This window comes from Trichomycterus rosablanca, chromosome 8, assembly GCF_030014385.1.
Source record: "Trichomycterus rosablanca isolate fTriRos1 chromosome 8, fTriRos1.hap1, whole genome shotgun sequence".
Classification (NCBI taxonomy): Eukaryota; Metazoa; Chordata; class Actinopteri; order Siluriformes; family Trichomycteridae; genus Trichomycterus; species Trichomycterus rosablanca.
Genome location: NC_085995.1, coordinates 25,818,732 through 25,890,820, shown reverse-complemented (window position 1 = coordinate 25,890,820; position 72,089 = coordinate 25,818,732). Strand labels below are relative to the sequence as shown.

Sequence of the window (72,089 nt, the reverse complement as noted above, 5' to 3'; positions counted from 1 at the left end):
TCTATGTAGATGAGAAAATGTTGGGGAAAAATTAGAGACATTATTATTGATTATTTATTTATTTTAGTCGCTTTTTTATTTATTGTATCTTGTGAAATGCAAATTTTGTTTGGTGCTTCTCCAAATTAATCATCATGGTGCACGTCACATCTCTACCAACAGAAAACCAGGAACAGTATTAGACAGTATTAGAGAATTTCACTGCCCCTCTAGTGAAACTCCACAAGACTATAGTACAAATTTAACACTTGTTTGTACCTGTAATCAGCGCAAGTGGCAATTAGCTTGTTTTTCCAGGTACTGAACACTGGTAGGCAGGCAACACATTTTCAGCATTTAGCAGACGCCTTTATCCAAAGCAACTTACAGTACTATGACAGTACACAATCTAAGCAATTGAAAGTTAAGGGTCTTGCTCAAGGGCCCAACAGTGACAACCTGGCAGTGGTGAGGCTTGAACCAGCGACCTTCTAATCACTAGTCCAGTACCTTAACCGCTAGGCTACAACGTCCATCAAGGCGTCCACCTTTCCATTGCACGGTATTCCATTGAACAGTATGTTTTTAAATTCATAATTCCACATTTAACAGTTGTTTCTATTGCCAAGTGATCAAATTAAAACTCATCTTGATGTTGCTAATACTATTGTTAACACTTAGAGTGCCTGATTCGCTCTTGGCGTCTGGTGAAGAATACCATCACAACTTTACCTTTAGCGAACTTCGGCTACTGCAGATTTATTAACATGCAGATAGAAACAGACAATAGCACATTAGATACAGCATGGATAGTTCTGAATTTGGATATGTAGCGTATTGTACTGTAGGGTACAATGCAGTGGAAAAGGAACAAAAGGTCAACAAAAATCTGGGACAGGTTAGCTAGCTGACAAAATAACCTTTTATCTAGTGTGTTCTTGTGTTTGGCTACTATTAAATTGAGGATTTAACTATGCAAATAGACACTCTAATACATAAATTCCACTTGTTTTTCCCCAAAGCTAATAAGTGCTACTAACTAGCTACTACAACTAGCCTCTTTGACATTTTTCTACATACATTTGTGTTTTTTTTTTTGGTATATTCTAAAATATTTGACTGTAAACACTAAATAGACTGCTGAGAATATAATCGCGGAATTCAAGACACCAGTAGTGAAATTAAAATGTGACCTGTAGCTAGTCACACAGTTTAACAGTTTAATGCTAACTTGAATCTGCCTAAAATTACATACTTCGGATGAGCTAGTGTAGAAGTACCATGATGCGTTTGGATGTGCGTTATTTTCGCATACATACATAGAGTATAATTGTGTGCAATTTTTTGATAATGTTTATAATGGTGACACTATGCTTTATCTTTTGGATAGACACTGGCTGACTGTGTAGTTCTGCCTACAAATGTGTATAACTGACCTTTAAAACCCCCAATGTTTTACTTTTGTCATATCTTACTGATATTCTCAAGCAGTATAGCCCATTTTGTTTGTTTGTTTTTTTAGGATTTTAACATCATGTTTTACACTTTGGTTACATTCATGACAGAAACGGTAGTTACTCATTACACAAGGTTCATCAGTCCACAAGGTTATATCGAACACAGTCATGGACAATTTAGTATCTCCAATTTACCTCACTTGTATGTCTTTGGACTGTGGGAGGAAACCGGAGCACCCGGAGGAAACACGCAAACACGGGGAGAACATGCAAACTCCACATGCACTCCATAGTATGATCGAACCCAGGACCTTCTTGCTGTGAGGCGACAGTGCTACCCACTTAGCCACCAGTATAGCCCATTTTCAGATATTCTTTTAATTTGCAGGATCACTTGGTCTCAGCTACTTAGGATTTGTTTTATTTCTTATTATGATCGCTACTTGTTCATTTTCTTATTATTATTATTTTTATTATTATTATTATTATTAATATAATTTCATGTCATTTTCAGTCATTATTATTTATTTTTAGTGGCTTATTTATTTTTTATATCTTGTGAAATGCAAATTTTATTAATTGCTTTTTGCTCCAAATGAATCATCATCTCTACCAACAGGAAACCAGTAACAAAGTGCTTATTACCAAAAAGGGAGGGGTGTATGTCATCCAGTTTAATATTTAAGATGAACCGTCAATCTAATTTTAAATATTTTTTTGAATCAACATGCAAATCAAGACTTCAGTACAGATTTAACACTTGTTAGTACCTGTAATCAGCATAATTAGCAATAAGCACTGAGTACCACTGCTTTATCCTGGTCAGCATCTACAGTGCTTCACGTTATGCTAATACAGTAATTTGTATACGTTAATAATTGTGTACGGCCACAAGACTTTGGTCCATAATGACAAGCAACATTTCAAATATTGTAGCTTCATTTTCTCTAAGATCACAAAAAACATAAAAGGTAAAATACATTCCTATTTTTTTCTTTATTTCTCCATGTAAGATTTAAGACTGTGAATGGACTCATTATATGGACAGAAACATGCCTTTGTGTCACCCTGTTTTCATCTGTCTAAAAATCAGATTAAGAAAGTTAAGTGTTGGACCATCCAATTCAGTCCCTAATTGGCAAAGCACGTTTATAATAGGACTTGTCTGGAAGGCTCTCTTTTTTTTTTTTTTTTACAAAAATGCTCCACAGACAAAAGTCCCAATTACTCCCAACTGGCCTCTTCATAGATGAAATAAGATCTTGTTTGGTGCTAATCCTGTGGTTTCATCACCTATTCTGTAGTTTCTCCCAATTGGATAAGACATGCTGAGCCTAACACTTCAGACATACAGTCAAATGGGTGTGGGTAGTCCTCTTCAAGTTGCCACTGATGGAGTCTGCTTTCAAAGAGACACCAGCGGATCCTTTTGAAGAGCACCGAAGGTTCACAGAGTGCCAGGGTTAGTCATCCATGGACTCAATGAAGCCTTTTAGAGCCGAGGAACTCAACCACGGGCAGACTTAACGAGTGTTTGCTCACAAGAGGGTGTTGAGTAATTATAAAGAGAACCACAGACGTGATGAGAACCACTTACATCTATACATACAATTGCTTTTTCTGTTTTTGCTTCAGTAACATGTTATTAAAGGGCCATGTCCCAAAAAAACAAGATTTTACAATCAACTCAAGTTTTTTAATGTTTTGAGAGAGGTGGGAGAAGCAATAGTGGGATTTGAGGAGCACAACAATGAGTTTGAGGTGTTAACTTGGCCTTCAAATTCCCCAGATCTCAATCCAATCGAGCATCTGTGGGATGTGCTGGACAAACAAGTCCAATCAATGGAGGCCCCACCTCACAACTTACAGGAGTTAAAGTATCAGTGTAACATCCCACAGATGTTAGATTGGATTGAGATCTGGGGAATTTGGAGGCCAAGTCAACACCTCAAACTCATTGTTGTGCTCCTCAAACCATTCCTGAACTATTTTTGCTTTGTGGCAGGGAGCATTATCCTGCTGAATGAGGCCACAGCCATCAGGTAATCCTGTTTCCAGTGATATAACAGTAAACTAACATGTTAAAATTAGCAATTTGAATCATCTGGTTAACACTGGTTCTGGACAAGAGCAGCAAGAGAAAAAGATGTAAATAGATGATCTATGATCAGATGGATCATTCTTTATCATATTCTCAAGTACAACCCCACTTCCAAAAAAGTTGAGACTATGTAAAATGCAAATAAAAATAGAGCAGGGATTTATAAACTGCATTTACAATTACAAACATTTACATGAATACAACACAAACTATACTAAATGTTTCTTGATTTTTGTAAAAAATACACTATTTTTATTTTAATGCCTGCAACACTTTCAAAGAAGTTGGAACAGGGGCAATATAAGGCTAGTAGGTTAAATGAACATCATAAACATCTGCTTTGAAACTTTTAACAGTAAAAACAAGTAAATAGGTGATCCTATGTGAGTGTGTATAAAGCCAGGACGTTTACATTTTCAGAATTTAGCAGATGCCTTTATCAAAAGCGACTTACAGTCATCGGTGACAACCAGGCAGTTACAAGTCCATACCTTAACCACTAGGCTGCAACTGTTTAGGACATAACAAAAGGCTTACAAGCAAGAATGGGTCAGGGCTTAGACACAACTTTCTTCATCCCATGATTCCAAGACATTTGTGAATTTTACTATATACAGTTCATAACATTATTGAAAGAGAAAGAATGTGAATATATCTCTGTGGACAAAAGCCAAGGCTGAAAACCAGCATTGAATGTCTTTGACTTTTGATCAGTTGTAACTTTAAAGCAAGTTTAAAAAGTGAACAAAGGTTCCTATTTATAATTATCATTATCCAAGCCCACATGGGCTTGGAAATACTTCCAAAAACCATTGTGAGTAACTACAGTTCATTGCTGCATCTATAATTGCAAGTTAAGACTCTACCTAATGAAACAAAAGTCATGTATCAACAATATTCAGAAACATTGCATATTGAACATTTTCTGAGTTCAACTTTATTGAAGATGGACAGACCAAAAAGGAAACATGCTGTGACCTGACATGTCCACCTATGGGTACAGCTGTGGGTTACCAACTAGAGGTTGTGGGTTAGAATGCTGGCTCTGCCATGCAGCCATTGTTGGGCCCTTGAGCAAAGTCCTTAACCCTCTTGGCTCATTGTATTGTACACGTGTATCTTTCCTTATGGTATTATTGGAGTTGGAACTATTGGAGTTCTCTATGCCACAGTGGAATCATCCAGATTGTTACCAACGCAAGGTTTTAAAGCCAGCAGGGTAGTGTGATGTGTTAGTTTCACTTGTAGACAAACAGACAGACAGACAGACAGACAGACAGACAGACAGACAGACAGACAGACAGATAGCATGGGTAATTTGCAGATTTGTAATTTGTAAAGGCATCATTAATGCAAAGGAGTAGAACCCATTTTGGAGCAACACGCTGCCATTTATTCCTTTTTTGGACATTTTAGGACACTGTGGGCTAACGCTTATTATATCAAGCACATATTAATCTGTAGTGTAATTTCTCTTTCATACTGTGTAAAGGTAATTAGGTATACAAAGTTCAGGGTTACTAAGCAGAAGGTTCAGTGTCACAGGGGTCTGGGAATGTAATTATAAATTGTTTGTTCTTTTTGTTTGTTTTAAATGTTTTGAGAGGGGTGGTGGGAGCAATAGTGGGATTTTAGTATCAGTTTATTTCCAGTTATATAACAGTAAATCCTTTTTTTAGACATTTTTGACACTTACATGTCAAGCACATACAGTATTAATCATTAGGGTGTAATTTCTCTTTTATACAGTATAAAGGTAATTAAGTATACAGAGTTCAGGGTTACTAAGCAGAAGGTTCAATGTCATTGAAAAAATAGGGAAAGACTGTTTTATATCATACATACAAAAACATATTGACATACAATACAATCAGCCGTTACAGAACTGTGTCTGAGTGTAAAAGTTCACAGCAGACTAATGTACATTTTAACTGATAAAGACTGACCACTGTAGCATTTATCAATGACCAACAAACTTGGGCCCTCACTCATGATTTAGAGCTGTTTTGCCCTTGTTCTCGGTGAGTGAGTACCACCCTGAGGATATTTTTCCTGCTGCCTTTGGATAAGTTGATGGTTCTTATAATTGTTCACTGGCGTGAATCAGCCATCACAAAACACTGAAGCACATTGAGAGCCCTGGCAGAGGGCAGCGAGGAGGTGATGAAGTGGCAGTGAGAATGAACTTAATCCCCTAAGCTCTTGTTCGGGCATGTCTTTGCTCTCCCTCCTTCCCAAGAAAAGAGCCCAAGCTCACAAAGCAATTCAAAGAGCTCCCAGTCTGGGTCTGTTTTTATAGAAATTAAAAACAGAAAAAACTGTGTAACATATGAGGCACCTGGAAAGGGAGCTCACCCTGGTGGCTACTTGTAATTTCCTTATATGCAGTACACCTCAACTAATTCTAAACCTATTTCTAACAGGTGTATAAAATTCACTACAAAAAATAAATAACATAATTTCAACATACATGTTCCAGAATAACTGTGCACAATTCAAGGTTCATAAAGACGAGTTTGATGTGTGGGAACTCCAATGGCATACACAGATTCCTGGCTTCCACCCCACTGAACAACTGAGATGAATAGGGATCTTGATTGCTAGCCAGGTCTTCTTGTGCATCATTAGTGCCTGGCCTCGCAAATGCTTATTTAACTGGAAGGCCACAAATCCCACATACACAGTCCAAAATCTTTTAAGAATCTTTCCAGAAAAGTAGAGGTTGTTAAGCTTATGGTCATTTATTTATTTATTAGGATTTTAACGTCATGTCTTACACACTTTGGTTACGTTCATGACTGAACGGTGGTATTTATTACACAAGATTCATCAGTTCACAAGTTTAATGTCAAACACAGTCATGGACAATTTTGTATCTCCAATTAACATGACTGCATTTCTTTGGACTGTGGGAGAAAACCGGAGGAAACCCAAGCAGACACTGGGAAAAAATGCAAACTCCACACAGAAAGGACCCGGACCGCTCCACCTGGGAATTGAACCCAGGAAGCTTATGGTCAGGAGTCAACATTTTTACCAGTGTAGTGTATTATTTAAGCATCCAGTTTACACATTATTTACTTTTTATTTTAATGCTATTTGCACTGCATGTAGAGTTTCAACACCAACATGCATAGAGTTGCCAGAAGAAGTTTGGCTACCATTTGGAATTATCTGCATTTACATTATAATATAATAATATGGTCTGATGATCCAACTTAATATAAGACACATTCTTACTAAAGTAAAACTAGTATTATTTTTAATTGAAAACACTGATTGTTTATAGTCAGGACTTAAAAAAGTATTTCCTGTAGTTGCTGATCAGCAGAAAAGGAAAAGTCATTCCAGGACTCTATCAAACCACAATCCTCTTCAGGTCATGTCATGCCAGCTTAACTAAGTTAAAGTGTGGGCACTTGCATTTTTTATTTATTTATATATTCTACATTCATTTTATTGTTAATTTACTTGTGTCTGCTCGCCTGACATTACACTTTAAGTGCTTTTCTCGCTTGTTTATTGTAAGCTTTTGAGACCCTGAAGCAGCAAAGCAAACTGTTTTCTACAATGCTTTGCAGTTGTCACACTTTTGTCTCATCTCCTCACAGTACATTGTCCCAGATGTAATGTGAAGCATCCACAACGGCTTTTTTGAAGAGCACTGTTTTTGTCTGTGTTTTCCATTTCCATTCAGTGTATTTCTGTAGACTCACAAACAAAGACTTGTTTCTAAAGTTCTAGATCTCCTCAGGTTGTTCCTAATGTTGCTTTTCCTGGGTTCTTTATTATCTGTTTCAGTACTGGGCCTTGTGCAATTGGTGTGATATTTGTAGGACCCACACTCCTGCGCCTAGGAGCAACAGTCCAGTATTTAAAGTTTGTTTAATTGTGAATAAATAAAGACCAGATTTGTAGATTTCCAGTTGTAGGTGTGGGTATACTGGATAGTTTATCCAAGTGAAAATGATATCCTCATGAAAAACTACCACAATGCATTAAAACATCTTTATCTTTGTACAGAATTGTAAAATGTTCCTACTGTCAAATGTAGTAAACTATCTACACAAGCTATTATGCTGATGAAAATTGGGGATTAATATGGGAATTGCATAATAATCTTGAAACTGGGGGTTACATAATTTTTGGTCTAACGTATTTAAGTTTAGGCAAAGTTGTGTTTTTAAAGAAATGTGCTAAACTGGAACCAAACGGATTTGTGAGTGCTGTTAGCCAAAGGCAGCTTCTCACTGACAGGATAGGAAACAGTTTAGTGTCAGGCAGCTTTGAAGGTGCCCAGGTAAAAGCTAAGATAATGAGATTAGTCTTAAAGTTAAATCTTCCCAGATCCTCTGTATTTCTGCCAAATTCCTGTTCTTATCCCAAGTAATAATCCTCTTTCCTCAAGCTGGATCTACTCCAGTTGCACTGCATGTTGTGTTCCAGAGCATTTCTGAATGGCATTTACTTCCTTAATAGATTTTCTTATAATTGGCTTTTATAATTACATTTTTACCATTTATTTGATACAATGCAAAACAATAAACCATATGCACTAATTGGACGCAAGGTCTTAGTCCAGTACCTCAGGATCCTGGTGCCACGTACTGTGCTACTAGGCAATAAAACTAAAAAAGATATTTACTATCTATGACTACTTTACACATGCCAGTAGGTGGACTGTTTTTCTTAATTACCCCTAGGTGTAAGAGAGTGATGCCCTGCAATAGATTGGCACCTGCAATTAATCCAGGTGCATTTCTGCTCTGCACTCATTGTTCTCAGTAGGGCACATACAGCAGCAAGTAAAGAATAAAGAAAAGAAAGTAAAGAAGTAGTAAGGCAGCTTATATTAAGGTATATCAGACTCAAATATATCACATAATAAAATGCTTCTAAGTATTAGTATATTCACCAAAGCATCATCTATTAATACAATACATATTATTATCATTATTATTATTATATTTTTATTATCATCATTACTATTAATATTGTTATTATTATTATTATTATTATTATTATTATTATTTTCATTTTACAAACCCCCATTTCAAAAAAGTCATTTTGTAAAATGCAATTAAAACAAGAATTTGTCATTTATTTATGATCTCTTAATAATAATTTAACTAACAAAATGATAGATTATGTTTTTACAGACCAAGCTAAATGCAAATATAAACATTTAAAAGAATCATTTGACTGCAAAAAAAAAAGTAAGCTGTCCAACTTTTTAGTCATTTTGAACTGCAGATACTAGTTGTTTCAGTTTCGCAAGTGAAATTTATGCCCATGCTGCCTTGATACAAGATTTCACTTGCTTAACAGTCCACAGACACTCTTGTCTGATTCTTTTCTTAATGCTGCACCATACAATTTCAATAGCTGATAGATATAGACTGCTGGCAGGCCAGTCAGGCATACACATTCTGTGTCCATGAAACCATGCTGTTGTAGGATGTGTAGAATGAGACCTGGCATTGTCATGATAAAAGAGCTGTGAATTTTCCGGGAATAGACATACCATGGCAGATGTTGGCTTGTGCACCTTTCAAGTCTTAATGGACATTTTTATTTTGGCACAGAAAACTTTTGAAACATGGACTCATCTGACCCAGCATACATTTCTGTTGTCTTTTGGTCCATCAGAGATGAATTGGACGATTGCTTTCTCTTTGTGTAATTCAACTTGTATTTCTTGATGTAGTAGTAAACCGTTTTTGGTGTGACAATAGTTTTCTGAAGTAATCCTGAGTCAATGTGGTTATATTTATCACAGAAGCATGATGGTATAGCATGACTAAAGCAAAGCTGTCTGAGGGTTTAAAGGTCATGTACATTCAACAGTAGTTTCTGGCTTTACTTTACACTGACTGAGATGTATCTAGAGTCACCATATCTTTTAACAATATTGTTTGGTAGATGTTTCAAAATAGTGTAGATTTAATATTCTATAAACTTTACACTTTTTACCCGTCCCAACTTTGCCAAATTCAAAATTAGTTTATATTTCCAAAGTACAATCAAGTTAATCAGCCAAAACATCGTCATTTCTTTGTATGTTTGTGAGTTAAATAAAAGATTAAGAAAATCAAAAAATCACAGCTGTTTGTTTTATAGCAATTGTTTTCCCCAATTATTCTGGAAATGGGGTTAGAATAAATTCATCAAAATTAACAGAAAATACAGAAATTAATGTTCCAGATCTATAAGAAATTATAGAGGTGCAAATCTTCTCCACATTCTGCACTTCAGAACTTCCCAGGCTGAATAATTTTTAAATCTGATGACTGGAAATGAAGATCCTGGGGTTTATCAAACCACTTTAGAATAATTGTATCAGTATGTATGGGTGCATTATCATCCTGGATATTTTAACAGCATCAAGAAAGAATGCACCATAGGTTTACCTTTACAAATGTTACACTACAATTAATAGATGACAGCAGACATTTGCCTTTCTCCAAATGTACATCAATCAAGTTGTAGAAAATTTGATGAAAGTCAGACCATATAACTTTTATTAATCAGGGATCAATATGTTTTTGCTCCTCACACCAAGTTATGTGTCTTGAAACATCAGTGTTTTAACTAAAGGTTTTTGAATACCAGCCATGTCTGTTGTTACCTGGGTGGCTTTGTTTTGGGGAATTACAGTACAATTTATTCAGGTCTGTGATTTTGACTTGTGATCACCGTTTGTTGATGACACAGTCCTCAGAGGTTTAGGACTGTTCCACTTATAACATTTTATTGGACCACGCCATGTTTGTCCTTATTGGAACACTTTAAGTTTTCTAATGTTGTTTCAAAACTCTTTCAGAACTGATACATGATGTTAATTGCATGATATTGATGAACCTAACATAACTTACCTGTTTGTTATGGTGATTTAGTTGCTTCAAAGTCAACCGTCTTTTCCATGTGCTATTCTTTTTTGACCATACTTTGTCTCTGCCATATTCTCTGTTTTATAAGATATTTACCTGGGAACCCACAACCTTGAAAATGTTCCCTGACGTGCTGAGCACTTGATTGTTTTTGCTTCAATCAGCATTCAATAATATCAAAATTCAATTCTCCTGATCATGTGTGTTCTAACATTTGACTGTTATGGGCCTAGACTAGTCTGTGGGTTTAGTTGCTTTTATGCAAGGAGTTTAATATTTAACTACATAATTTGCTGCAGCCAAATGAATGAATGAATGAATGAACTGGAGTATGTATTTTTGAGCACTCATGTATTTTAACATGTTCATTTAGTTTGAGTAAAATATTCAGTAAAACTAAAAGTCTGCTGTTAATACTGCAGGACACTCAAACTTTACAGCAAGAGCAGAAATTATTACTATCATATTCTATAAGGAAAAGAGTACTGGGACACCCCTTCTAGTAATGGGTGTAATAAATGAATTATATTAAAAAATATATATGCGTCCAACTTTTTATTCATTTTCATTTTCATTTTCAGCATTTAGCAGACGCTTTTATCCAAAGCGACTTACACAATGAGCTGAACACGATGAGCAATTGAGGGTTAAGGGCCTTGCTCAGGGACCCAACAGTGGCAACTTGGTGGTGGTGGGGCTTGAACCGGCAACCTTCTGTTTACTAGTCCAGTACCTTAACCACTGAGCTATCACTTTTTAGGGAATGTTATTTGCTGTTCCAGCATGTCTGCTCCCCTGTGCAACATTTACATTTTCAGCATTTAGCAGACGCTTTTATCCAAAGCGACTTACAGCACTGTGACAGTATCTAAGCAATTGAGGGTTAAGGGCCTTGCTCAAGGGCCCAACAGCAGCAACCTGGCAGTGTTGGGGTTTGAACCAGCAACCTTCTGATTACTAGTCCAGTACCCTAACCACTAGGCTACAACATCCATGTACAAGACATGAAAAAACGTTTAAAAAAAACTTCTGTGGCCTGAACAGAGTTCTTACCACAAACACACTAAACAGCTTTGGAATGAGGTTTTCTTGACCAACATCAGTGTCCAGCCATACAAATGCGCTTTTGACTGAATGGGCACAAATTCCCACAGACATACTTCAAAGTCTTGTGAGAAGCCGTCTCAGAAAAGTGGTTGTTGATAAAGCTTAAAAGTTCACATAGAGGTAACTCTAGTTTAATACTATTTGTTTTTAAATGGAATAAACGGAATGTCCAACAAGCTCATGGTGTCGGGTGTGCAAATACTTTTGCGTAGATATATACAACACTACACACAATACCAAATAGACCGCACTCATGATACTTATAGAATGCAGTATTAAAATGATATAAAAGTATATTTAAGTGTGTTTATTAATAGCCTGTTCAGGGTTTCAGTACAATCAGGGTCAGCGTTGGAGTGTCATGGCATTACTTGGTGAACCTACACTGCCCTCTACTGTCCTCAAGATTAAAGACCTTCTAGCCACAACGTTTACTATCATTTTTTCAATGCAAAACAAAGTGCAGAATAAAACAAGTCTATAAATTAATAAATACAACGCATTGTACTGATAAAGGTATATAACAGGCAAAAAACAATACACATTTTAAAAATGTTGAATTAGTAATTGCATTGCCAGTTCTTTTAGCCAGAGGTACACAGACCTTGCGCCTGATGACTGACCATTTTATTGGAAACACCTACTACCAGGGATAGTGAAATACCTAAAATTGTATTAATGGATAAATGCTTGGCACAGCAACATGTAATTACTAATAAATTTTAAATACTAAGTAAAACTTTAATAACACAGGTTCTTAAGCTGTTTTGAGAGTCCAAAAATGGTAATAAATTATGTAAACATTTAAAAAATTTATCTTTTTTTTATATAAAACGTCTAACCTAAAACTGTCTGGATTGCTCCAGATAATCAAATTAAAAGTAGCCCAGATTAACAGCAAAACCATGCTGACTAAGTGTGCTTACACTTAGTTTTCTGCTATATTTACCTATTGCAACAGAGGAAAATATTATTACAGGTATACAAAACTTAAATTAATTTAGTTATTAAATGCAAACTGCCAGTATTGATTGCGTTTGAATGCTTATTCTATCAAATATATCATTGACCGAATTTAAATACTTCATGAAAATGTATTCTGACTAGTTTAGGCAATGTGATGGTGAATGTAGTGTGTGCGTGGTGCTGGGACAAAAGTTTTAGACAGTAGTGGTACTAGGATTGTTAAATACTTGAGTAATTATGCTGATATTAGTCTATCAACAGCATTATCAAACCAACAGCATTCTGTGGCTGGAGGATGTGCCAACACGACACCAACCAAGGCCGTAATCACAATAAACATTGGGTGGAACTGATCAGATATGCTCCCCACCCCACCCCCCAATATACTGATGTAAAATTATACCTATATTCTGCTCACTAGCTTTGCATAATGTTAGGATCCGTCAGTGTACCCATAAGTTTTTAATATGGCAGTAATGTTTTATATTACATAAGATTCCACGATGTATTCAATTCATGCCAACAGCCTTGACACCAACTAGTATGTCAGTACCAGTGCACCACCCAGTAAAAGTCGCTTTCCATGAATGTGAGGGCTGAAGGGTGGGTAAGAGAATAAGCATAACAACAGATGAGCAGAGAGCAGTTACTGTATACCTACCCAAGTGTATCCACAGTGAATAAACACAAGTGTTCAATTACTTCAGTTTTTGATATTTAATATACTTCCAGTGCATAATTCCACTTTAAATGTACACACAATGTATTAAATATAAGCAAAAAAGAGGGTATTTATAAGCATAAACAAACATATGTTAAGGCAAAGTTGACAGGGAATCGTCTTCAGTCACTATACAAAGATTTTACACAACAGTTTTAAATAGCAAAATGATTAAAGTACACGTGAATGGAAAAAGCTAGAGAGCCAAAAACAGATTTAACATCACTGCAGGTGGAAAGTTAACAGAACCCTAAATCAACTTTCACAACATGCTTTCAGACTAACAAAAGATAAGCGAGCAGACATTCGAAAAGAGTTGCAGGATGACTTCAAACTGGCAGGAACAACAGTTAGAAAGAGGGGCGGTCATATCCTTGGAAAACTAAAGACAGTTTGTCAACAGAAATGGATAAAAAGAATAATATGCAAAAAGGCTGATATTACTCACTGTAGATGTCTTAAAGCTGTAACTGCCAACAACAGGTTTTCACCAAAGTATTACCAGTATTTGTGGTGTGTAATTAGCTTTTCCCTTATTTATTTTAAACACATATTTGGTTATACTTATCAATACATACTTTTCTTTCAAGCTCAATGCCAAAAGACATTTAGTTTATTTGGGATGATATATGGACTGGAATTCAATCACAAAAACAAGGGTTGTTTCCCCGTATTAAATGTATGTGGCTGGTGTGCCTGATGTAAAGGCCAATGGGTGTAGAAATGAGGTAAAAAAAGAAAAAAAAGAAATGAAATTCAGCAATATAAAAATAGTAGTCATTTTTGCACGATGAATTTAGCAGGCCTATATTTAACCACAATAATAATACACTTAGTTTTAAAGCTTAAGCATATAAGCAAAATGATATTCCTGTTCGGTTTGGTCCAACAAATTTGATACATTTGATTTTATATTACAAACTGGAACAACGTGCCTAAAACTCATACAGTACAGTTCTACTGTATATTCCAGTTATACACAGACCTTACATATTAAAAATAGTTAGTGCTTTGGTACTAGCCTTTTGTATTTCCTTAAGCAAAATGTCTAATCTTATAATACTGGCAACTATTTAAAAAAAACTTCATTAAAAAAATACAATATAAAACAAACTGCTGTGTTAAAAATCCTCATAAAAAATGCTCTTTAACACGACTGTACATTCAGACAGCAGGAAACAATAGCAGATTCTGATACAGGATGCTCAGAAGCTTTCAGAAGCTTCATGCTCCTCTTCTTCAGGTTTCTTAAAAAGTGTAGAGAGTTCATGCAACAGCAGCTCCTGTGATGAACTGCCGGATTTGCGTTCCCAAGAGACACCAGGTTTCTCCTCCTGCGCTAGCATCTCTGGAGATTCATCCCCACCGTGAGGACTGGGCAGTTCTGGGATGACGGTGCACTCCAGTGATCTGCTCTTACTCAGGCCCAGGCTCCTCGAACGGGGAGGCACCGGCAGGCTCTCGGGGCGATCTCCAGACAGAAAACTGCTTTCCAGCGACTTTAGGACCTGCAGGCCGAAATCACCCACCTCCTCATAGAGTGGCTCGGGGCTCTCATCCTGTTCCTCTACCGAGTCCTGCTGAACCTTCATGGGCTGGAAAGAGATGAGAAAGAATCAGGATTTAATCAGTTTCATATAATTAAAGCCTGGTCATAATTAGTATAAATAGTCAGTGAAAGGAGATAAAACTTCAAGTTTACATTTTTGTATGTACACAGCAGTGGGGAAACACTAACATCAAGGCAAAGTCACACCCTGTACAGGGTGCCAATCCATCTCAGGGTAATAAACATGGCCAGATTAACTTTCAACATTTATTTACACCTCAAAAGCAGGTCCCCACTGCATTATTTGACATTTTAAGCAGCCACAAAGGTTAACTTTGGGATAGTTACATTTAAAAAAACTAAATAAAACCAATCCAGTGTTAAACTAAAGTCCTAAACTAAACACCAACAAAACTGCAAAACAACACATAAAAGATATTTGTTGTAAGTCTGTAAAGCTGTAAGTCAGAAAACCAGATTTTTTTAATCACCAAGCCATAGTTTCATTTAAAAAGGGGGCGGCACGGTACGGTGGCTAAGTGGGTAGCACTGTCGCCTCACAGCAAGAAGGTCCTGGGTTCGATTCCCAGGTGGGGTGGTCCGGGTCCTTTCTGTGTGGAGTTTGCATGTTTTCCCTGTGTCCGCGTGGGTTTCCTCCGGGTGCTCCGGTTTCCTCCCACAGTCCAAAGACATGCAAGTGAGGTAAATTGGAGACACTAAATTGTCCACGACTGTGTTCGATATAACCTTTTGAACTGATGAATCTTGTGTAATGAGTAACTACCGTTCCTGTCATGAATGTAACCAAAGTGTAAAACATGACGTTAAAATCCTAATAAACAAACAAACAAACATTTAAAAAGAGGAGATAATTTGATTGAAAATCACAGCAGCACACCCAGCCACACCAATAATGATCCAAAAAGGAAAAGCCACACCTTTAAGTTACAACAAAGATTAAAACCACTTTTGTATTAAAAAATGTAATAGCACTTGGCTATTTACAAGATCATCTCCAATTATAGGATTTCTTTAGTGATTATTGAAAGTTTATCTATCAGCTTTCAGTTGCATTCAGACTAAATGTATGTGACTTCCTTCACTGAGCGTAACCATTGTTTTAGTATCACAGTGACAACCTTAAGATAATTGCTGAATACGCAGCAGACAAAAGAAAAAAGCCAGCGAACAATTTGCTTGCAAATGCTTCAGGCTCGAGAGCCACCAGAGGCTACACCGTTTCCCTCCACAAAACACAAGCGCTGGGCCGAGGCCGCAGCCTGCCCTCAAGGCTATGGTCGCAGAACAATGCAGTGGAACAACTCTTCCACCCTGCGCATCCTGTTATCTTCACCTCCGACATTCAGCTTCACATCCTGATGGTGGTATCAGGAAACTTCAGCTCGCAACAGGAAATCTGGTGGAACTCCTCAATTAGCAAAAGCACCCTGGTAACTTCTCTATTGAATTAAAAATGACTGTAACTTTATTACAAAAGTGTTCATAATGTAAAAAAAAAACACTAAATGAACTGAAGCTGGGTTTTTATACATTTAAACAAGAACCATTCAGATTTCCTGCCATCAGAAGAATAAAATCCAAGCAATACTTACAAAGTACATTGAAAGCGTCCTCCGATCATGAAGCTTCCTCTGCAAACATACAACAGAACAACATATAATCTTTAAATACACAATACAAATTACTAGAGGTGCGGCAAAGCAAACACAACTTGTGCCAGTGCTGATGTTAAAAGTAAACACTTGTAAAATGGAACAGTAATAATTGGCTACCAATGGCCGCCCTTATCAAATACAAAATAATTCTGCTTACTTTTAAACTCTGTCAACAGGCCTGTTAGCGGTTCCCCGTTTTAGACTTGTCAGTTGGCGACAGGTCTTTCAGTTCCTTAGCTCACAAACTCTTGAACTACCTTTCACAATCGCTTTGTGACTGTTCCTCCATCTCTTGCTTTAAAAGTCAACTAAAAACTTTCCTCTTTACTGCACATTATTCTTCTTTCTCTATGTGTTAGTTTTGCAATGTTATTATTATTATTATTAATAAACTATTTTTAATATTAGAAAAAGCAATGTAATTCTAGACCAAAATAATTCTACTACTATTACTTAAATATATGTATTTAAAAAGTAATATAAAATTGATTTAAATGTCGAATGATACAAAAAAATTACATTGTCTGTAACAGGTAAGGTGACTGGCTTCATTCTCACCTTTTTCCACTAACCACTTTATTATAGTCAGGGCCACTTTGGGACTGGAAGTATTATTTTTATTGCCATCAAAAAAGAAAAAAACTAAAATGAGTCAGGGGTAGCTTAGTGGTCTAGTGTAGGCTGCTGGTTCAACCTAAGCATGGCCATTAACCCTCAGTTGCTTAAAATCCTAAACACAGGTTTATTAAGGGGCATCCTTAAACCTCTGACTGTGCCCCTGTGCACAAAGCAAGCTCCAAAAAGACCTGGCTTGATGAGTTTGGTGTGGAGGAACTTCAGTGGCCTGCACAAAGCCTTGACTTTAACTCCAGTGTTCATCTTTGGAATGAATTAGAATGTTCATTTTGAGCCAGATATCAGTGCGTAAGCTTAGAAATGAACAAATGAGATATGGTAATGTGAATGAACATGTTAATGTTTTTGTGTGTCACTTGTGTAGAATGTCTATTTATTTTTTCTATTTGTCTTCCACTGGTGTGGATCCCGATTGCGTTCGATGACAATATATCGTTGTGCACATGCCCTTGGACGCATGTGCAAACCCCTTCTTATATGCCCGTGCCTCAGTGGACTCGCACATGCAGCTCATCCACTTTCTGCACAGGCGCCTCGGTCTGCTACCCAAGGTCCATGCACAGCGTTTGAAGACCCCACCCGGTCATTAGTTTGGTCATTTTCCCCACTCAGCAGACACGGTGGCCAATTTATGTCTGCTGTAGGCACTGCCAATTGTGATGGCGCCCAGCCGACCGGGGTGTTCAGAATCTCTGCGCTGGTGTGATAGCGGAATATTCCGCAATTTGATCAGTTGCAAAAATCGTTCTTAACTATTAGCATTTAGATTAAGATTCTAAACCTGCTCTGGAAGCAGCATCTACACCAAAACCTCATCAATAAAAACTGCACAGTGAGGCTTGAAGCTGTCGTCCTTACCAGTGTCTGATTAGCAGAAAGCATGGTGGAGTTGGTGTTGCTGTCTTCCCCTCGGATAGGCACTAAGGGCATGGTGCCAAACTTCTGCTTGACAATGTCGGAGGAGGAGTGGCGCCTCATCACAGGAGGCCTCAAGTCATCGTTCTGAGAAACAGATTAAACAATAAGTTTCCAGTACTGATCACTGGTCAGGTTACTTCTGAACGTCTGTAACATGGTATCCAATGAACCTAGTATCTGATATCCAGGTTTCACAAAAAAAGATGCCAGTGTAAAGGGTGATACCTGTGCTTTTAGCAGACTGGTCATCCAATCCCACAGCTCTGTTTCACTGGAACAACTAAGATACCTGTCAGGATCAGAGAATGGATTACTGCCCATTGTGCAGCAAACTAACTTAATCCATCATTTAGACTTGATATAGATATTGTCAAGTATAAGAAAATACTTACATCTGATGTTTGTCAATCATCACAGTAAAACCCCACCTGTAATTAAATAATAATCTAGCTTTAAAAGAATGTAAAAATATCTTCATTTCAGGTATAATACAAACAAAACATGTCCTACCTCGTGGGTGCCTTTAACTTCTTTCTTATCCCAATAAAAATCTTCATAGTTTTTAGCAGCCACTCCTTTTCAGGTTTGTTGCTCTGCTGATGAATAAAACAGAAAACAGTTCATGTTACTCTCTGCTGCTGATGATTTGACCATTGATCATTTCAATACGAAAAAAGTGTACAATTTACTGAGCAACAGACTTACTTTTTTATCCTTCATTAGTATTAACTTGTGATCTCGGATTTGGAACACTCGCTCCTGGAATTTGGTCCCTTGCAAAAGTTTGGGTGGTTCCTCACGGCACTTCAGAACTCCAACCTTTACAATCTCACTCTTGTAAGCTGCAACCAACATAGCCAATAAAAGCTCTCATTTAAGTCAAAAACATGGATAGATAGATAGATAGATAGATAGATAGATAGATAGATAGATAGATAGATAGATAGATAGATAGATAGATAGATACTTTATTCTTCTTTTTCTGTGATTGAATTATTGAAACCCATTGAATGAACTACTGTGCCCATATAATACGACTAGTTTGACTTCACCCATTATAAAGTATATAAAAAATTGGACTTCTATCAAGGTACGAAAATAAACCAAAAACATCACCTTATGCTGAAAAAAAATCAATGCAAATTGTTGGATGCAATCCAAGAACATGGGTGACACTACCCACAGTCAAGCAAGATTTAAATTTCCTTGGGCTTAATGTCTACAGCATAATTAAAAACTCTAATCTTTCTTGGTTATTGGATTACTCCTGACCATTCTAACCGTGCTGATTCATGCTGACTCTTTTCAAAATGAAGTTGTGCTCGGACGTTGCAGCTGTCTACCACTGCTGAGACTGTGTTTTGAATCTCAGTGATGCTATCAGCTGGTCGGGCATATACACAGGCATGACTGGTTATATATGAGAGTGGTGACTAAGGCCCTGCAATGGATTGGCACCCTGGCCAAGGTATTCCTGCCTTGGACCCAGGAGAACTATTGCCGCTCAGGTGGCGCAGCGGTAAAGTACACTAGCTCACCAGAGTTGGGTTTCTAGATGCATCGTATCGAAACTCAGCTCTACCTTTCCGACTGGGTTGGACAACATTTGGCTCTTGTTCAGGGGCTTAGGGGTAGAGTCGGAGCATAGGTCCTCATAACTGGTACAACTGCGGCCCCTGCTGGTTGACTGACGGCGCCTGCACAGGGCTGAGGAATAACATTGAGGGGGGTGTGACCCTCCGTGCGCAGTGTCTCTCGGTGTATGAACTCGGCTCGTGCAGGTGAAAAATGCAGGCTGTACTGACTGCGTGCCGGAGGGGGCGCAAGTCAGTTGAGTGGCATCCTCAGTCAGAGGCAAAGGGTCAAATCAGTATAGGGGACGCATTCAGGGTAATTGGACACAACTAGAATGGGGATAAAAGTTGGGGGGAGAAAGTGGGGAAAAAATACATAATAAAAAAAAACTATTAATAAAAAGCACAGTTGCAGAAATAAAAAAAAATAAAAAAAATAAAAAGTCACTTTCAGGTCCCAAACCTTTGACTTTCTATCCAGTTACAAAAAAGAAAACATTTCTGCAGTAATTTCCTATAACTATAATACCATGTGGTCGTTTCTCACCCCTCTCTTCATAAATACTACACAATTAATTTACGTTCCATGTCTATATTAAACATTAAACATCTATTGATTAAACATTTGCAGTCCAGCCTTATAAAGTTAAGTGAATCCTTGAATGTAATAACTGGTAGAACTATCTAATAAGCAATCCAGCTCTGTTCAAATCATGTCACATGACTTTTTAACCTAGAGGTTCACATACTTTTTTCAGTGACCAATTAATCATTTAGTTTAATGAACAAGAAATGTTTAATTGTTTGTGTGTTATTAGTTTAAGACTGTGTGTGTGTGTGTGTGTTTAAGGCTGGCAGAAAGATCAGACCACATTTTATAAGCAAATGTACATTACACAACACTTACTTTGTATTAAACAATTATATATAAAATCAAGGGTTCACAAACATTTTCCTGTTTATATTTGGCCCCCCAGAAATAGCCAATCATGTCTGTGCGGATGCCTAGCTGGCCAAGATCACTGCTGAGATTGAAACACGGATCTCTGTGGTGGTGGGCAAGCTAATAGATCACTGTGCCACTCAAGCGCCTCATGCTAACATGTAAATGTAATTTCATTTAATTAACCACTACATTCTGATCAGGCTCACAATGGGTCCATCAACACCTGAATGCACTGGGCACCAGGCAGGAATAGACCATGGACATGGCACCACCAGGACACTAGACATTCACTCATGTATGTACACACCCCCATCTAGAGGCAATGCAAGAAACTCAAACAGAAAGAGCCAAACTTCTTATAAACATTGACAGTGGGCAAGGTATGACCCCACGTCCCTAGGACCCTAGTGCTGTACCACAACCACACTACCCTCGACACGATGCAATTACATTTAGTACCATACAATTACCTGTAAAGATGTCAATCACCTCTCCTCTGGGAACCTTCTTTACCAACAGGTATGCAGAACTAGGATCAGCCAACTTGCACCACTGTAGTGCCTGTTCCAGAACCTTCTCTTTCGGATGAAGAGGTCTCTCTGTGATAAAAGCACATAATATTTATGTCTACAGCAGCTACAGTTCCACATAATGCACTACACCATACAGTTCAATACAGACTCGCCATAACATACTATCATCTAACATCCCTGAATGTTTTGGTCTGAGGTGAAAGTGGCTTTCGCTTGAGTAAAGTGGTATGGATCTACTTACCTAACTCTCCATCTTCAATGGCTTCAAAGGTCATCCAGATATCCTTCTCGCCTGCAGGGACATTCCTCATGTAAAGCACCTGGTTAGTCAGCTCCTCAGCACACATTGTGGGTGAGACCTAGATAAAAACAGACGACAAAATAAAAACTTAAAAGTCGCTGAAGCATTTACTTCCCAAAACCTCTCAAGATGACCTTTGTTATCTGGTATCAGGCCAGCAGCTCCTTTAACTTCTGTACATTGCAAGGTAGATCATCCTACAATGCATATCATGTCACCTCCTAATACGAATACAAGACATACATGTGCCCAGCTGTCCAAACAATCAAGCAGAAGTTACTGAACCAGATGAACTTCTTCCATTTCTCTGATCTCCAGTTCCACTTTTGTGTCTGTTATAGCCTTGCACTTTCAGCAGTACACAGAGGTTAGAGGAAAAAGGGTTAAGAATTGCTGGAATAAAGTACATTGATTATTGTGTTTGTAACTGCATTTTAAATGATTGAGTTGAATGATGAGTTTAGTCTCCCAGGAATTCAGGGACTCCTTTTAGGCCCCATGCTCTTATAAACGGCAGTAGAACTGACCAGCAGATTGGTATGGAGTTGGCTGCTGTGGTAAGCTTGAGCCACCATGTGGTTAATACATGAAAGTACATATTTTACCCACAAAGCAAATGTATTTACTCAAGCATACAACAGTGTAATTTTAATAAAGCTAACAAAGTGAAATAACATGTTGTGTAATTTTCACTTACTTTTAAAGTGATACAGCAGTCTGGTGTTTTTTCCTCCAGATAGACCTCAATAATCAGGTCTCCTGCCTGGGACAGCTAAACTCAGGAGAGAAATCATAGAAATCAAATGTAAGTAGGTCAAGCTTACTGCTATGCATTATTTTCCTAATTTATTTTTACCCAGTCTAGTTATGATCAATTTCCACTTACTAGGTAACACTTACTAGGTAAGTCCCCCTATTATTTAATGCCAGATTCTTATAAGGTTTTGAGTCACTATTTTAAGGTTTTGATTTAGTTTTATTTGTTATTAAAGATTTGTTAATGCTGTCATAGTAATAATAGTTTATTGTAGTTTACAAAACTGTGAATTAGACATGTAAAGCCAGCCAAAACCTCAGTTTTAAACTGCCGCTCATGCAACATCATAGTGCGGTTAAACGTGCCTAGAAGAGTGACAGATTACTGCTGCCTAGCACTTATAGAATCAACAAGGCAGTTTTCTTATACTTATGAATGTAACAATGCACCACAAGACAGTTAATATCCGATTAAAAAATTCCACGATTCAAATCGATTTGACATGTAAAATGAATCGATATTCACTTTAAACAGCAGAGGGCACTGGCGCTATACACCTCGCCTGGTTGACGTCACTGGCGCTATACGCCAGGTTGCCAGATTCGGGGGTTTTCAGCCAAATTGGGCTTAATTTTAAATTGTTTTGCACAGTTTGTACCTACCTCACAAATAAAAGGGCATTAAAATTTAGATAAATAAAAGAATCACAAATACAGTTTTTTATTTTATTTTTAAGAGAAATAATAAAAGGAAACTTTGTCATAATTTGACTTCAATTTCAATTTCTGTGAACCCAGTATTAAGAATCACATCGCATCGTGGGTAAAGTGTATCATTACATCCCTACTTATACTGATTAAAAAGATTCATATAACAGAATAGAAGCTTAAGGGCAGTTCCCAAAACTCATTTCTAAAGTACTTTGTAAGTACCACACTTTCTCCTGGGACAGATGCACAAATAAGCTCTTGGTTTAGAACCCAAACTGCAAATTTGGGAGAACTTAAATGATTTAAATATAATGTGAACACTTTTTTGTAATGTAATTTTAGCAGCTTACTAAGAGAAGACCTCAAGGCGGGTGAGTAGTACTACCTGTGTGTCCTTCCAGGTTGTGATGAGACTGATCTCCAGTTCAATTTGAGTTTTGTGCTCCTCATCAATCTTTAAAAACAATAATTAAACAATCATGAACAAATAAACTTTAACTAATTATTAATTTAAATTAATTATTCCATTGATCCTTTTAGCTATCCATCCATTTATCCATCTGTTCACCAATTCCACCTCACCTAATCCATCCATTCATCCAGCCAACCATCCCAACCTCCCAATCCATCCAATCAACCATCCATTCAACCATCCATCCAATCAACCATCCATCCACCCATCCATACACCCATCCCACCCATCCAATCACACCCCACCCATCCCATCACACAATCATCCATCAATCTAAAATAACATTTGTGACAGTGGTTTATATTGAAGATGGGCGTTTTGATTTGAGTATTTACATAAGTGAAAGAAAAAGTAATTATCTAATATTTTAACATTATTTGTATATACACTTAATACCTTAATGTTATATCAAAAAAATATTGCACATATTATGTTATTGCAGCTGGTTAAGTAAATTATGCCTCTTCTACCTCTCACCTTAAACCTAGCATTACAAAAGTGATTATAGTGCATCTGTATTCATCTGTAAAAACTAAAGTGTGCTGAACAAAGTTGGGAACCTCTAATATAGTTACTTGTGGCCACCACAACCTAAAATCAAACAATTTAGGCAATTTACATTAAATTTTAAAGTAAACAGTGTTTATATAATGTCACCATTTGCAAGTAGTACTTACATCAAAGACGTAAAGGTAGTTATCAATAAGATCCTCTATGATCTTCACTTCATGCTCTCCTTTCCCGTCTGTCTGAAACAGGCTTGGGGCAAACAGCAAGGACAGGTTTTTTGTGCACATCTGGTTCAAATCTGCACACTTCTGTACCCTGAGTAAAAAATAGATACAAATAGAACAGGGGTGGATGTGAGACAACTAAAATTCAAAACAATTACAGTTTCAATTTAAAATAGAACTACAGCTCGGTATAGCTGACCTGTACAGGTGACTGATGAGAGCTGCTAAAGTGGTGCGGTTGACACGAGGCAAACCCCGAATGAGCTCTTTATATCTATCCAATCTCTGTGTCTTAATAGAGATCTCTGCAAAATGCAAACAAATTAAAATAGCTCAATAATTACTCAGCATGCAGTAAAAATCTAACATTTGTAGTATATAAATGTGTAAGCACTTTAGAGCATAAGAATAAGAATATAATAAACTGCACTGACTGGCAGCCTCCTTCCAGTAAGGATGCAGATCTGCCATGAATATGGGGTCATCAATCTCCCGGAAGAATCTCTTTAGGACATCAGTCACGTCCTCTATGAAGTTGTCCCCAATGCGCAGTTTCACATTCCGGGCATCTTTCCTAAACTCGTCCATCAGAAGCTTGATTCTGGACTTGGCTCCATTTTTCCTGTAGATTCCTTCATGACCCAGACCTAACAATATACAACAATCAGAGCAGGCACTTTAGCTGCACAAGAAGTGTTGTACTAACATACAGGTAAAGTCAAAAGTTTACACACTGGTAAGGGATATGTTCATCGTGGCAGTCTTGAAATATCATACATTTTCTTCTATAACTTAAATATACGTAGACACAACTTTGTGTGGCATGACCAGGTCAGTGAACAGCTATGACTTCTCTGCATCCGTATAAACATAGTTGGACAGACTGTTTAAATCAGTGGTATTTTTTACCAAAGCCAAGAGAAACCCCAGACTGTCAGGCAAAATCCAAAAACCACCCAAAAACAAGTTAGAGGCTCTTAGAAAAGAAATGTTGCTGTCCACAGTCAATCAAGCTTTACTTCCCTACACAAGAAAAAGGTCTTAACTCTAAAATCAAGACTTTTATGTCTGATTGAAGTGTGCTGCTGATCACAATGACAAAGGAAGCATAACCAGGGAATTCTTTTTTGACACGGCACTGTCAAAACCCTGACCCTGTCAATGTAAATCTTGCTCGACTGTGGACAGTATCACTCATGTTGAAAAGGAAGCTGTATTTAAATGCATTGTTTGAGGTAGACAACCATAAATTAATCCAAGTGAATTAAATTAAAAATAAAATATGTTTAACCAGTGTATAATTAGTGTATTCTCACCATACTGGGTGATGAAGGCGATACAGCTGTCCACAATGATGGGTATATCATTTCTGCTGAGCTGCTGGTCCTTTAGCGTATTGGCTTTCCCTCCTGCTGCCTTCTGGATGTCCGTGTACCAGAGGGAGAAATCCATCCGGCCCATACCCTGCAAGTGCAGAGTCCTACACTCACAAACACACAGCATTTCATTAAGAGGTAAAAACAGGCTTTGTCCATACTAATATGCAAGACTAGATAATGACAATACAGGTCCCAAGGATTATAGCCAATTATTATTGCCAGGTTGCCACTGTTGGGTCCTTGAGATAGATGAAGGAATAAATGGACGGATGGATGGATGGATGGATCGATGGAAGGATGTAAGTGGATTAAAGTACACAAGTAATGTTGAAAAGGCCCTTAACCCTCAATTACTTGCATTGTATATGGTCACAATTGTAAGTCGCTTTGGATAAAAATAGCTTTTAAATGCAAAAAATTTAAATGTACCTGTAGACCTTTTAAACATTATTTATTTTTGCATTCATCTTCTGTTTCTGAAAGTAAAAGCTCACCTTCCTTTCTCCACTAGGACCAAAATGTCCTTTTTTTCATGGTTGTCCATTTCTGATGCGATACCTTTGTTATTGAGAACAAACAGAAATTAGACACAAATCTGCTAATTTAATCTGCCCAAAATGCAAACAGCTAACTACAAAAATGTACCTTCAAGACAACCAACTCAATAAATGGGATGGCAGAGACTTACTGAGCTCCTGCAGGTGTTTCAGATTGATAATATCTTCTGCAGCACCGTCATTTCCAGGACAGATAAACAGGTTTGACTTCTGTAGTACAAAGAAGCCCTCTTTCCACTGCTGTGGGTCCAGCATCGCCTTATAGCGCAGCATGCCCACACGCTCAAACTCTCGAGCCAGTAAGCAGTGGCAGCTCAGAGGAGTGGTGGCCTAAACAAAGAGCAGCTCTTCAGAAATGCATATTATAATGAATTAGTAAACAGAGTGAATATTCTGAAGGATTTCAAACCTTTCCGATAGCTTTCGCCCAACTATGCAGTGCAGCCGGAGTCTCAAGTCCAAACTGGACAAGCTTTTCAGATGTTAAGTACAGTTCAAACGTGTACCGAAACCTAAACATCAAAAGAGACAGAAAGTCAAGAATTCATTTAAAAACTGCTATGTTGAGCTATCTGGAGAATTGTAAATAAATATGTTTATGCTTTACAGTGACAGTGTAGGCATTAAAAGCAAAAATGTTTAGTCATTTTTTTCAAATAATAGTTCCATTAGTATATTTGTTTTTGACAGTTATCCTGACTATTGTTAAACAGTTACACTGAGCAATAATCAAGTGAAAATATATTTATTTATGCATTTTCTCCCATTTTTCTCCCGATTCAGCGTAGTCAATTTGTCTTCCACTGCTGGTGATCCCTGATTGCATTTTAGGAAGGTGTATTTTCTGCTCACGCATCCTCCAACCCATGTGCAGTGCTTAGCGGACCCTTTCTTTTACACCCATGCACACTGCACAGGCACCTCTATCTGCTAATCAGGGTCCTTGCACAGTGTTAGAAGACCCCACCCACATAGTCCTAGCAGGCCCGATACCAATTAGAGACTGCTGCAGGCACTGCCCGCTAGATGGCGCCCAGCCGACCGGTGGCAACGCCAAGTTTCGAACCGAGGAGTTCAGTTAGCGGAATATCCACCTGGTCACTAAAAAAAAATTTTTAAGGAGCCAAACATGCTTGCTTGAAGTGGAGGGCTTAAACTCTTAATCTTCTGACCCATAATCCAGTAATTTAACTTTTATTATTTACCTACATTTTACCACTTAAATTGGGTTGATACCTCTTTATTTGCCTTTGAACTAGTGTCATGTGACGCATACCTGTCAATGAAACCATTGTTGTTGGTGCATGTGTCTGGTCTGTTCACTCCTAAACAGATGATGTCTTTAAGATCAATCTTCATGTTGGGCTCATGGCACCTGTCAGACTCATAAAATAAAAGCGACTTCTCCACTGAGCACCAGTATTTCTGAAAATCTGTTGAGAAAAATTAGAATATAACAAACTAATATTTGAAGACTAATTTATTTGTGTTAAATAAATGCAGGTCCCTTAAGCACAACAACACAACAAGACCCAGTGTTTTGTAAGTATTGCATTCTCATGTATACATTTTACTTGCTTTGAATTTGGCCAACAAATGTGATTTAATATTTTTCATATTACATGTAATAAGAAGAATAATAAAAACAAACTGTTTAACCTGCACCAGCTCTATCTATTGCTCAGCCAAGTCTCTTTATTCTATCATCTTTTGACAAGCACGTTCTGCTTCTGCCAACTAAAACAAAGCACCATGTTGGTGCATTAATGCCTACCTTCTCTGGTCCTGCGGGATAAAGTGCCTTTGCTTATGGTGCTGGACTTGTAGAGGTAGCCGGAATACAGGACTGCCTGCATGATCTCATCATACACGCTGGGATCTACAACACACACACACACACACATTTGTATTAGCGGTCTACTATATTTATTTCCTTATATCATTTACCATGTTGCTCAGTGCAAAATAAATTTAATGTTATACATTGGGTCCTTAGGTATAACTTTTATAGTTTTACTGAAACATTAAGCATAAGGTTTACAAGATTAACCTATTCCTATGTTATGGTAGAAATATACAGACAAGCCAAAACATTATGACCACCTGCTTAATCTGTTGTCAAAACTTCCCAACCCTTTGAAATAACTATGTTTTAACACGTCAAAACTGGTTTTACACTGGGCTTTAAGAATGATCTTCCCAGAGTCCTGTCCTGCTTTAACAAATATGTGGACTGGTCTACAAGGTTGGTCAGTCTCAGAAAACCAGTTAAATTCAAAGAATTCCGCCAAGTGGTTAAACTATTACCCAATTTAACTAGCGTGCCAGGAAAATCGTATAATAATATAATAATAATAATAATACATTCGACTTATATAGCGCCTTTCATAATACCCAAGGACGCTTCACATAGTGATTACAGTCAAGAACAACAATCAAATAGAAACACGAGAATGAAAGTGTTGAGTAAACAAGAATGTTTTAAGAAGAGATTTAAACTCAGAGAGAGAGGAAGAGAGACGAAGAGGGAGAGGAAGAGAGTTCCACAGTGTCGGGGCAGCAACACTAAATGATCTACCACCCATGGTGGTCAACCTAAACCTGGGTATAACAAGGAGACCAGCATCAAACGATCTTAGCCTGCGGGAAGGGACATAGCGATGTAAGAGATCAGCCAGATACAAGGGAGCCAGACCATGATGTGCCTTGAAAGCTAGCATCAAAATTTTATATTGGATACGTTTATTGACTGGGAGCCAGTGGAGTTGTTCAAGTACCGGGGTGATATGTTCATGTTTTTTTGACCGGGTCAGTACTCGGGCAGCAGCATTCTGAGCAATCTGCAAGGGTCGGAAGGATTTTGATGGAAGTCCATAAAGGAGAGAATTGCAATAGTCCAGTTTGGAAGTGACAAAGGCATGTATAAACGTAAATATACTTATTAAGTTATTTTTGGGCAAACAAATGTATGGGTTCTAATCATTCAGCCACAGAGAAAGTTGCAAAACAGTTGCCTCTAAAAACAGAGAAACAATGAAGGACTTTTCATGCTGCATTGTGGTTGGCAACTGATGCAAATAGTGATAATGATTGTGTGGCTAATCGAGTGAGCATTAAGTATGTTGTGTGTTTGTACGTGTGTACGTGTGTGTGTGTGTGTTTGTGTGTGTGTTCGTATAGCCTGAGCACCTGAGGCCTGAGTGTAGTAATGCAGAGACAGGTGCTTTTCATGTCCATTAGAGTCAGAAAGTCGAGCTGCCTCCGCTTCAGCAAATATCTGAGTGACTGTCTTCAGGAGGTTCTGTTCGGTCACAGCCGTACACAAAACCTGCAGATTCACACACACACACACACACACACACACACACATCACTAAAAGCATATTCAGCCAAAGGATATTCAAAGTCTTACAATTAGCACTATTTTTTACAATTCACCGAACATGGACATAAGTTTTAAAGCTGTAAAAACAACAGTTGAAGTGGTGGGCTGGAAATTTTAGAGTTGTCTGTGGTAATGCCCTCTGAAGACTACAAATAGCAGTAAGAGATGTCTTGAATAAGCTGATCAGAAGCGGTCAGCACCAAATACAGGTATAAAGAGAGTCAAGAGTGACAACTAGTGGACACGTAAAAAACTTCAGGCTACACTGTATTCTTAAAATAAGGGCTGTTTGAAACTTATTTAAGGGCCAGTTCTGCACCCAGGTCACACATTAGTGAACAGTGACTTGTAAACCTCTAAATCCGCCCGTACTTTATAAATGCAGTTTCAGGCGAAGCCGTTTCAGTGTTCTAATACTAACAAACTGACAGTGCAGTGGCAGGAGATTGAGTTTTTCTTTATTTGTAAAAACAATATAAATGAATAACCTTAACGTCCCTCATTTGATCACAATGAGATTAATTGCAGCCTTCTTGCTGCAAACCCTTAGGCCATAATGTTACGATTTTACAATTTAAGAGACTTTGAGACAGTGTCTATTGTAAAAAGGGCTATACAAATAAATTTGACTTGAATTAACTTATTCTTAAATTTAAATAGAAAAAAATTTAAGTGGCCCTAAAACATTATAGTGTCCTCTCCTGAAGTACTGCAAAATTTAAAAAACAAACATTAAAATGACAGTTCATCCAGTAAACAGCACAGCGAAGGTTAATACAAAAGATAATAGCTCAGTTCTAAACAAAATGCAAATCCTCCTTACAAATAATCACTTTATATCACACTCTGTACAGCAGCTCTGTACACACTAGAAAGACTTGCTGAGCTACTATAGATGCATTGACGTTCTTTCACGCACCAACAGAGGGCGACAAAGTGACTTCTTTAATCTAACCCTTCATATCGCAACACAAAAAGACCAGGCAGGTTTGAATAATTTGTTTAAATGTTAAATAATGAGTAGCTAAAAATAGAACTGATCACTTACTATATTACTAAATATAATATTATAAAACGGATAGTTTCGGTCCTAAAATCTGATTGGCTGAGACACGTTCGAAGCTGTTGTAAAATTAAGCAATAGAACACGAGAGGTCGTGTGTTATCGCTTTTATACAACAGTTTTTACACAATAAAGAAAGAAAATAAATCAAAGAAGCCCTGAATTTCATATTAAATATGCTTTAATATTGACAATACCTTCCGCCAAAAAGTAGTTCCACAACGAATATAAAGTTTAACACTACAAAGCAGACATCGAAAGTTGCAAAAACTCATTTTAGGGAGGTAAGAACAACAAGAAAAAAAAGGCAAGAACCTCAGAAGGGAAAAAAGGAAATAAAAAACCTCTCACACACACCAAAGGATTATGGATGATAACAGAACTCTTAGGAGCTGCTAACTGGGCTATTAAGCTAACTGTTCGCGTCACAAACACATTAATGTTCCCTACATAGTGCACTAGATTGTGTATCAGATCGCGGATTTATGTTCCCTACATAGTGCACTAGATTGTGTATCAGATCGCGGATTTATGTTCCCTACACAGTGCGCTAGATAGTGAATTAGATAACTGATTTATGCTCCCTACACAGTGCGCTAGATAGTAAATTAGATAACTGATTTATGCTCCCTACACAGTGCGCTAGATTGTATATCAGATCGCGGATTTATGTTCCCTACATAGTGCACGGATTTAAAACGAGATCGGGGAAAAAGTCTGTGTCGCCTGCGTGCACGTTTGTGTGCATGAAGCTTGTCGTTACTGGCAACGCGTCAGCGGAGTAATACAGTTGTGGTGTGAAAAGGCCGTGCTGTGATCACGAATATCAGCACAGTTAGAACGCTCCTCAACCAATCAGATTGTAAGGTCGGAACTACCTGTTGTATAATCCCTGATAAACGCACACCTATGACCACCTCACATCATTCCATATTAATACGCCACTGAAAAGAAAAAGTGAAAGTTATGTTCGCCCTCATGTTGCCTAGCAACACTGTTAAGAACTACCTGGGGTCGCGGAGGAATGCTTTTTGTAAGTGTTTTTGTAAATAAAAACATTTATAAATTGAACATTGTTGTATTTTATTATATTTTATGTTGACCGCCGTTTTATAAAAGCAATAAGCCACTCGAGACCGTGCGTTACTGCTATGATTTTATCACGGGGAAAGACGTTTTAGGCAACAACCTTCCCTGTGATAAAATCGCAGTACGGTCTCTCGTGGCTTATTGCTTTATTTTAGAATGTTTTAGTCCCTCTCTGAGGGCCTTGAGGGCCCTAATAGTTCCCCTCTGTTGACACATCTACCCTAAATCCTCAATTCCTTGGATTGAACAAATCAGCTACTGCAGGTTTTTAGCATCATAGTCAAATGCAGTATATTCTGTACATGATTGCATAACACAAAAATGGCCTAATTTAGTGTCAAAATTTGGGTTCCATTTACATTTGAAGCACTTACAACTGTGACTGAATACAATTTGAGCAACTGAGGGTTAACAGTCTAGCTCGGGCCCAACAGTGTCGGCAGCCTTGTTTTTACTAGTCCAGTAGCTTAAACACTGAGCTACCACTGCCCCAGCTACCCTTGGTGACAACATAGTTAAACCATTGTAAAATCAATAAAGTCCCTTCATTTGTTTTAGCTGTGATGTATTATATAAACACCACCCAGAGATGTGTTCCACAAAACACACCACTCATGACCAAAAAGCACATGATGAGTCAGCTGCAATATGCCAGAGGTTATTTGGATAGACTGCGGCAGTTTGTCTGATGCAAGAAAGGCGAGACTTATGACCAGAAGAATACTATCCCTACAGTCAAGAATGGAGGTGGGTAGGGCGGCACGGTGGCTTAGTGGGTAGCACTGTCGCCTCACGGCAAGAAGGTCCTGGTTTCGAACCCCAGGTGGGGCGGTCCGGGTCCTTTCTGTGTGGAGTTTGCATGTTCTCCCCGTGTCTGCGTGGGTTTACTCCGGATGCTCCGGTTTCCTCCCACAGTCCAAAGAGTGAATTGAAGATACAAAATTGTCCAAGACTGTGCTTGATATAAACTTGTAAATTGATAAACCTTGTGTAATGAATAACTACCGTTCCTGTCATGAATGTAACCAAAAAGTGTAAAAACATGACGTTAAAATCCTAATAAACAAACAAACAATGGAGGTGGGTCATTGATGATGTGGGGGATGTGGCAGTCTTGTACGTGTGACTAGAATATTAATTAATAGAAATACCAAGGCATTTTGAGGAGGAATCTTATGCCTTCTGTAGTGAAAATGCCCCTTTATTAATTATTATTTAGTGACACTGCCGAGTCAACCAAAGCTTGGTTAAGGAATCGGTCTTGGAACATAAGTGAGTGGCCTTTCCAGTTTCCAGATTCAAATCCCATAGATCCATTTAATAGACTCATTTAAATACAGTGTATCACAAAAGTGAGTACACCCCTCACATTTCTGCAAATATTTCATTATATCTTTTCATGGGACAACACTATAGACATGAAACTTGGATATAACTTAGAGTAGTCAGTGTACAGCTTGTATAGCAGTGTAGATTTACTGTCTTCTGAAAATAACTCAACACACAGCCATTAATGTCTAAATAGCTGGCAACATAAGTGAGTACACCCCACAGTGAACATGTCCAAATGTGTCGTCGTCCCTCCCTGGTGTCATGTGTCAAGGTCCCAGGTGTAAATGGGGAGCAGGGCTGTTAAATTTGGTGTTTTGGGTACAATTCTCTCATACTGGCCACTGAATATTCAACATAGCACCTCATGGCAAAGAACTCTCTGAGGATGTGAGAAATAGAATTGTTGCTCTCCACAAAGATGGCCTGGGCTATAAGAAGATTGCTAACACCCTGAAACTGAGCTACAGCATGGTGGCCAAGGTCATACAGCGGTTTTCCAGGACAGGTTCCACTCGGAACAGACTTCGCCAGGGTCGACCAAAGAAGTTGAGTCCACGTGTTCGGCGTCATATCCAGAGGTTGGCTTTAAAAAATATACACATGAGTGCTGCCAGCATTGCTGCAGAGGTTGAAGACGTGGGAGGTCAGCCTGTCAGTGCTCAGACCATACGCCGCACACTGCATCAACTCGGTCTGCATGGTCGTCATCCCAGAAGGAAGCTGACGCACAAGAAAGCCCACAAACAGTTTGCTGAAGACAAGCAGTCCAAGAACATGGATTACTGGAATGCCCTGTGGTCTGACGAGACCAAGATGAACTTGTTTGGCTCAGATGGTGTCCAGCATGTGTGGCGGCGCCCTGGTGAGAAGTACCAAGACAACTACAGTCAAGCATGGTGGTGGTAGCATCATGGTCTTGGGCTGCATGAGTGTTGCTGGCACTGGGGAGCTGCAGTTCATTGAGGGAAACATGAATTCCAACATGTACTGTGACATTCTGAAACAGAGCATGATCCCCTCCCTTCGAAAACTGGGCCTCATGGCAGTTTTCCAACAGGATAACGACCCCAAACACAACCTCCAAGATGACAACTGCCTTGCTGAGGAAGCTGAAGGTAAAGGTGATGGACTAAACCCAATTGAGCACCTGTGGCGCATCCTCAAGTGGAAGGTGGAGGAGTTCAAGGTGTCTAACATCCACCAGCTCCGTGATGTCATCATGGAGGAGTGGAAGAGGATTCCAGTAGCAACCTGTGCAGCTCTGGTGAATTCCATGCCCAGGAGGGTTAAGGCAGTGCTGGATAATAATGGTGGTCACACAAAATATTGACACTTTGGGCACAATTTGGACATGTTCACTGTGGGGTGTACTCACTTATGTTGCCAGCTATTTAGACATTAATGGCTGTGTGTTGAGTTATTTTCAGAAGACAGTAAATCTACACTGCTATACAAGCTGTACACTGACTACTCTAAGTTATATCCAAGTTTCATTTCTATAGTGTTGTCCCATGAAAAGATATAATAAAATATTTGCAGAAATGTGAGGGGTGTACTCACTTTTGTGATACACTGTACATATATTTAAATAAATAGCAATATATTGCTGGTAGAGATGGTTAAACATGGTTATTTGTGATGCTTACCTTAAGTAACTCTTCTTGGCTGCTAAAGCTGGGGTGAGGTTGGCGGAAGAGCCCTTCTTTGTATTTCTGAATAATGAATTCTCTCCTCTGTTCAGGAGAAGCATCACAGTCCAGTTCATCAGCCTGAGAAAGCCTGGCTGCCCAGAACTCATTTGCTTTGTCATTACCCAGCATTATAAAAAGCTGAAATATATAAATATTCAAATTAAGTGTTAATGGTTTATAACTGTGGTGTTTAGATGACATTACTTTTGTGTTTTTGTTTGTTGTTGGTTTTATAATGTATGCCTGTATATATGCATGTATGATTTTTGAAAACATATTGGCTTCACAGTGACTAAGGTTTTGCACAGTACTATATTTCTCAAATATCATGGAACATTCCTACAAAAGCAGCATGAAAGATCTTCAAAGAATAAAAACAGTGTCATGACCCACGTCTTCTGCCAGCAACCCCCACCTGTACGATCTCATTGCTCCAGACGCTGGTGTCCAGTTTCAGACTCTGTACTTTGGACACCATTGTGCCCAGACTCCGGTGCTGGCCTGCAGGCAGACACAACAAAAGAGCCATCACACCACTCATCACGCTCCGTTCACTCTCTGTGTTTAGCCTGCGATGGCTTTCCAAGACGCTGCCTCCAAGCCACCTCTTATCTTAAGTCAGTGGCAGAGAGGAACCGCTGGGGTAAAACATCAACAGTGCTTAAAATCAGCGTCACCCTATTTAAACCACACCTGCCAACCACTGGCTTTCTTTTTACAGCACAAAGGTTTTGAATAGAACATCAACTAATTATCTAACACATTTCATGCCAAGTAAAACAGACATGGGTCATTCCTGGGACTGGGTGCCTTTTGGACCTTAAAACTTTTTGAAAATGAAACATGGTTTTAATTTGTTTTTGATGTTTTATTATAGAAAGGACATGTTATACTTTTCCAAACTAATACTGGTCAAGCTAAATTACACATGCACCTCAAATACACTTTGATGTCCACTCTGTTATGTATTAGGCTGTAACAGGGTGGACCATAACAGGGTGGACATTCTGACATACAATTAGCCATTAGCTAGCGAGTGAGCAAAACCATGCTAGCATAAAAGTGAATTCAGACAAAGAATTCTCTGCTTTTTAGTATAATTATTTTTTAAATTATCAAATCATATTGATTTTCCATATATCCCATAACAGGGTGGACATGTTATGGTTGACCATATAAGACTTTTAGGAAAAAATTTGGCCTCTCATCTTCTACAGTTGTTTTCCCTCCAAAAAGATCATGTGAGCTCCAGGAAATGATGTCAGTATGCAAAACAGCTCTTTATTTTAAGAGACAGTAGTAAGTAATAACAGGGTGGACAGCAACTTGAGGGACGTGTGAAAAACCCTTATAATCAGCAATAAAATGAAACTCAAAGAAAAAAAATCCAAGATTTAGAGGGACTTAAGCAAACCTTTTAAACAGTATTGAAAGACTGAGATATTTTCATGATTAAACCTCGTGTATCCATCACTTAATCAGAATGTACAGCACTGGGGACATGGGAAAACCTCTGGTATCTAAGAGATAAAAACAGTATGTATACAGTAATTTTTTTATTTTTATTTTTTTTTGGGGGGGGGGTAGAAAACATTGTGTTTAGTATTTGAAAGTGTTAATTTTTTCAGTAAGATGTTTAGAAATTGTATTGTTTAAAATGTACTTCATAAATACAATGATCAGTACTGGAAACACAAAAGGCACCAAATTGTAGGAATGACCCACATACAATCCATAAGCTTGATTATCCAGCCAGACATCCCATTAGTCTAAAGTACCTGCGCAGTTCTTGCAGATGACCACGCAGAGGTTGATGGAGGCCCAGTCGGGATTGATGGCTTTGCAGTCTGCGCAGACCTTGTTGGAGCGATTAGACCAGATTTTTTCAGCCACTTCGTAGTCTGAGAGTGTCTCTGCAATAGACTCCTGTAGAGCTTCCATCCACTCACGTTTCTCCCGTTCTGACTCGGCCGTAAAGCTGCAGAGACAGGCAATATTTAGCTAATATACACCGGTCATTTGTACTTGCAGTTATAATTCAGAATTAAGTTCAGCCTATTGGTCTGGCCCTCCACAACAGTCTCAGTTTCTCATGTGGCCCCTTGCAAAATTTAATTGCCCACAAGTGCATGTCAAAGAGGGTGACAATTTATCTTAAGGCTTTACACACTTATTTACACAATGAGTACTTAATTAAAGGACAACCCAGCGTTACCAACTAGAACCTCCAGAAAACTGCCCCACTCTCACCTTCATGCAATACAAAACAGATAAAAGTATTCAAGGTACAGCAACATCCAGATTTTAATGCTTGTCACCATATCACATTGTCCAGCGGAAAAGTGGCATTAGTTGAACAAGAGTCATCCCTAGATCATATTTCTTTTTACCTGAAGCTCTTATAAGGGGTTATGAGGTCAAAACTTTTGTTCTTGCCATCCCGGATTGTAGCCCCTCTGGCTTCGATGACACTGATTCCAATACCATTCTTGAAACACTAGGAAATAACAGAGAATGTGAAAAAATGCTGGTGTTTGGATAGCAAGTCATTTATCTCAGCTCTTAAGTACATGCTTTGTTCACCACATCATTGAGAAATACGACTACAGAAGATTACTTGGCACATCATGCCTCTTTTTACAGCCTCTAAGCAACACATAGAGGAAGGAAACCGCACAGCAGAACAACAGAGGAGCAATGTTTGCTTTTTCTGAACTCGCTGTTGGGTAACAGTTTTCAACTGTATTACATGTGGTGAATGGTAAATTACCTGCTCACTCTTGTACAGCCAGATCTGCTCGGTGATAATGGCAGCATAGATCTTCGACTTGATCCCTTTGAGTTCTAGAAAGCCACTTTTTTGACAGTGATTGCCCGGGCCGAAACGTGGCCGTCCAAACACCAACTGCTCCTTCACCCATTCCTGCAGTACCATACACCATCGGTTTCTCTGCACTGTGGTGAAAACAAACAAAGTCTGAATCAAAGGAACCATTTTTTAAATAAAATAAAAGCACTGATTAGCAAATGGTGGTGGAATTGTCTAGACTCTAGACAATACAATGGAGCTAAAAAAAAAAAATCAAAGATGTGATCAAAGCAAGACTGTCATAAGACTAAAAAACAGCAACTTGAAAAACACAAAAGTTAAAACTGCCTTGTTTACATTCATCTTGCTATTGATGTTACAGACCACAAGAGCCCTTTACTCTACCACAATCTTTACTGCTCACAACCTTGCTTGCTAAAAGCTAGCATGACACAATGTTTGCAAAGATCTAAACGGTTTGCTGCTGTAATGCTCCATTATGTAACAATTAACCACATAAACTCCAGAATTAAAATCAAATGGTTTCTGATTTTAAAAATAAATAAATACGGGCCCAGGTGGCACAGCAGGATATTCCGCTAGCACACCAGCACCGAGATTTTGAACTCCTCGGTTCGAAACTCGGCATTGCCACCGGTCGGATGGGTGCCATCTAGCGGGCATAATTGGCAGTGCATGCAGGGGGAGGGGGTTCAGACACTGTGTAAGGTCCCTGATTGGCGGATAGAGGCGTCTGTGCAGAGTGCACGGGTGGAAAAGGGTTCAGTTAAGGGCTGCGCATGGGTCGGAGGAGGCGTGAGCAGCAATTTACCCACCTCAACTGAAAAAATCAGGGATCCCCAGCAGCTGAGGACAAACTGACTACACTAAATTGGGAGAAAATGGAAGAAACACGCATAAAATATAATAAAAAAATAAATACAAGATTTTAGGGAATATTTTGAGCATCCGGAAAGTGAAACTGGGCTTGAAATTTGCCACTAGTACAAATAAATAATCGGCATCTATACCAACTTTTCATTTACAAGTAATGGCATTCATGAAAAACCTTTGCTTAGAAAGAATTAATATGTACGTAATATAGGCGCCCAGGTGGGAAAATAGCCAGACCAAGGTTACGAGCGATCTGTTTTAACGTAACGTACGAACTAATTTTGGATTACAAACCGAAATTCGCACAGCGGATGGTGTTTTCCGGTGTTTTCTTTATATTTTGTAAAATTCTATATTAAAATGTCCCCATAGAAGCTGCAGAGAAAGCGTAGTGTTGAAAAATTTAAAAATCTATTACTATTTGTTGTATAATTACTTCTACCAGTAGATGTCGCTGTGTATCAGACAGAGGGGACAGTGAGTGAGAGAGAAGAAGGAACTCGTAAAGTATTCTTTCTTTCGTGCAATTACACCTACATAATACAACACTATTGAAATAAAGAAGGAAATAATAGAGAAATATGAGTTATTGTTGTTTCAGGTAGATACATTTTATAAAAAAAGGAAATTTATTATGATGTATGGTACAGCACACGTACTGTATTGAATGTGTGTTTTTTTATGTACAGTACAGTACTACTGTGTTTTACAGGTTTACGGTTAACAAAGGAGAGTTAGGCTCCTTAATACAACAGAACAATAATCTACTGAAGTTGGTGATCAACACCAACCCAAGATGAGGGGGAATTCCAGAATGACCTCAATTCTGCATGACTCCTAATTCCATTATTAGAATGCCTTTATTTGTCATATATACAGACGTACAGTACAACGAATGTCTTTATTCGCATACCCAAACTTGTTTGGAAGCTGGGGTCAGAGTGCAGGGTCAGCCATCGTACGTCGCCCCTGGAGCAGAGAGGGTTAAGGGCCTTGCTCAAGGGCCCAACTGTGGCTGCATAGCAGAGCTGGGATTCAAACTCTTAACCTTTCAGGTTACAGCCCATAGCTCTACCCACTAGGCTACCACTAGGTACCACTGTACCACTGTTACTAATTACAAGTTAATAAAAGAACAAACTAAATAAGAATTATACAGCTTTCAATGATGTGTAATATCTGAACTTGTTTTAACCACGTTGATTAATACATTTCGTAAGCTCAGGATTATGATGTGTTTACTATTATACTAAACCACAAAAGTGACTTTAGATACAGAAATTATTATTAGCTTTACACTTTAATACTGACTCAACATGAACAAAATGGAAAAAAAACTCTTAATCATTATAAATGTACATGTAAAATGCATTATCATGGTGAATCATGCTGCTGCTCACACAGTCATAAGCAAACAAACAAAGGAAGTGGTTTTCCCATGTGAGGTACAGACAGACATGTAATGTATAGGAACCATTACAAAGGTCAAGGATTCCGGGCAGTGCAAAGCAGTTCTGTTTGAAAACCTGGATATACTACATGTACAAACACAAGCCTCTTTCTGACCCAAATAACATCAATTTACATGAAAGCACTTAAGTGAAGTATTACAGTTGAAAATAGTATTGCAAAAGTGTTAGAACATGTTGCCCTACCCCCACCAGAAGCATGAGACTACTACTGTCCATTAGAAGAAAATGATTACAGCCTTGAGAGTGCCATGTTTACCTTCACTGTCAGCCCGGAAGACAAATGTCCTGTGGTTCGTCACGATTTCAAACTTGTTGTCTTTGGCTGTTCGAGCCATTTGTATTGCACCCAGAGGGATCACACCTTTTGGGTATGGGTCCTGTAAAAGCAACAGGGAAGCCATTTGTTTAAGACATGACCACAATTAAACCTAAATAATGTCAAAACAATGTTGTATCGGTCACTTTTAACTTTTATGAGGATTTTTAACTTTTACGACAGATACTAGTACCAAAGTTGTTTAGAGACAGTGAGTGTTTACATGCGCTTAACTTTTAATCTTAGCCGTTACTAGCTGTTAACGTGTATGAGTAAAGAAAATACTGCAGTCTGTTACCTGATTTTAAAAAAAGGAACACTAAAGCTTTTTCTTAACAGTTTATCCAATTAGGGTCACGGTGGGGTGCTAGAGCCTATCCCAGCTTTTCAATGGGCTCAAGGCACACAGTAACAACCTGGATGGGGCGCCAGTCCATCGCAGGGCAGACACACATACACACACCCACTCACCTATAGGGCAATTTAGTGTCTCCAATTAACCTGACTGCCTGTTTCTGGACTGTGGGAGGAAACCGGAGCTCCCGGAGGAAACCCATGCAAACACGGGGAGAACAAGCAAACTCCGCACAGAAAGGACCCGGACCGCCCCGCCTGGGGATCGAACCCAGGACCTTCTTGCTGTGAGGCGACAGTGCTACCCTTCGAGCCACTGTGCCGCCCAAACATTACAGCTAATAAGCATAATAAGTTGTGCTTCCAACCAATGAACGAAACAGCCTGCATGATATACTTGAGTATAAAATATGTTTAACTCTGAAGATAAATAACTTTCCGAACCAAAACAGCAAGTAAAAATTAATGTGTTTGTTCTAATAAGTAAAACTGATTATTATCACAATGGCAGCTAACGCACAAGTACTTTGTATGTTTGCCAAAGCACTGCATAATGTCACCCATTAACAAACAGATTAAAACATGTTTAAAACAGCCAGATATTGCAGTTGCTTTTTAATGAAATCAGTTTTCTAGCCTTACAAAGATCCGAGTTTGAGCAGTGAATTCTCTGGGCATATAGTCATCCAACTTATTTTTTCCTCCAGACCAAAGCATACATGGTGTGAATCTAAAATAGTCTATTAGAGATATTCACAATGGTCTGAGCCACCTAATTATCACCCCCATCAAAGAAGTGTATATTTGCTCACTCTTGCATGAGGTCAATATGTATTCATTCATTCACTGTCTGTTTTAACACCAATTTATCCTAGTCAGGGTCATGATGGGTCTGATTCATTGGGCAAAAGGCAGGAAACTCCCTGGACAGGTCACCAGTCTTTCACAGGACACACACACACACATTTGCACTCACATTCACACTTAGGCCAATTTTTGTAGCTCCAATTGACCTGACTGCATGTCTTTGGACTCGTGGGAGGAAACCCACACAGATACAGAAAAAAGACCCTGGCTGCCCAGCTGGTGAATGAAACAGGCCCTTCTTCCTGTAAGAAGACAATGCTACCCACTTTGCCACCCTGCCGCCCTTTGTTTATGATATGCAGACAGTGGCTACAGTGTGTTACCCCCATGCACAGTGTTGTCCCACACATTTGGTGTTTGGGTAGCATGCCACAAAGTTAACTACTACAAATACAAACTACTTAAAAAGAAGTAGCACAAGTTTACATGCACATAAATACTTGGTTTGAATTATTAACACAATTTAAGTACACCTATTGTCTAAACAAAGGTAAATTAAATCTTAAACATATACATATTTAATTTAAATTAAAAATATGTTTTTTAAAAATATTTAAGCATTTATTTTAACTGGAAATGTGGTGTTTAGAAAACCTGTTCCATAATGTAATAGTATGCTTTTCTTTCTTTTTTTGTGGCATACCTTTTCACTCCCCTTATACATCAGGTTTTTCCCATCAAATATTACATAGCGCTTCTGGAACACATAATTCCTAAAAATAAAAAAATAAAAATAATAATTAAGAACAGCCAAAGAAATAAAATAACAACAGCTTACATCATCCCACCAGCAGTAATACTTATTGTTTAAAAGAGACATAAAGGAAGAAGCTCACACACACAAACAGGAAGTAAAGCCGTCTGGCTAAGACATAAAGTCAATAAGGTGAAGACAAACCAGCAGGAAAGGATGGACAGGAGGCAGAGACAGCTCTTAAAAAGACAGGAAATGCAGAAACAGGGGCAGAGCAGGAGCCCAGATAGGGCATACCCTTGGGGAGAAAGCTTGTCCAGCCAGCCACTAAGGATGGGCACTGCCCGCTCAGACAGTGAGGTGTAGCTTGCATATGGGGAGATGGTTTGGTCCTCTTCCGGTTCACTGTGGTAGAGGCCATGTGGAGACTGAGAAAAGGAGCGCAAGGTAGATGAGGGTTCTCCTACTGTGCTATAGCCTGGGGAGTTACCGGGACTTGTACGAGACTGACGTGGCAGACTGGACTGACTGTGATGCCTGCAAAAGCAACAACAACAATCATGTAAATAATGCAATGTCACAATTAACAGTAAAAACACATTATTAACCAATTATCATTTCCTGGCAAATAAATACCAGTTTACCACAACTCAGATGGTATGTCGACTCTCAGGTATGCCTACAGTTTTCTAAAACCTGCCCTGTTTAACACTGGTGATGTTTAATCTACAACCAAACCAAAACAATGTTTCAAATCTAGTAAACAATCTGAATATTTTTAATTAATGTTTTAGAAATAGGCTTATTATTTGATTCAGTTCTTCTAGGAGTGTTCTAAAGCACTGTTGTTTTTTGCATTTACGTTCAGTGCGAACCCTAGGGTTCAAATTCATTGTTACCTCCTGTAGAAAGATTTCTTGGTGCCCTCAAATTAGAAGGCATAGACTTCAATTTGTTTCCAGCAACCAAACAAATTGATTTACTATTTTAATTATAAGACATAAATCTGTGAATTGTAAAAAAAAAAAACTTGTCTCTTGACCCTTAAAAAAAAAAAAGTATTTGAAATGAAGTAAAAGCTAAAGACCTAAAACATGCTATAGATGTTACATGCTGTTTATATTTTTTGTATTTCTTTAATTACCTTCACATTTGCTACATTATACCATTTGGCATAAACCAAAACTATGTCATTGGTACATACCTACTGTTAGTTTGTAGAATCTAAAATTAGGTTACAACATGATTAAACCATTGGAAACTCAATAACCAACTTTAATTTAATTCAGCTGCCACAAAAGCTGAGAACGAAGATTATTTCATTGCACCAAAAAGGAAATGGGTATAAGATTTTTTGTTTTACACTTTGGTTACATCCACGGCAGAAACGATAGTTACTCGTTACAAGATTCATCAGTTCACAAGTTTAATATCGAACACAGTCATGGACAATTTTGTATCTTCAATTCACCTCACTTGCATGTCTTTGGACTGTGGGAGGAAACCGGAGCTCCCGGAGTAAACCCACGCAGACACTGGGAGAACATGCAAACTCTACACAGAAAGGACCCGGATTGCTCCACCTGGGGATCGAACCCAGGACCTTCTTGCTGTGAGGCGACAATGCTACCCACTTAGCCACCGTGCCGCCAAGGAAATGGGTAAAAGAAGGGTATACGGTTTGTAGCAAAATGTACATTCCTTCCCTTTTTTACAACATAAAAAATAAAAGCCCAACAATTAAATTTACTAAACTATTTATCAGTGAATGTTTCAGATAGAAGATGATAGCAGACTGTCCTTTTGACAGCTCTGACACCCAGCATATTAGCAAACAACACATTTTGCATACTGCATTGTTCTTCTTGTATTTGTATGTTAGTTGCTAATATTGTCAAATATGTGATATGTGCTGCCAAACTTTTAAAGATTTGGTGATAAATTAAAGAAGCGGTAATGTATAAATAGCCAGACATTGTATACATTACTGTGTTAATGAAACCCAGTAAATAATTAAAACCACGTTTTCACTTTATTTTTAAATACCAATAATTGCTATATAAGAATTACTCACAGGTAGAAACAAAGTTTGAGAGGCTGGACAAACAATAAACCTTTGGTGCAATTCATGGCAAAAGCCCTATCTGATCCCAATTAGTAACTCACACATACAATAAAACAGCAAATAGCAATAAAATAAACATGGGATAAGAAAGTTATTGGTGTGTTGTTGTTCTGATCTCACATCAGCAAACTGGATGTTTATTACTTGATTTCTAGAAAACATACGGGTACATGATAGTGGGGTACCTGTAATTTAATCAGAGTTTGGGACTGCGCTATTATAATGAATCTTTTCTTCCCCTGCTAATAAAATATTTAACATAAATACACTAAATATGAGTTAGAGATGCTACGAAAACTGTAAGACATGAATCTGTAAATTCTCTCTTGAACATTGGCCAAAATTGACTAAAAGCTACAGACCTAAAACATGATATATAGATTTAAAATGTGCTAGTAAAATTCCAGCTCATTTGTGAATTAAGAAATTTAAATCTGATTTAGTAATATGGAAAGTGTTACATATCGATCAATATCTAACATTAGTACATATGCTAATCAACTAAATATGATTTAGAGAAGCTTCTAAAACTGTAATATATAAATAAATAAATAAATAATATATTTACCCATTATCCTCTCCTGGCTTATCATCTTTAATTCGAGTCCTATTACCAGCTTTTGGAGATTTTTCATCCTTCAAGAAAAAATAAACATTAAAATTAAAAATATTCACAATGGTACTGTTTCCTGTTTCCTTATTTAAGGGTAACACTCACCTCAGGATGTTGATACTGGCTCTGGGTATGAAAAACAGTTTCACAGTATGGGCTGATCAGGTCATCTTGGTATGTAGCAGGAGCTATATTAGACAAAATAGGTACTTATTAATGAGCATCAAATATATACAAATCTAACAAAAGAGTACTAGCGTTGGTTTTTTATTATCAAGAATGGGAAACTTACCAAATGTATGTTTAGGTGGTTCCAAAGAGGTGTGATTTAAAGTACTGTAAATATACAAATCTATTGGTTAGCAGTTGTACCCACAATGAAAAATAGTTTCCGTGTGTGGAAAAAACCCTAATTATGATTCTGATTAATTAAGACCTACCTATTACTTTCAGTAGATGCATTGAATTCTTGACGTGGAGGGGGTCTGGGTAAAGAGCGGCTCCAGAAGGTGGGTGGAGTGCCAGGTAAAGTGCCAGAGTAGATTTCATTGGAGACCATCTCCAGGCTAGAGCATGGAGGGCTGGGAGGAGAACCAGACCTGCTGGTGAAGGGTGAACATTGAAAACTGGGTGAAGCATCAGGAGTGGAGGGAAGCGAAGGGGTGCAATGTTTGTCCTGGCCTGACATCCCTCTAAATGAAGATGGGGGAACCCCTCTGCTGATCCTTGGGGGAACTGGAGGTAGTAGTCCACTGATCTCTGGGGCTGACCTAGTCTTGTTTAACCTCTTTTCACTCAAGTTTCTGTGAGAGTCCAGTGAGCCTGAGCTTGGCTGCTCAGCAGGAGAACCCTCCAAAACTACAGAACAGGAAGTACCCTGAGAGGACCTTCTGCTGACCTTAGCTTCCTGTTGTGATGGTGGGGACGGCAGCTTCACCCTTTGCTTGTTAAAGACAGTTCTAGGTTTTGGGATCGGCTTTACAATGGTAGTAGTGCGCTCTGATTGTGAACGTTTTACAAGTGCAGATTGGTTGCACACGGAATTAAAGGGTGTGTCTGCATTCTGTTGAGTAGGAGGACACCCATCAGGATTCACCAAATGAATGGCAGACTCCGAGTTACAGCGGTCCAACACAGTGTCATTCCTTTGATAATGGCAGATCAGCTGAATGTGATCGACCAGTTTGAGGATTCGCTTCCTGTGGCCAGTAGCGCTCACTCCAAGCCTGTTAAGGACAGTATTGTCAATATGACAGAAGTCCCGGGCCAGCAGAAATCCTGCCCGTCTGAAGTGGTTCAGATACCTCTCAAGGTGAATGGAAACCAACAGGTCCTCTGCGTCTGTGCCCGGATCAATTGTTGCCATAGTGTACATGGGCTATGGGATTAGCCTGCATACTGAGCAGCAGTGAAACTGGCCAAAAGAGGAGGAGGGTACCATTTCCTCATCTAAGAAGGGAAGGAAAGAGAATCAATCAGTGCTCGTGTGCTTTTACAATGACCCACTATACTTAATCTAAAGAAAATATTTTTGTATATATGGGTGCAATCGGAAATACTCAACCCTCCTAAGAAAATAAGGATTTAAGCCTTTCTCTACGCCTTTCAACTGTGCTAGATTTAGTTTTAAATTAAGTCTTTATTAACTTAATGGTGCAGCAAATGAACGAAGAATATGAGTGATGTATTTTAGAGTAGCTGGATATTTTGTTAATACTGCCATGTCACACTTAGTCAACTCTTACATAACAGTACTAAACTTAAAACCTGCTAGTTTGTAGAACATTAAGGAATACAAATGATTAAACCATTGTGAAATCAATAACCACCCTTACATTGATTCAGCTGTTACAAAAACAGAGAGCAGAGATTATTTCATTGAACCAAAAAGTGCAAAGGGTATAAGATTTTCAAGACCTTGAACATTCTAAGAGACACCATTAGGAGTATTGTACAGAAGTTCCAAATTTTTGGTGCAGCAGCAAACCTGCCTGGGTGTGGGAGAAAGTCCAAAGTTTCGTCCAGAGGCTTTTTAAAAAAAGGCCTTACAGATGACCTGATGAAGGCTGCGGCAAATGTGTCAACTATAAGAGGATCCCCCAACAACCAAGGACTTCATGGCCAGACTCCACTACACACTCACGCGCCGATCAAGAAGCACAAGAAGTGTCGACTGGAATATAGTCAACGCAAGTTCTGGGACACAGTTCTATGACGAATTAAAACTGTTACTTTTTGGCCATGATCAGAAGAATATTATCCCCATGGTAAAGCATGAAGATCGATAAGTGAAGATGTGGGGATGTTTTTCTGTTGCAGAAATTGGCAATCTTGACTGTGTGACTGGCACCATGGATTCACAGTAGGAATGTAACAATACACTCTACCCACGAAGCGATACGATTCACAATACTGGGTTCACGATACGATTTTTTTTCCCGATTTCCTTTAAAATTTCTCTTAAAAAAAAAGACAATAAAATACTGTATTTGTGCTTATCTTTTATTTATCTAAATAATGAATGCCCTTTTATTTCTGAGGTACATACAAACTATGTGAAATAATGCTTGTGTAAAAAAACTGAAATGAAATTTTAAAACAAATCCAACATTATATAAATAAATGAATAATACAAATAAAGAAAGTATCCTCACATAACAAATTTGGCCGGAAAATCCCCTACCTGGCAACTTTGTGAAAGGCCGTCAACCAGGCAAGGTGAATAGCGCCAGTGCCCTCTGCTGTTCAAAGTGAATATCGATTCATCTTAAATGAATAACTGATTTGAATCATGTGCACCGATTTTTAACTGTCTTCTGATGCATCGTTACATCCCTAATTCACAGAAATACTAAGGCATTTTGAGGATGAATGTTATGCTTTCAGTGGTGAAAATAAATCTTGATGATAATTGCTGATAGCTACAATAATAGGCACACAATGTAAAGTAATTTAAACACAATAAAAAACAGTACAGAGTGCTTATGAAGAGTTCCTGAATAAACACAAGCCCATTGTGGATATAAGCGCTCATGGATAGTCATGACATAACACTATAATTAAATCTAAAGTATTACATGATAAAAAAAAAATATCTTTGATAATGTAAACTCTAGTTAAACCAGAACGCACTGTACACTCTGTACAAGTTGTAAAAGTGAATAAAAGCGGCTGTATGTCATATATTATATTTTTAAAAAAAGTTACTATTATGCTTCACTATTAATAAGTAACTGACTTACACAAGGATACAACTGTGTTAAAGATGAACTGTTCTCATCTTAAACAGTGGTTTTATGGTATCACAGTTTATAGCTAACTTTCCCTATAAGTGGATTCCTTTTGCAATGTCATTGTCTTGCCCTGTAAAAGTAGTTACACAGAATGCAGTTTGCAGGCTAGGTTCAGTCCTCTCATTAGATGATATGCAAGATTTAAAAAAGTGGTACAATTCTTTCTGTAAACACTACCTCATGTATAACCCAAGTATAAAGAGGTGGATGTTGTTGATATATGGCTTTTGCTTTGCTTGGTAGTCTTATAGTATACCATCTTAACACATTCATATTTATTACAGAAGCTTGTTGGTTTTCAATGCAGTGCCACCTGAAAGATCGAAGGTCACAGGAACACAATACTGGTTTCTCGCATTGCATTTTATGCACACATATTACTCTGGATTCTCTAAATCTTACAGTCTATTAAAGACCTTAAAATTAAATGAAATCGATTTGCTGGAAAATAGAAAAAGCAAAGAGTTGGAAAGAATTGTCCTTCATGACAGAAGCATCTTTAAGCAGATTACACAACTGTGGTATTTTCCCTTTTAAGAACAAAACCTGATGTCATTAATCCAACAAAGACAAATCTTTGTTCCAGTGACCATTCAACGACGAGAATGTGGGAATGCCACACAAATACAAACATAGATAAGTAATGAATCACTGTCCAACCACAGATACATGAACTGACATCAGTGTGTGTCTTTACTGCTTATCTATTTTTAGAAAAGAGTCTTTATGAAAACAGTGCTGTTGAAAACTAATGCTGGAAAGCTTTGATCAAATCAGATATTTAAGAAAAACATTTAGTAGGGATATCCAGGAAGAGACTGTGCATGGGTGGAAACAGGCTTCATGATGAGAAGGGCACGACTCCAAAAGCCTCTCTGTACAGACACTTCCTACAAACATTCATAATGAGCCCGGTGATAGAAGAGATACTCTCCTGACATTGGTGTCCAATAGGTTGTCCATGCTTGTGAACACAGCCCTAGAAAGAATCTCAAGGCTAGGTGGGTGGCATACTGCCAACCCTGAGCAGGGCAGGAAAACATTTCTTCCATAAACTCCAAGAGGTGGAGACGGCTACAGTGCTCAGGCTAATAAAATGGTGAGGGCCTTAAACTTTGTCAAACTACAAAGTAAGGATGTTCACGTTTCCCAAAAACAGGTTAAATGAGAGGGTTATATTCAGTAATCACATCAGCAGTAAGCATACAGAGAAAGGTGGTTCTTCAAATGTCCAAGAAGTGTTATGTAGAGGTGGATAGCAAATGAGTATCTCTTTTGGGTATGTCATTTCATTTTCATTTTTTACTCATGGTTATCTTGGTCAGGGTTACGATGGGTCAGTTCTCCCTGGATTTACTAGGCACAATGCAATAATAGACCGGGACAGGACGACAATCAATCTCGGGACCCCAGACATAACCAACACTGGATGCAAGATTCACTGGCATAGCATAACTTACCACTGCGTCTCACAAGCGCCCTTTAATATAACATAATTTCTTTTTGGGCTGTGCAATTGAAAAGGAAAGGTATTATTGCCTTAGTTCACTGCTGTCGCTTAATCTCTGCCAACTGGCAGCTAATGGTGTAAAATCTGGGGCCATTTTTTAAATCTTCCTGAGGTAGAAGACCCGAGACCCTGCCAGTTAAGGCTTAGCACCCCAACCAAAGATCTGTTATTCCAGCCTCTGGTGGTACATTTTTATGTCAATGTCATATACAGTGGTGACACGGTGGCTCAGTGGGTAGCACTGTCGCCTCACAGCAAAAAGGTCCTGGGTTCGATCCCCAGGTGGGGCAGTCCGGGTCCTTTCTGTGTGGAGTTTGCATGTTCTCCTCGTGTCTGTGTGGGTTTCCTCCAGGAGCTCTGGTTTCCCCATACAGTCCAAAGACATACAAGTGAGGTGAATTGGAGATACAAAATTATCCATGACTGTGTTTGACATTAAACTTGTGTACCGATGAATCTTGTGTAACCGGTAACTACCTGTGCTGTTATGAATGTAACCAAAGTGTGTAAAACATGACGCTAAAATCCTAATAAATAAATAAATCTGTATACTGTATAACACTTAATATTAAAAACTTACATGTTGTCTCTAAGTGTTTATCTGTTAGAACTGATAAACTTTTAATTTAAACTGATAAAATTTTAATAACTTTAAAAATAATGAATGCATTGTAAGTTTTTTTTTTCATTCAAGCATAACGTTTGAGGTACTATTGCTGTTTGTTTGTTTATTAGGATTTTAACGTCATGTTTTACACTTTTGGTTACATTCATGACAGGAAACGGTAGTTTATCTTCACACAAGATTCATCAGTTCACAAAGTTATATCAAACACAGTCATGGACAATTTAGTATCTCCAATTCACCTCACTTGCATGTCTTTGGACTGTGGGAGGAAACCGGAGCTCCCGGAGTAAAACCACGCGGACACGGGGAGAACATGCAAACTCCACACAGAAAGGACCCGGACCGTCCCACCTGGGTATCGAACCCAGAACCTTCTTGCTGTGAGGCGACAGTGCTACCCACTTAGCCACCGTGCCGCCCGAGGTACTATTGCTAATCTATGCTACAAGTTATGCAACAAAGATGTACCAATTTCTAATAAACAGTTACCTCATTTCCCAATTTGTATTTTTAGTGACTGTGTTACCCATTTAAAAAAAAAAACTCAAACCAGAATGTAAAGCAGAATGTAGCTGCATGCTAGTGGATGCTAACAGCTAGTGCAAAGGCCTAGAACTGAGCACAGTCAGTAAAATAATTACATTAATACTCATGTCGGGTTTAAAGCTCACTTTTGCATTTTATTAACACTTTATCCTGGTGAGGGTCTCGATGGGTCTGTTTTTTTGTTAGTTTTTTATGATAACATAATTTTGTGACATGGTACTGATAAAAGAAGTAATGTAGGCTAAGACTCTTATTAATATTTGACCAGGAGGCAAGTAATGTGCACCAGGAATTCCAATAAACATATGCAATAAGGTCAAAACATTTTATATTAGAATTAGTTGTAGTCTACAATTACAGCCAATATTTAGTTTGTTGAAGCATTTTGGTTCAATTTTGACCCGTTCTTTTATCTAAATTGTGTATAACCTGTGGTAAACTAGCAATTTTAAAATATTCCTTAAATGTTTAATGACATTGAAGTCAAGAGAACAACTAAGCCATACAACCCTCTTTATTTTTTGGAACCAAGACTGTTATTTTGTAATTGTGTTTGAAGTTGTTGCACCGTTCGTGTTTCCTTTGAAGACATAGATAGATAGATAGATAGATAGATAGATAGATAGATAGATAGATAGATAGATAGATAGATAGATAGATAGATAGATAGATAGATAGATAGATAGATAGATAGATAGATAGATCACGATGCAAGGTGATGAATGTGTCCAAAAGTATGTGAACAATGCTACTAAGTTATTAGTGAATTTAGATGGTGTATTCAATCATTTATATTAATTCAATTAGATGCTGTGTTCTTGTGCTCAAAGCAAGGTCTACAAAAGCATGGCTTGACAAGTTTGGTGTGGACGAACTTCCAGAGCTTTGACATCAACCTCACTAAACACCTTTGAGAAAAACTGAAGGGGCCAAATTCCTATAAATGTTCATGATTTTAAAATGGGATGTTGAAAAGTCTTGCAGCAGAACTTGCCCCTGCATTAGTATGTGCAGTGGGCATGGCCAGGCTGAGAGTTTACTACACAGAGATCTATTATTGTGATTTAGTTAGCAATTAAGCTACGCCTACCTTGTAATTAAAAAAAAAAACATTCTTGCTTCACAAATACAATTTAACTGAGGGACAAAAGCAGAGCTAGCATACAAGCTATGCTAACAGCACCAGAAAAGAATAAACACACAACCATAAAGTGCATTCATGCATGCTAATGCATCTACATCAGACTACAGACTTCTTGCAAACCATTCTGCTACATTTCACAGAATAACTTATAGTCATAGCTGATTTTTAATCATACATCTCTGGGTAATAGGTAAAGCACAAAGAAAAATGTGTGCTGTTCACAGCAAAAGCTAATAGAGAGCATTTGTGTCTTCGAGCATCACTGAGCATGAGTAGGAGAGCAGTCGGTGGGATGCTGTTAAAAAGGACCATGAGTCATATCCTAGATTTCCTTTGTCTGCGCTCTGGACGCTAACCTTTGGCTCTGACGCAGTGATACACCGGATCCCACACAGAGGCGGTAGGCCGGAAGCTTGTGAAATAGCCAGATAAAGCACGGCCTGGGAAAAGAGACTAGCCGGGATGTAGTCTTTTACTTCCAACAACCAAGTTTCCCTTTCTGCAAGCCTGTCATCATAGAACTGAATATGAAGTTTCTGTTGCTGGTTCAAAATCTAATGTGGTTGTGTTTCTTTAGTTCCTGAGAAGATCTGATGACTTTCAGCCACACAGTCACATGGTTTTGTGTTGTGTCACTTCATTAAACCTTGGGTACATCATGTGTCTGAATCTAAGCCCAGGCCTGTTAGTGCTAGCAGGTCACATGTTAAATAAAACATCTAATTTATATTGTAGTTCTAGCAGACCTAAATGACATTTCAGTTAACAGCTTGTATCATCATCATTTGAAGCCTTTGACTGAAGCCGCTGAAATACAAACACATCGTACTACACTTAGGAAACTAAACATAATTTCAAACAAAGCAATAGCAATAATAATGATATAAACATCACTTAATCTTAAACCTTATCATCAAAGTCACATGATTTTCAAAGCCAAATTGTTTTACAGGAACACCATGTCTGAAAACAAAAGTTCTTACTAAATCAGTAAACTATAAGTATATACTGCATCAACTTGAAAAATATACAAAGACATTTTTAAAACTGTGGGACCCTACCAAACAACAATAGGTGCCATTATCTGAAAACTGGTCAATCTAACCACAGGCCAATTTGCTTAAATGTTAAGAAACGATGTAGCTACTTAATCCAGAAAGCCAAACAAGATTCCAGAAAAATACAAACCTAAAACAAGTAGGGACAATGTTGATGGCCCAACCATATAAAAAAGAATAGGAAAAATACACTTGTGGAAATGGTGTAACAATGAAGAAACTACAGCTAATTAACAAAATTTCTGCTTGTCTGGTGGGATCAATGGGAAAATTTGGGACGAGGGTTTTAGACCCAACTTTTTGGACAACAAGGGTCTCAATATGTAAAGCAAAGAGTAAATAAAGCATTTAATAGTATGAGCATTACAGCAAGAGTGAATCTCCACAGGGACCTGGATGGCTAGACATTATTGAGCAAACAATACATGATTTTACATGTGAATGGCTGGAAAGTGAATTAATGTTTTGGAATGGCCAAATCAAGGCCCTGACTTGAACCCAATAGATTAACTGTGCTGAGAAACCTGTGTGTTTGATTAGGATATTTACAGTCACAAATGTTAAAGCTTGTGCAAACAGTCATGGGGGTTCTTGCTTTGAATAAACTATGCACCTAAACGGTCCCAAAAAAAACTGAAAAAAGTAGAAAAAAAACTGTGTGTACAAACTGAGGTTTGAAAATCTGAATCTAAATGTTTTAATTTCAAACCCTTAAATTGATTTAACTTTAAATAGCAGATTACCAAATTCTAAAATGTTCAACTTACAAACATTCAAAATCTGGCTGTATTTTTTTTTTTTTTTAAGTCAAACTCGTGACAAACTTATGAAGGAAACCTATTATCTTACAGTAAACCAACTCACCAGATACTAAAGCATGATAAGGCTAAGCTGAAGTGTTTAACTCAACTGCCAAATCATTAACCACATTGATAGTTTATCATGATTACTAAAATAAGATGTAATCAGATGCTTATGCATGCATTATGCAACATAAGTGCATGATACACAACAAGTGATATGAAGAGCTGTAATAGTAGTGCCGGCTCATTTAGACACATTTCATTCAGTTTTCTGAGTTGAAATGTTTGAAATAGAACAGCTTCTCTGATAGAATTGTATTTAGTCATTTTTTCATTATTCATTGAAGCTTTATAATTAATTGTATGTTAGTTTAATGTAGAATTTCACCCCAGCTACATAATTTTATCTTGCCATTTGTTGTAAAAAAATGAATGTTCGATTAATGTAGTTGGTATATAGCCACATATGTTGTTGCTGCAACATATTTACTAGCTTTACCTCAGTATTTAGAACTTCAAAAAGTGGTATTTTGTAAAAGTACAAATACAAAATTCCCTTTACTGTTGTTAAACCTAATTAAACTGTATCAGTAAAGATTTATGGTCCATCAAAGTGACCCTCATAATGTAATAATAAATAACAGGACACTTTGCCAAGAGCAGTGGAACCACAATTCTGCAAAAGCGTATTATTTGTTATTTTGGATGTCGTAAGGCCGTAGCTGGCAACAACAGCGCAGCAACAAAGTTCTAATATTATTAAAACGTGACTAAAAAGTAACTAAATGTGATCTTTTTTCTTTTTTTTTTTGGAAGCTATGGCACAAGGTTTCCCAGCAACTGTTTACTGGTATTCAAGTAAACTGCAGAACACCATGCAAAGCATGTTGTTTCAATGCATTTAGAACAGAAAGGATGTAAAACTTACAACTGTCAGCTAAGCATAGTTGTTGGATTGCATCTAAACAAGCTGTTTATGTATTTTTTTTCTCATGAAGAAAATAATTGGAGTGTGCTTTTAATAGAGCTACAGTGGTTTGAATAAGTAACTGCCCCTTTATGATTATCTTTCATTGCATACATCACAGTGGATGTTTTAGATTTACCATTATAATACACACAAAAATTACAAGAATTTGTGAAAAACCCATTTAAGTTTTGTAAAAAAGTGGTTCCTTCAAAAACCACCTTGAGCAACAATGATTACAAGCAGTTTCTATTTTTGATTAGTTTCACTATCAAAGTAAAACAAACAGGAACCTCTATGAACGAGACACACTGCAGATGACCTTACATTGCCAGTACGTATTTTGTGGAATTTGTAGAATTAATCACATTTATAATTTACTCAATAACAGCAAGTTGGTACTAATGTAGCAAAACACCCCCAACATCACCACAATGTGTGTTAGTATTGTTAGCTTGTTTGTTTACTGTATTAGGATTTTAATATGATTCATTACAGGCAATTTTGTTCACCAATTCCATAACAGGCCATCACAGGCAATCTCCAATTCACCTAACTTACATGTCTTTGGACTATGGGAGACAACCGGAGCTCCTGGAAAAAACCCACAAAGACATGGGGAGAACATGCACATTAACTCCACACAGAAACGGAAAGGACTTAGGTCACTCCATCTGGGAATCGAACCCAGGACCTTCTCGCTCTGAGATGACAGTGCTACCCACCGAGCCACTGTGCACCATGTTAGTGTAATCTTATTAACATAAAATGCTTTTTTGCTTTACACCGCAGCTGTAGTCCAGCGGTTAAGGACTTGTAATCAGATGGTTGCTGGTTCAAGCCCCACCACTGCCAGGCTGTCACTGTTGGGCCCTTGAGCAAGGCCCTTAACCCACAATTGCTCAGCCTGTAAATTGTCACGGTACTGTAAATCGCTTTGGATAAAGGCGTCAGCTAAATGTCGAAAATGTCAAATGACACCAAATATAATGTGTACAATTTTATTCTGTAAAATGTTGAGATAGGCACAATTTTTTTTTGTTGTTGCTTTTTGCAATTGTTTTCTCTTTGCAAGTTGGCTACTCCTGACCAGATAAACCGCTATTAAGTTCTTGATTTGATGACTTTCACTGTGGTTTAGTAGAGTCCTAGATTTTAGTTATGGCTTTGCAAACCTTTTCTAGAATTTTCTTAAATTGTGGCATTGCATTCCTGTCTAAACTGCTTGAATTTAACAGTAAGACTATAATCTACATGACCTGATTAGCTACAATGGTTTTGCAATGAAAATAAAAACTAACAGATTATTTTTTACACTGTTTATTTGTTTGATAGCTTAAAAAAATATCAATTATGCTAAAAAGAATGAGCAGCAAAGATATGTGTGATTACTTTTCAACACACATCCTCCCTGTCTGTTATTTGTGTATGTCATGCTCGATTGATTGCTGATCTTTCTGGTCTGTAGAACAAAGAGGTGTCTGTCTGAGGATAAGCAAAAAAAAGTGCATATACGCAGGTCAGCTGTAGTGTAAATAAAGGCAAAGCCTGAGATCTGACCCGGGCTACTCATCTACCACTGCTTTATTTTTAGCACTCCACTCAAATCTTCACACCACCTAGAAAGAGTCAGTGCTTTAGGAAGATGGATAACATGAAACCACGTTTCATATCTTCATTTGTTTGAGGAAAAACACTTGGATGGGATCCTGATAAGTTCTCCTGACACACCCACAATTATCTTGATAACAATCTGTTTTTTCTCAGCAGTGTGGAAAACACAGGATACAGCCGTCCCGCAAACAAACCAAGCCCGTCCTCTCTCTCTTTAAAGAGGAAAAGAGATAACACCCTTGATGTGAAGCTACACCAGGGATTAACACACCATCTTAATGTTACAAAGAGGAAAAAATCCACACAAATGCAACCACACGCTGTTCAACTGCTAGCAAAATACAGTACATTGGTAAAGGCTACTGATAGAAACTGTAACCTTTGGTGGTATTACTTATAAGATTTCAGCATTTATCTGATTAGTCTATTCAGGTGCTATTTAGTGCATTTATTCACTTAGATAGACCTTTTTCTGTATTTATTACATCTAAATGACTAAAAAAATGTCTTTCACTGAGTTCTTAACAACATTATACAAAACAAAAAGTTGCTTAATAAAATGTTGGCATACTATTTTGTACTTCAGTCCTTTTTCCAATAAATAAAATGTATTTGTCATATATACATATACAGGTGTACAGTACAACAAAATTCTTTCTTTACATGTCCCAGCTTACTTGGAAGCTGTGGTCAGAGCGCAGGGTCAGCCATTGTACAGCACCCTTGGAGCTCAGAGAGTTAAGGGCCTTGCTCAAGGGCCCAACAGTGGCTGCATGAAAGAGCTGGGACACGAATTTGCAATTGATAGTCAAAAGCTCTACCCACTAGGCTACCACTCTCCCATAACAGTACCATCACACGTTTAGTAGTTGCTTGCCCAAGCCTACTAAAGTGTGTCGTATGGGGGGGGGGTGGGAAACCATGCAGACCACTGATTGGTCAAATGCAATCATCACAGAATCGCCACTGAAGTGATACAATCCAAGCACATATTTAAAACCCAACTGTAATAACCTTATTTGCTTGACTACTGCCAAACAAGTCATATCCAATTGCCCAGTTCTTCAAAGTATCTTCCTCCACTGCTGCAGACCCCTATCATGACCGAAGAGAGCCGAAAACATCCCCTCCAACACACATGCTCTTGACGGCCACTTTAGACATGGTTCACATAAGAGTCACTCACTGCTCTTCATTATTCCACCACCTCTCATACAGTCTGCCTTCAACCAGCTAACTGAAGCTACAACTGCAGGAGCAACGAGGAATCCTTACAACCAACACCTCCCAACCAACACGGCCAATACTGTTTATGTAGGAACAGCAGATCTCAGCAGTAGTGGGCTAGCACATTAGACCGCTGCACCACCCAAGTGCCTGTGCAATAGTTTTTAAGAAGCTTAGTGTTATACACCTAAAAAAATTAAAAAGTTGAGAAGTGCTTTTGGTCAGCTGACAAGATGCATGTTCTCATCAGTACATGATTAGAAAAAAAGTGCAACGAGACCTTCATTCAAACCTCGCATTCAAAATGAAAACAGGACCATATAGAAAATTTTTTTACAGTTATCGCTGCATATTTGCATATTTAAATGTTGTCACAGCCTCACCTTTAGGTAACTACTACTAATTCTTACTTTCACAAGTTCCTTAGGACTCATGCACAGAGATTTCAGAAAAGGAAACTACAACCTTCAGTCAGTTAAATAGAAATGTAGGACTCATGCACAGAGATTTCAGAGAAGGAAACTACAACCTTCAGTCAGTTAAATAGAAATGTAGGACTCACGCACAGAGATTTCAGAGAAGGAAATTACAACCTTCAGTCAGTTAAATAGAAATGTAGGACTCATGCACAGAGATTTCAGAAAAGGAAACTACAACCTTGCTGGCAGTTAAATAGAAATGTAGGACTCATGCACAGAGATTTCAGAGAAGGAAACTACAACCTTCAGTCAGTTAAATAAAAATGTAGGACTCATGCACAGAGATTTCAGAGAAGCAAACTACAACCTTCAATCAGTTAAATAGAAATGTAGGACTCATGCACAGAGATTTCAGAGAAGAAAACTACAACCTTCAGTCAGTTAAATAGAAATTTAGGACTCATGCACAGAGATTTCAGAGAAGGAAACTACAACCTTGTTGGCAGTTAAATAGAAATGTAGGACTCATGCACAGAGATTTCAGAGAAGGAAACTACAACCTTCAGTCAGTTAAATAGAAATGTAGGACTCATGCACAGAGATTTCAGAGAAGGAAACTACAACCTTCAGTCAGTTAAATAGAAATGTAGGACTCATGCACAGAGATTTCAGAGAAGGAAACTACAACCTTCAATCAGTTAAATAGAAATGTAGGACTCATGCACAGAGATTTCAGAGAAGGAAACTACAACCTTCAGTCAGTTAAATAGAAATGTAGGACTCATGCACAGAGATTTCAGAGAAGGAAACTACAACCTTCAGTCAGTTAAATAGAAATGTAGGACTCATGCACAGAGATTTCAGAGAAGGAAACTACAACCTTCAGTCAGTTAAATAGAAATGTAGGACTCATGCACAGAGATTTCAGAGAAGGAAACTACAACCTTCAGTCAGTTAAATAGAAATGTAGGACTCATGCACAGAGATTTCAGAGAAGGAAACTACAACCTTCAGTCAGTTAAATAGAAATGTAGGACTCATGCACAGAGATTTCAGAGAAGGAAACTACAACCTTCAGCCAGTTAAATAGAAATGTAGGACTCATGCACAGATATTTCAGAGAAGGAAACTACAACCTTCAGTCAGTTAAATAGAAATGTAGGACTCATGCACAGAGATTTCAGAGAAGGAAACTACAACCTTCAATCAGTTAAATAGAAATGTAGGACTCATGCACAGAGATTTCAGAGAAGGAAACTACAACCTTCAGTCAGTTAAATAGAAATGTAGGACTCATGCACAGAGATTTCAGAGAAGGAAACTACAACCTTCAGCCAGTTAAATAGAAATGTAGGACTCATGCACAGAGATTTCAGAGAAGGAAACTACAACCTTCAGTCAGTTAAATAGAAATGTAGGACTCATGCACAGAGATTTCAGAGAAGGAAACTACAACCTTCAATCAGTTAAATAGAAATGTAGGACTCATGCACAGAGATTTCAGAGAAGGAAACTACAACCTTCAGTCAGTTAAATAGAAATGTAGGACTCATGCACAGAGATTTCAGAGAAGGAAACTACAACCTTCAGTCAGTTAAATAGAAATGTAGGACTCATGCACAGAGATTTCAGAGAAGGAAACTACAACCTTCAGTCAGTTAAATAGAAATGTAGGACTCATGCACAGAGATTTCAGAGAAGGAAACTACAACCTTCAGCCAGTTAAATAGAAATGTAGGACTCATGCACAGAGATTTCAGAGAAGGAAACTACAACCTTTAGTCAGTTCAATAGAAATGTCGTATGTTTTTAACCTTATTATTTTTACTTTGGTAGCAAATTAAAATGTACAAAAATTCCTAGCAATGTAAACCGTAAAAGGTCTTTTTTCCTAAACAGTTATAAAAATGTAAATGTAAATAAATCCTGATGAGCACAATGAACAACTGTTCAAAAATGTAAGTAAATATTTACATTTTGTTTGTTATTACAAACCTTATTTATGACATTAGGGCATTGAAACAAACAGCCCACTGCTGGTATTTACACTTTGACAATGGGAAACTGCAGCTGTAAAAATCTAGCATAAACTAATGTTTCCAACTCCCAAAAAAGACTTTTGTAATAATTTGATATAATTATGACTGACTTGGAGGTCTCAAATCAATACGTTTGCTGTGTAAAACTACAGTATATAAGGCTGACTTTTTGCAGCATGTTCTGCACTTACAAAACACATTGTGAGAATGCTAAATGTCACGAAAAAATAACTGAGTGATGAAATGCAGGCAGCCATTTTTAGGTCCCACTCTTTAAACAATCATCTTTGTGTTGCAAATTAAAGCTGTTGTGCTGTACATAATAAGAGCCTTTCACTCAGACGGGCACATCGGCTCTCACTGGGTTTGGGCAGTGATGAAAGGCCTGGTTGTGTTTCTGTATGCAGATCTATGTGCTGTCTTTGCATACACATATTTGTTTGTAACATGTATTTTATTGTACACACTGCAATAGCAATATGTTTTTATGTCAAATAGTTTAGCAACAAATAGTGCTTGCAATGAAACGGTTAAAAACCAAAATATGGGATCTTTGAAATGAATATTGAAACTGGGTGATTACAGCAGGTCTATCATTTCTGCATTCTTACAATGTAAAATAAACAAGCAGTACCTCAATGCCTGTGGAATTCTGTAGAATGCCTGAAGGGGAAATATGAATGGAGATATGAAATCTACTAGATCTTTGACTAGATCCTTAAAGCAAAGAATTTAATCACATAGATGTTTGCTCCCAGCCAAAACTGCTTAGTTTTTTTTATTAGGTGATATCACATTATTGTTTTTTTACAATAATGACAGCATAAAGCTTATGTTTAACCATATTATTTATTTCAAATCTCTATGGCTGTTCTAGATCTGTATTTTTAAGAGAATTAATGAGTTGCTGCAGTTTCAAAATGTAAAATATGGACATTATGTAGGTTAAAATCCAGTTATCACAGTACCATGAAGCAATGTTGGTATATGACAAGGTTTATTACTTATTGCGGCTTATTTTTGAGATGGCGCAGCGGTAAAACACACTAGCGCACCAGAGCTGACATTTCGAACTCATCAGTTCAAAACTCAGCTCTGGCTGTTGTTCATACAGGGTGGAAGCCGGATAGGGACTTTTAATAACAGAGGCAATTAAGACCTCTGCTGGCTGATTGATGGCACCTGCACAGAGTCGAGGGATAATGCATTGATCAGGGTGTGCCTCTTCGTACACAAAGCTGATCTGCATATGAACTCACCTCGTGCAGGTGAAAAGATGCAGTCGGCTACTGCACACCTGTCTGAGGGGGCGTGTGTCAGTCTTGCTCTCCTCAATCAGGGCGGGGATCGGCATCAGTAGAGAGGAAGCATAACGCAATTGGATAATTGGATATGCTAAAACTTGGGAGAAAAAGAGGGGAAAATGCATGAACAAAAATATTTTTAAAAATCTGGCACTCCTGGGTTGTTTAAAATCATTTCTAGTCATTTCTAATCTAGTCAACACCAATTAAACAGTACCCTTCAATGTGCAGGCAAGGGTGAGTTTCATCAAACTCTGAAGCTGGATATTACTCAATGGGTGTGTTCGAAAACCTAGATATACAGAAGGCTGTTCAAAATCCTAGATGCCTTAATATCTTCACTAGTAAGGTACCTTAAAATTTCAACGATATTTTGACTCAAGAACGAGTGAGCATCCGATGCTGCCTTAGTGGTGAAGGCAATCGCAGCATTCAGTGCGGCACAACTTTTCTCACAGAAAAACAAAAAACATGGTGGACGGTGCGGAGCAACAAAAAGAGTTATGTCCAAACGTAAATAATTTATTATTGATTTTTAATTTGTATAAACTTGCACAAGTGTCATTTGTTTGCAAATTCGGGCTTGTCAGCAAATGTAACCGTTTTCGGTACAAGAAGAAAGATGTTAGTTGACATGCTAGCGCGTTCTGCCACCCCATCCCATTGGTTTGAATGGCATGAGGCTAACTGTGTTAGCTTAGTCAGCGAAAACTGATGGGATCGCTGTCTAAGTAGCGCATTCAAATAACATGCCTTATAAGTCAATGACTTATTAGAATCCTCGCTACTTAGGCAGCTGCGGTTATTCGGGCAGTAATTTATTGCATTTATAAAAAAGTCCTCAAGTTTGTATTTCTAAGGAAGTTTATGATCTTGTTTGAATTGTTGCATATGTAGGCAGTAAAACAGCAAGGCAGCTCACTAGGTTTTTGAACACACCCAAAGTTTCCCTGCACTTTTACTCTGAAAACATGATACACAAAGCCAAAAAAACTGCCGTTTTGAGTTCAGAATTGTCATAGCAAAGGGCCAAAATCTTACAACTAGACAATATTGACGATTCTCTGTACAAAATGTATAATTTCAACTACATCAATATTTTTTATGCCACCTTGCGGAGTATTTGAAGGTGTGATTATTGTGTATTTCCTGTTAATCTTAATTAGCATGAACAGTTGCCTTTGGGAGTCATCAGTAGCAGTGTTTGTTAGCATCACACAGCAGACAGCAAAATGATTTGAATGACAAAATATATTCTAATGCTTAATAGAAACTTTACTTCTCTGATGGCTTATGGGCTTGAATTTAGAATAAGACAAAGAGAAAGTAGCGACCAAATTATAACTCAATACTGTAGCAGGAGCACACGCACTTGCTCTGGACGCCTTTATCCAAAGAGACTTACAGTACATTTACAGTATACAATCTGAGCAATTGAGGGTTAAGGGCCAAGGGCCTTGCTCAAGGGCCCAACAGCAGCAACCTAGTAGAGGTGGGGCTTATACAGCAACCTTCTTATTACTAGTCCAGTACCTTAACCACTAGGCTAGGGCTTGCCTACACACAAAGCAAACCAACAAAACAAACCAACAAATCATTACATAATTTACAGGCCACAATATTAATCCCTTAATTAATTTATTTATTTCCAGTAGTCACTTTGGTGTGGTCAGAGCCACAGTTGGTCAGTGGTGAAACACTAGGTGCCAGGCATCATTACACCCTAGCAGGGGCCCAATTCATTCAGGGCATTGTGAATGTGGGTTTTGCATTTTTGTGAGGTGGGAGGAAACCAAAGTACCCAGATGAAACCTAAGCAAAAATTAGGAGACTATGCCAAACTCTTCAGAGACTGTGACCAGAGGTGACGGTCAAGCCCAGGTCCCCAAGACCCATTTTGTTGTGTATCACTCACTCGACTAGTTGTATCATAATGCATAACCCACTTTACCAACTACAGATTACCGAATGTACCAATCACATTTTCTTGTTTTACCACCGCTTCATCCTAGACAGGGTTTCGCTGGGTCCGGTTCCCCAGGTATCGCCTGGCGCAATGCAGAAGACATAGTCAATCATGTCTGAATGTAGATGCCTGGCCAGCCAACAGCACTACTGAGAATTCGAAACCTGAATCCCAGTAGTAGTGGGTTTGCGTAATTTACAGCTGTTTGTAAACAAAACTTATATAAAAAAATGCAGATCCATAGCAAACATCCCTGTCAGTATAATTGGTTCAATACACCATAAGTAAGAGTGCACGGAAATTCAAATCATCTCCGGACATGGGCACAACACATTTGACAACCCTAAGGCTACTTAAAAATAAGGTGACAGCCAGAAATCACTAAAAGAAGACAGAAATCACAAAAAAAAAAAAAACGTTGCTGGATGACCTGAAAACAGCAGGAACAACAAATAGCTCCCTTGCAATCATCACAATTACATTTTCATTTTCGGCATTTAGCAGACGCTTTTATCCAAAGTGACTTACAGTATACAGTCTGAGCAACTGAGGGTTAAGGACCTTGCTCAAGGGCCCAACAGTGGCAACCTGGCAGTGGTGGGGTTTGAACCAGCGACCTTCTGCTCACTAGTTCAGTACTTTACAGCTAGGCTACAACTGCCCACAACATCTCAACACCCCATGCAAAACTCCAGCTCAAAAAATCAACACAAGGATAAACATCTACAATGAGCACACAATCATTTAGACAAAATGAACAATATGTTAGTTGGTCCACTGTGAAGTATGATGGTGGGTGCATCATTATGGGTATGGCTACTTGTATCAAACACGCTGTAGTAGCATTATGCTGCCATAATCTAGAACATCGCCTTTGTAATTGGTCCTGTAAAAGCCAACTGTGTTCAGCCCAGTGTAATAAAGTGATCTTCAGTATACGGTCAAAAGTTTGTGGACACCAGACTATAAGCATGTTGGCCATCCTATTCCCCAAGTTATCACTGCCTACACTGAGGGCTTTGAGCAATAATTCGAAAGTGTCTGTAGGAATTTATCTATCCCATTATTTATTCATTCAAAGAGACATTTCTAGGCTAAGGCGCCAATGTTGAACATAAAGGCCTGGCTGATAAAGAAAACATTCTAATTCATCCCAAAGGTGTTCAAAAGGGATGAGGTCAGGGCTCTGTGGGGCCACTTGAGTTTTGTTTATTGACCTTTCCTGTTACGGAACAAGAAAGGGTCTTCCTCACTCACACTGCTGCTATAAAGTTGGGAGCTGATAACTAATTTTGTACACCTGTTAGCAATGGGTATGTCTTAAACACCTAAACATGAATAATCAGTACTGGTGTACTCATACTTTTGTTCATATAGTGTACGTGGCTGTGTAAGAGGCCGCCATATTACCACACGCAAGTGTGTTCGGTCATCTCAGTAGCGCTGTCCCGGTCAGATTTGAACAATAACATATTGTGTCACACAATGGTGCTTCACTGTTATTTATACACACCATAGCACCCTGCATCCCAAACACCTCCTTAAGTTCTCTATTTGAGCGACTGCTCAGGACTCTACAGCTTCCACTAATTGTTCCCACTGGAAGTTCTGCTATGTTTAAATAGGATGTGCAAGAGGAAGATGTTTATGGATGTTTTTTCTCCTTCGGTTAGGTCAGCGCTGACAAAGCAAAGGGTAGCATCAGGTTATACAGAGTGATCCATGTGAGTGTTTGTGAAGTTCATGGAAACACGTTTGCAAATGCTTGACATGGGTTAGACTTGGGTGTTTGCAAACTCACAACCGGTGAATGCTACAGTTCTAATCTGAACAGCAAATTATTCTTATTATTATTGTCAAGTTTGCTACTTTATGAAACTCTTTACAGTTAAATGTTGACTAATTATGAAGCCCTAGTAATTAGCATTTTCATAAACCTGGATCCACTGGGAGCAGTGGGTGCAAGTCTGGAACACCCTAAACAGGGCCCTTGGTTAAGGCCCTTTTCTGTTCCAACATGACCCAGTGCACAATGCAAGGTCCATAAATCTCAGCTCAGGTGGCGCAGCGGTAAAAAGCACACGCTGCATCCAGAGCTGGATCTTGAATACATGGTTTCGAATCCAGCTCTGCCTTACTGGCTCGAGGCTGAGTGGCAACATGAACAACGATTGGCCTGTTGTTCAGTTGGGGGCGGGACAAAGAGCCGGATGTGTAGGGTGTGTCTCTCTGCGTGCAAAGCTAGGTGGCGCAACACTCATCAAGGTGTGGGTTATCTTCGATCTCCTCGGTCAGGGCAGGGTTCAGCATAGGCAGAGAGGAAGCACGATGCAAAATTGGATAACTGGACGCAATGGCCTGCACAGTCATGTTGTCATACCTTTGGGATGAACTACAATGGAGATCGCAAGCCAGGGCCTCTTGTCTAACATCGGTGTTTGACCTCACAAATGCTCTTCTAAATGAATGGCCAAATATTTCCAAAGACACATTCCAAAGCAACCCACAAATGTGACTGAATACAACACCAGCAACTGAGTGTTAAGGGACTTACTCATTGACCCAACAGCAGCAAGCTTCTGATCACTAGTCTATTACTATAACAACTGGGCTATCACTGCCCTACATGTGCTGGTAATAGACCAGGTAACACCTACTGAAGTTTCCTGTTGTAAAGACCTAACATTTTGTTAAGACCTGGCTATATATACACTATATGGAATTTAGCAATTTATATAAGGGGAATTATATGCTTTCAACTTTGTAGCAGCAGTTTAGTAAAGACCCATTACTGTGCCCCTGTGCCAAAGCAAGGTTATAAAGACATAAATAAGCTTGGTTTAAAAAACCCAATGGCCTGCACCTCAGCCCAACTAAACAGCTTTAGAATGAACTGTAACATCAAATGAGGATTTCTTGACCAACATCACTGCACAGCCATACAAGACTGACTGGTGTTATACCTGAAGAGATCACCTAGAGATCACCCTATATTTATTTTTAGAGATCACCATGTTTTTTAAATTGGATGTCCAACAAACTCATGGTCAGGTGTCCAAGAAGGTCCTGGGTTCAATCCCCAGGTGGGGCGGTCCGGGTCCTTTCTGTGCGGAGTTTGCATGTTCTCCTCGTGTCCGCGTGGGTTTCCTCCGTGTGCTCCGGTTTCCTCCCACAGTCCAAAAACATGCCACCAGGCTAACTGGAAACACTGAATTGTCCTATAGGTACCTAGCCGCTTGATGCACAAACCAGTGCATTGTAGTGCCGGTCCCAAGCCCGGATAAAATAGGGAAGGTTGTGTCTGGAAGGGCATCAGGTGAAAAAATTGTGCCAAATCAATGCGGATCCGCCGAAAGCCGACCCCAGAACCGAACAGGACAAAAGCCAAGGAAGAAGATATAGGCCATATAGTGTGTGTGTGTGTGTGTGTGTGTGTTTCATGGTATACTAAAAGCATATCTTAAAGACTTATACCTACATTTTTCTAAACTTAAGGTGTACATGAACTTATGGTGTAAACAGAGCACAGTAGCCAGTAATTTATGATACATAGCCAAAGTCAAGGTTTGCAGTCTCCACACCCACTCCAGTATGTGTTTGGTAGCCAAGGCCATAATGGTAAAATAAGACTTGGGTGACCTAGGGCATAATGTTGGGATAAAACATAATACAAACCAAATTTGTTAAAGGATGGCAGGTCTTGCTATGTCAAATAGTAATCAATCATACGGTATAACTCTTGTATTTCATTATATGAGTAATTAATGTATTTATCTTTATACACTCGTGTATGTGTTTAATGCTGTAGCAACTTTGGTGTGGCATTGGTAAGACTGACTCCCCGAGCTCATAAGTGCAAAAAAATTTTTCAAGTGAATACTAAAATTATTGCTTGAGGACATTCAAGTCTCAGTAGTGTTCTTATTTCAGGTAATTTCCTCCACTGTTACTACTCAGACCAAACCTGACTGCCAAATCACTCATCATTTCCAAAGAACAGGTTTCCAAACTGGAATTTATTGAAACCACCGGCGCTGCAATTTACAGTTTTAAATAAACCCTGTCAAAACTTATGGTTTACGACTGAAGCAACACATAATGGCATGCTTCCAACCCTGCACAGTCTGTAAACAGTGCAATCCCAAAACAGTGTGTAAAAAAAGAACCCAATACAATAAACATCAACAAATACTGACAGTTGTGGTGTTCTAAAGTCTAAAGCCTAAAATGCTTGTATGACATTTCCAAAGCCTAATCAAGTTGTTGTAAACAACCCTGTAATCCTAATGACAAAATGGGTGTTTGTTTCAGGTGAATACTCCAAACAAACGCATGCTTGTTTTGACATGTCCCAACCAAAGCACTCCAGAACACGTCAAAATCACAGCAGATGCTTAGATTCCTTCCATCAAAGTAGTTCTCAGACCAACAGTTCTGTCGATCCCGTGTAGACCCTTATCACTAAGGAAATGTTGCTGTGATCTATTGTGAGACTCGTATCTGAGCTGGATCTGAAAACATTCCTCATCCTCCAAATCCTATTCAGAGCTCTGGGAAAACCACTTGCCGGATTACACAAGAGTAATTTACCCAGTCAGTAGTGTTCAATCTACACTTTTATTATGCTCCGCAGGAGCAATGATTACAAATGAATACATGCATTTTAAACATGCAGAGGTAATAGTGAACATTCATTGACGAGCATTAAATTATGAGCACATGAGAAAAGAATGTCTGTCCCACCCTTTTCTGTTATTTTTGCTGATTTGTGTATATTCTCTTTACATTTGCAGCAGCCTTTTTCCCTTAAATTGCCATTTTTTTTAAATGGCACAGCTGTCATTTGGGTTCTTTTTATTGAGGTTGTAAATCAGAAACATGCTTGCTATCTTAAGTTTATAGGAGACAATTTTCTTGCTCTTGTATATATCAGCTGAAGATACAAGTCACAAATCTTGAAGCTAATTAACTGATGTTAACATATCAGACGTAGACATCTGGCCCATAGCACCGCTGGATTCGAACCCTGGATCCCAACAACAGTGGGATAGTGTCAATTCATAAACCTCATAAAAGAGAGGTTTAAGAGAATAGAGTCTGTGTATTCCCACCTGTCATTGTTTATGGGTTTATGGGTAGGCTTACAACATGAATATGAAGAGACTTCTTATTAGGTGTAAGGGGTGTAAATTGAAATCCTAATGGGTTTCCTCTGGGTATTCCAGTTGTCCTCCAGAAAACATGCAAAAATGGTCTGGCTACTGCAATAAACTGGCACACTAGTCACTAGTAAGTCTTTCTACCTTGGCCGCAGCATTAACTAGTGGCCAAGGGCAAACCAAGACTCTGACCAGATGACCAAATATATACATTAGTGAATGTGAGAGGGCGTGATGCCCTCTTAAGTACAGTATTACTGTCCTGTCCAGGGTCCACCCTCGAATCTGATTAGAATGAAGATATTTTGGTAAAAATTAGGACATAAATTATGACTGAATAACAATGCATGTTTAGACCTCACTTCATTTTACCTTGGAAAACTACAAAGTTTTACACTGTAGATTCTCAGTGTCAGAAAAATCAGGTGATTTTGGCATTATTGATAACCTACAGATGCCAGATTTCATATTTCACATGTCTCATTAACTCTGTTCATTCAGCACAATCATACAGTACAACCTGCAAAGCTGCTATTCTCAGCTATTATATTTAAACAAATGATCTGTCCAAACAATTTCTGAGCATTTCTATCATCAGTATTAGGAGTATAAAGTGTAATAATCCGAGGTAAAGTGTTACAGTGACATTACTACTGTGAGAAGCTCTCAGATTTCGCATTATAATAGCAGGAGTGAACAGTAGCTCTTTATTACAGACTCTAAACCGCTCAACACTTCACGTTTCCAAACACCGTTCCTAACACTCAACTACTCCGCCTTATCACTGCTGTCATTTTATAAATGCATTTAGTTTTTCTTACCTTTTTAGCTGTTTATATTTCCAAATCAGTTTGTTGGAAGAGAATCCAGTAAATAAACGCAGTGCAGTGAGTGTGTGCAGTACTGCTGGTGAAACTGTTTCTGAAGGGCTGAAGTTTCTGTAGCTGCCGCGGCTGTGAATCTCTGGAGGCTCCGCCCACTTTCAGAGTAACTCAACTGCTCATGTCCATTTTATTTTGATTTATTTACAATTTTGTTAAATACAAAAATAAAATATTTATGCATAACAAAAAGACTTACGTATACAAAAAAGATAGTAAATAAATTTTTTAAAAATTACCTGTGGAAAGCAAATCAGTGTGAGGGTTTTAAAAATTAAAAAATAGACTAATTTTCTGGACAGAGTAAAGCAAAGCAATAATAATATTAATAATAATAATAAAATGAAGAGGAAGAGATTTTTTTTTTTTTATGTAACTTTCTCATTTCATTATTTTGTTCTTTAGTGGAATGCAGCAGGTCTTAAACCTGAGGTCAGGACCACACAATGGGCCGCGATTAAAGAACAAAATTAATCTAGATTAATCTCGATTAAAATTTTTAATCGTGTGACAGCCCTAAATATATATGTATTCATCTCAATTAATCGCAAACGAATAATTAAGCAAAATTTGAACAGTTATGCACATTGTTATTGCAAGAACGTGTTTACCAATAAAACATTCGTAAAATGTGATAAAATCTAAATTCATTGTAAAAAGCACATTATCTGACAAAAGTGAGGATCTTTTCCTGTTCATGACCCTGACACTGAAAACAGGTGCACCAATCATAATGTTTTGATCTAATATAAGGCATCAATAAAGCATCAAAACACAGATATGATTATTTCATAGATCTATTAAGAAAACCCTTTAATACTGTGTTTGTGCAGAAAGAATACTGGGAAATACTGTTCTAAATTACCATTTAAACATCTATAAATACCTGAAACAGTCAAGTTAGCAGACATTATCTATAAGTAATTGACTGTAGCTATATAAAAAAAAGTGTTAATTAAAACAAATGTAAAATTGATTAATTTTTTAAATCGCGATTAAAATTTTAACGCGTTAATCGCGTTAATTAACGCGATTAACGACAGCCCTGTATATATATATATATATATATATATATATATATATATATATATATATACAGTGTATCACAAAAGTGAGTACACCCCTCACATTTCTGCAAATATTTTATTATATCTTTTCATGGGACAACACTATAGAAATAAAACTTGGATATAACTTAGAGTAGTCAGTGTACAACTTGTATAGCAGTGTAGATTTACTGTCTTCTGAAAATAACTCAACACACAGCCATTAATGTCTAAATAGCTGGCAACATAAGTGAGTACACCCCACAGTGAACATGTCCAAATTGTGCCCAAAGTGTCAATATTTTGTGTGACCACCATTATTATCCAGCACTGCCTTAACCCTCCTGGGCATGGAATTCACCAGAGCTGCACAGGTTGCTACTGGAATCCTCTTCCACTCCTCCATGATGACATCACGGAGCTGGTGGATGTTAGACACCTTGAACTCCTCCACCTTCCACTTGAGGATGCGCCACAGGTGCTCAGTTGGGTTTAGTCCATCACCTTTACCTTCAGCTTCCTCAGCAAGGCAGTTGTCATCTTGGAGGTTGTGTTTGGGGTCGTTATCCTGTTGGAAAACTGCCATGAGGCCCAGTTTTCGAAGGGAGGGGATCATGCTCTGTTTCAGAATGTCACAGTACATGTTGGAATTCATGTTTCCCTCAATGAACTGCAGCTCCCCAGTGCCAGCAACACTCATGCAGCCCAAGACCATGATGCTACCACCACCATGCTTGACTGTAGGCAAGATACAGTTGTCTTGGTACTTCTCACCAGGGCGCCGCCACACATGCTGGACACCATCTGAGCCAAACAAGTATATCTTGGTCTCGTCAGACCACAGGGCATTCCAGTAATCCATGTTCTTGGACTGCTTGTCTTCAGCAAACTGTTTGCTGGCTTTCTTGTGCGTCAGCTTCCTTCTGGGATGACGACCATGCAGACCGAGTTGATGCAGTGTGCGGCATATGGTCTGAGCACTGACAGGCTGACCTCCCACGTCTTCAACCTCTGCAGCAATGCTGGCAACACTCATGTGTCTATTTTTTAAAGCCAACCTCTGGATATGACGCCGAACACGTGGACTCAACTTCTTTGGTCGACCCTGGTGAAGCCTGTTCCGAGTGGAACCTGTCCTGTAAAACCGCTGTATGACCTTGGCCACCATGCTGTAGCTCAGTTTCAGGGTGTTAGCAATCTTCTTATAGCCCAGGCCATCTTTGTGGAGAGCAACAATTCTATTTCTCACATCCTCAGAGAGTTCTTTGCCATGAGGTGCCATGTTGAATATCCAGTGGCCAGTATGAGAGAATTGTACCCAAAACACCAAATTTAACAGCCCTGCTCCCCATTTACACCTGGGACCTTGACACATGACACCAGGGAGGGACAACGACACATTTGGGCACAATTTAGACATGTTCACTGTGGGGTGTACTCACTTATGTTGCCAGCTATTTAGACATTAATGGCTGTGTGTTGAGTTATTTTCAGAAGACAGTAAATCTACACTGCTATACAAGCTGTACACTGACTACTCTAAGTTATATCCAAGTTTCATGTCTATAGTGTTGTCCCATGAAAAGATATAATGAAATATTTGCAGAAATGTGAGGGGTGTACTCACTTTTGTGATACACTGTATATGCTGATAGCTGATCTGGTGTTTTTAATGCACAGTTTTAATTTAAATTTTACTTAATGAAAATATTGTAATATAATAATAACAACCTGGCGAGTGCAGCCAATGGGGGGGCACCTCATTGAGGTGAGTAGCTAAGTTCATGTCGTGGAGGGCCCCCCCTTGCCATGGGCCCCA

At 38.4% G+C, this 72,089-nt stretch overlaps 1 protein-coding gene across 1 annotated transcript; it reads right to left on the bottom strand.

The window, feature by feature from the left end:
* Positions 1–13,214: 13,214 nt before the first annotated feature.
* Positions 13,215–69,187, bottom strand: arap3 (ArfGAP with RhoGAP domain, ankyrin repeat and PH domain 3). The gene is made up of 34 exons (XM_063000624.1): positions 69,165–69,187; positions 45,107–46,115; positions 44,959–45,002; positions 44,772–44,854; positions 44,622–44,689; positions 42,226–42,465; positions 41,878–41,947; positions 39,954–40,074; positions 37,293–37,477; positions 36,913–37,019; positions 36,301–36,500; positions 34,938–35,023; positions 34,478–34,660; positions 29,153–29,291; positions 27,738–27,842; positions 27,240–27,396; positions 26,373–26,475; positions 26,095–26,293; positions 25,901–25,964; positions 25,344–25,507; positions 24,462–24,674; positions 24,227–24,332; positions 23,971–24,118; positions 23,207–23,275; positions 22,052–22,126; positions 21,295–21,412; positions 20,991–21,119; positions 18,706–18,842; positions 18,511–18,593; positions 18,393–18,428; positions 18,226–18,289; positions 17,941–18,084; positions 16,384–16,422; positions 13,215–14,816 (listed from the first exon to the last, which is right to left on the bottom strand). The coding sequence occupies exons 2-34, from the start codon at positions 46,039–46,041 to the stop codon at positions 14,427–14,429; spliced, it is 5,004 nt and encodes a 1,667-aa protein (XP_062856694.1). The 5' UTR covers positions 46,042–46,115; positions 69,165–69,187; the 3' UTR covers positions 13,215–14,426.
* Positions 69,188–72,089: the final 2,902 nt, after the last annotated feature.

Bases quoted from the DNA above. Each gene is read 5' to 3' on its own strand.
- arap3 (XM_063000624.1), bottom strand. From the start codon at position 46,041: ATGTACACTATGGCAACAATTGATCCGGGCACAGACGCAGAGGACCTG. The intron at 42,466-44,621 runs GTAAATATATTA...TTGCTTTTGCAG, and splicing joins AAGCCAGGAGAGGATAATGG to GCATCACAGTCAGTCCAGTC. The intron at 24,675-25,343 runs GTGAGAATACAC...GTATATTGTTAG, and splicing joins CGCCTTCATCACCCAGTATG to GTCTGGGTCATGAAGGAATC.